At 49.9% G+C, this 70,629-nt stretch overlaps 2 protein-coding genes across 6 annotated transcripts; both read right to left on the reverse strand.

The window, feature by feature from the left end:
* Window positions 1–19,997: 19,997 nt before the first annotated feature.
* Window positions 19,998–39,554, reverse strand: SELL (selectin L). Its single transcript, XM_036344150.1, has 9 exons — window positions 39,403–39,554; window positions 38,593–38,662; window positions 36,455–36,841; window positions 34,987–35,094; window positions 31,504–31,689; window positions 30,042–30,227; window positions 28,395–28,523; window positions 23,983–24,001; window positions 19,998–20,276 (listed from the first exon to the last, which is right to left on the reverse strand). Exons 1-9 carry the CDS (start codon window positions 39,403–39,405, stop codon window positions 20,258–20,260), a joined length of 1,107 nt encoding a protein of 368 aa, XP_036200043.1. The 5' UTR covers window positions 39,406–39,554; the 3' UTR covers window positions 19,998–20,257.
* A 3,972-nt stretch (window positions 39,555–43,526) lies between these two features.
* On the reverse strand, window positions 43,527–55,518 carry SELE (selectin E). 5 transcript variants are annotated; one of them, XM_036343962.1, is made up of 14 exons: window positions 55,395–55,518; window positions 55,002–55,084; window positions 53,777–54,163; window positions 52,803–52,910; window positions 52,235–52,420; window positions 51,344–51,529; window positions 50,866–51,054; window positions 49,822–50,010; window positions 49,247–49,435; window positions 48,365–48,541; window positions 47,762–47,872; window positions 47,065–47,086; window positions 46,898–46,962; window positions 43,527–45,959 (listed from the first exon to the last, which is right to left on the reverse strand). In XM_036343962.1, exons 2-13 carry the CDS (start codon window positions 55,057–55,059, stop codon window positions 46,914–46,916), a joined length of 1,851 nt encoding a protein of 616 aa, XP_036199855.1. In that variant the 5' UTR covers window positions 55,060–55,084; window positions 55,395–55,518; the 3' UTR covers window positions 43,527–45,959; window positions 46,898–46,913. The 5 variants fall into 5 exon arrangements, with proteins under 5 accessions (XP_036199855.1, XP_036199856.1, XP_036199858.1 ...); XM_036343963.1 differs by lacking the exon at window positions 47,065–47,086 and having other exon boundaries at window positions 53,831–54,163; XM_036343965.1 differs by lacking the exon at window positions 49,247–49,435.
* Between the last annotated feature and the right edge of the window lie 15,111 nt (window positions 55,519–70,629).

Here is a 70,629-nt window from a genome sequence, read left to right on the forward strand (position 1 = left end):
AGGAAAGTCCAAGGGGAAGGTCTGAGAGTCAACACCCTGAGGCCACAGATAGTATCAGAGCCAAAAGGAAGGGGAGGGAGGGCTTTGTACCTGACCTGGACCCTTGCCCTGGCCTGGGCCCCCGAGTGAATCCTATAAGTCAGTGGACGGCAAACTCATTAGTCAACAGAGCCAAATATCAACAGTACGATTGAAATTTCTTTTGAGAGCCAAATGTTTTAAACTTAAACTATATAGGTAGGTACATTGTTATTAACTTAATTAGGGTACTCCTAAGGCTTAGGAGGAGCCACACTCAAGGGGCCAAAGAGCCGCATGTGGCTCGCGAGCCGCAGTTTGCTGACCACCGCTCTAAGTAGATAGGTCATTTCAAACTTTAAAGTTTAATAATGGACACATATACTTAAAAATTGCTTCCTTTTCTTGTAACTATTTTGGTTAGCAAATGGGTAATTTACTGAAATACATATGAACTCCAGCTGTGACATGAAACAATAGATTGTAATAAAATAAATAATAGGAAAAATAGCTGTGTATAAAATCACTAGGCTGGAAGTAATCAAGTTGAGTCCCATTTTTTAAACCCTTGAATAACTCTGCGCTCCTGGCTCTGGATAAAAGTGAAGTGTCTGACCAAGAGACACAATCGCCACCGGGAATCTGCTTTCCTTCCTGCAAAAAGAGACAGGAAAAAGCATTATTTGAGATTTTAATTTGGGTGACTTGTTTGTACTTAAACTGTGCTTAATAAGTGATCTTCTCTTTCTATAGCTGGAGTTATTGCAATAAAATGTAAATTTTGTAGCTCATCTGTCAATGTAATTAATAAAAATAAATTTCCATAGGCTGGCATGCTCAGTGGTAAATTTTCAACCTATGAACCAGGAGGTTGTGGTTTGTTGCCCAGTCAGGCCATAGACCTAGTTACAGATTCAATTCCTAGTGTGGGAGGCAGCTGATCAATGATTCTCTCATCACTGATGTTTCTCTCTCTCCATCTCCCTTCCTCTCTAAAATCAATAAAAATATATTTTTTAAAAAGAGCTTTTTGCTAAAATGAAAATATAAAAGTAATATGTTTCCTTATAAAAGATTCATGCCATACTAAAAGGCAAATAGAAGTAAAACTTATCCTATATAATAAAAAGCTAATATGCAAATTGACCAAACAGCAGAATGACCGGTCTCTATGACATGCACTGACCACCAAGGGGCAGATGCTCCACACAGAAAGCCCTGAGCCAGGCTCAAGACTGGCAAGTGCAGCGGTGGTGGCGGGAGCCTCTCCCACCTCCATGGCAGCGCTAAGAATGTCTGACTGCCAGCTTAGGTCGGCTTCCTGCAGGGAGCGGACCTAAGCCAGCAGTCAGACATCCCCCAAGGGTTCCCAGACTGTGAGAGGGTGCAGGCCAGGCTAAGGAACACTCCCCACTTCGCCCGAATTTTGTGCACCGGGCCTCTAGTTATAATGTACTGAAATATAACATCAACAAACCATTCATATGTATTCATTTATATTTCCAGATTTCTTGGAAACCTTGTACACATAGTACAGCTATCAACAGGAGAGGTTAGGGAGAGTATGTGAGAAGTAGAATAGGCCCTGATTGTCATCCACGGGTATTAACTAGGAATAAAACTTAGGTGTGAGGGTAGAGCTACAGGAAGGGGTTAAGAGTACCCGAGAGTTTCGGTGTTGTTCTGTGTGGGGAACCCAGTCCTCCTGGGTTTCTCCTGTCACACTGACACACAGCGCTCCTGACACCAGGCCATCCCATGACATCAGCTGGTGTTCCACCATTTAACTCAGTTCTGACACCATTCACCTGGAGAGAGCTCAGGCCCACAGGTTAAGGGCTCAGCCAATAAGTCTGCCCCCATTTCAGAGGTCATTCAAATCCAGGTTGTCCCCTGTGTTTCTGACCCATCCGCTGTACGTCAGAGGTTCTCATGACCCTGCTCAGGTCCAGCTCATTTGCTAGGGCAGCTCACAAGATTTAGGAAAACACTACTTACTGTTTACCAGTTCATTGTAAAAGGGTATGATAGCCCTACCAGGTTTGGCTCAGTGGATAGAGCATTGGCCTGTGGACTCACAGGTCCTGGGTTTGATTCTGGTCAGGGCACATGCCTGGATTGTGGGCTCGATCCCTAGTGTGGAGCATGCAGGAGGCAGCAAATCAATGATTCTCTCTCATCATTGATGTTTCTCCCTCTCCCTTCCTCTCTGAAATATGTATTTTTAAAAAACAATGTGATAGAGGATACAGGTGAGCATCCAGGTGGAAGGGGACTGAGGCAAGGGCTGTGGGAAGGGCTCGGGCTTCACTCTCCCCACACCTCCATGTGCTCACCCACCTGGAAGGTCTCTGGACTTTTATGGAGCCTAATGGACTATTAACTCCATTTCCAGCTTCCCCCCTCTCTGGAGGATTGTGTTGGGACTGAAAATTCCAAGCTTCTCATCATGGCCTCTCAGGTGACCAGTCCCATCCAGGAGCCACCAGAGTCACCTCATTAGAACAAAGACCCTTCTGCCCCTAGGAAATTAGAACAGTTTCAGGATCGGGAGTCAAACCAGTGACCTCCTGGGTCCTGGGCTACTGCTCAGCCACTGGAGCAGGGCTCATTTTCTTTAGCCCAAGTCTCCCCCATGGGAGAGCAGTTTCAGAACTAGCCCCCACACCCTGCACCACAAAGGAAGAAATCTTGCCCCTGTCTGCTTCGGCCGCACCCTTCAATTGCTCAGGTATTAGAGTCACGGGGTGTGGGGCAGATGATGGGCCACAGAATAGCAGAGAGTCAGCAGCAGTCAAGTTTTAGAGGAAGTAGGGGAAGAGGCGTGAGAGGCTCTAAGAGCCAAGATTTGCGTTTTTCACCTGAGAATCAGGAAGAAACTTCAGCTTCTTGGTGGAGGATTGCCATGACCTCTGGCCAGAAAGAGGTCATACACAGCCATGTCTCTGTACCCAGGGAAATGCCCCACAAGGTGTTGCCTGGGAGAAACCCTGGTGAGAAATAGTGCTGGGTAGTGATGCAGAGTGAGTCTCCTGAGCCAGGCCAGGCTGATGGGGCAGGGGGGGGGGGGGGGGGGGCAGGCATGTCCCCTGCCCACAGGACTCCCCGGTCTCACTGACCACTGATGTCAGGTGGCATGGGGGAGGGGGAGCTGGCACACCCTCTTCAGTTCTTGGAAGAGACTACCCACCCTGAACGTGGCCTCCACTCTACATCTCATCTGGCCTCAGCAGTGAACTCCCCAGGGAGGTTGGGGGAGGGGGATGGGAGCTTAGTGCTGAACCTCCCCTGAAAGTATGGACCATTCTGTCACACTGTGGTCTCACCTTCCATAGAGAATGTTTGAGGACTGCCACCACCGCATGCATCGCTAATCTCCTTTACAGTTTTCAATAACACAAAAAGTAATGAACACTAAAAAGTCTAGGTTCCTAAGTTCATTTTCTGGTCCTATAAAATTTCCTTTTACAGTGAGATCATATGGTATTTGTCTTCCTCTGACTTTTTTTCACTAAGCATAATGCCTTCAAGGTCCATCCATGCTGTCACAATGGCAAGATTTTATTCTTTATGATGACTGTGAATGGTATTCCATTGTGTGTGTATGTGTGTGTGTGTGTGTGTGTGCTCATGTGCACATTTTTGTTACCCATTCATCCATCAGTGGACTCTTGGGTTGTCTGGCTGCCTGCCCTGTGCAATGAGTCAGTCTGTTCGTTGTTAGAAAAGTGCTTTGCTTGTTTTGTCACTCTATGTGCTGGAGGCCACATTGCTAGGAACCTGTTAAATTCGAAGAGGGGAATGCTAGTGGAACATAGAAGCTGGAATAATAGAAATTCCGTGGGTACTTTGGAACATCTGACATCCAAATATTTTGGTTATCAAAATGGGTCATTAACTAAAATACATTTATGCTCCCACTGTGATATCAAACAACAGATTATAACAGCAAAGCATGGAAAAACAGCAGCTGCATAAAGTCACTTAGCTGGAAAAAATGAAATCAAGTCTCATTTTTAAAAAAATATATTTTATTGATTTTTTACAGAGAGGAGGGGAGAGCAATAGAGAGTTAGAAACATCGATGAGCGAAAAACATCGATCAGCCGCCTCCTGCACACCCCCCACTGGGGATGTGCCCACAGGCAAGGTACATGCCCTTGACCAGAATCGAACCTGGGACCCTTTAGTCCACAGGCTGACACTCTATCCACTGAGCCAAACCAGTTAGGGCATCAAGTCTCATTTTTTAACCCTCAGATAATTCTGTGGATCTGGCTCCTGATAAGAGGGAGCTGTCTTGCCGAGTGTCCTCCCTGAGGATTTACTGAAGAGGCGATGGGGACCTGCATGGCCCTGAATGGAGCCTTGAGTCCCAGACAGCAGGGCTGCCAGGCAAGATGCATTCCAGCTGCCATCACCCAAGGGGCAGCGTGCTTCTCTCTGAATGCAGAGGTCGCTGGTAACATCTAAGCACCTTCTAGGCCAGTGATGGCGAACCTATGACACGCGTGTCAGAGGTGACATGCGAACTCATTTTTTTTGGGTTGATTTTTCTTTGTTAAATGGCATTTAAATATATAAAATAAATATCAAAAATATAATTCTTTGTTTTACTATGGTTGCAAATATCAAAAAATTTCTATATGTGACACAGCACCAGAGTTAAGTTAGGGTTTTTCAACATGCTGACACGCCGAGCTCAAAAGGCTTGCCATCACTGTTCTAGGCTGAATCCACTTCTAGTCTACATCTCTCAGAACTACAAGGTTTCAATAATCACTTTTTACAAATGCTCGGGCTGTGTGGCCTTGGGCAAATGACTCAACTTCCCTGAGTTTACTTTTCCCTCTGTGGCCTATGTAAACAATGAGGAGGTTGCATGGTGCACCCTGACCCACCTATCCCAGGAATGCAAAATAAGGTTAACATCAGAAAATCGGTTATATAATTGTCCCTGTTAACAGATTAAAGAAGGGAAAATGTAATCTTCTCAATGCACAAAGTATGTTCAATGAAATTCAACCTCCATTAAAAAAAAGACTAGGAGGATAGGGAACTTCCATAATGTGAAGGATGGTATCTACAAAGAAAACCTATATGTTTATAATAATAAACTTCATAGTGAAACATCAGAAACATCCCTTTAAGATCAGGAACAAAACAGAATCCTACTATTTCTACTTCTTGTGTACTAGTTGTCCTAGACAATGTGGTAAGGGATAATAGAGGGAAAAAAGGCATAAGGATTAGAAAGTAAGAAATATAATAGTTTTAATTTGCAAATGATATGATTGAGTAGAAACCTCAATCTACAGATAAATTAAATAGAACTAGTTAAAAATTTTAAATGTGACTCAATAAATAATATACAAAATTAAGTTACAATTCTAAGTGTCAACACAAAGAATTAGAAAATGTGATGTTTTTATATAAAAAAACACACAACTCAGATACCTAGAGATAAATCTAACAAAAAATGTGCAGTGCCTTTATAGCAAAAAAAAGTATAAAATTTTATTGAAAACATTACAGGAAACATAAATATAAAGATATATTATGTTTATGAGTCATTAAACATACAAATACTCCTAGGATGAGTGGATAGATTTAATGCAATTTTAACCAAAACCTCAGTAGGTTCCTTTTTCAATTAAAGTGCTTCTTACCAACTTGGTAAATGTTTACTGAGCACATGCCAGGCACTGCTGAGCATGGCGGGATGTAGCAACAAGCCAGACACAAGGTCCCGACCCTTACGGTCCTGATGTGGGGGAGAAGCTCCCTTAAGATCGCTAATTACCAGTATGACATATTGATTTCAGGCTGTGTGAGTGACACTTGGCAAATCAATGCTTAAACAAGGTGAGCTGCCCTGTGCAGGACTGCAGAGCGAGGACGTGCTGAGCCACTTCTTAAACCCAAGGCTGCAGAGTCTGACTTCGAAGCCCACCTGCTTTCCATGTCACCATGACCCCATTTGGCCGGAAACAAAAGCTCAGCCTCTGTCCGTTCCTCTGTGGGCCTCTGGGGAGCCACAGATGCTTCTGAAACACGCACAGAGAACATGTGATCCGGGCACCAGGCTGTGTGAAGCGGTGCTCTTGTTGCCGGCCCCTCTGGGCTCTGTGTTGGGCACAGTCTGCAGCAGTGTGACGAGCTTCTCCTCGAAAGCTCTCCTCCCTGGGTTGGCTCGGTTTCCAAAAACTCCCAGAGTTGGAGAGCCAGGCTGTGGGATTTCTAGAAAGACTGTCGGGTAAGGGAAAATGTCAGCCAACTACCTCATCCCCAAAGCCGTCACTTAATTCGTTTTCTTTTCCGTAACCACAGTAACAATGACACAGAGCTCTACCCGGCCCTACAACTGAGTAGGACTTGGCCATAGTCTGGCTTTCTCCTCTAAGTTGCCTCACTTCGGTGCCAGAGCCACAGCCATTCTTCGGAAATGGGATCGGACCGATGTTTTGAAGGAGAAAAGCTGAGTTTCCCAATGCGACCGTGAAACTCCTGCCAAGGGAGACACAGAGTTTGGGCTCCTTCCAGCCCATGCACAGGACCAACCTCACCGTTGCAGCCACGTGATCCCGCCCAAGAATGCTGATGGTGCCGGCAGCCCTCCGCGAGTATGGACCTGCACATTGCCTCCCACTGCCTGCAGGAAATTCATACTCGCCCAGGGGTTCCCTGGGTCTCCCTAGGTCAGTGGTTCTCAACCTTCTGGCCCTTTAAATACAGCTCCTCATGTTGTGACCCAACCATAAAATTATTTTCGTTGCTACTTCATAACTGTCATGTTGCTACTGTTATGAATCGTTATGTAAATGTCTGATATGCAGGATGGTCTCAGGCGACCCCTGTGAAAGGGTCGTTCCACCGCCAAAGGGGTCGCGACCCACAGGTTGAGAACCGCTGCCCTAGGTCATTCAACTTAGGTTCCTCTCCTTAGGAGATAGGCATCTCCCAGCATCTCTGATCTAAAGACAGAAGCACGCACAAGGGGTCATGTCAGAGTCTGGGAAATGGCCTTATCGTGCTGTCTCGAAGATCCCAGCTGTGTGGATAAGCGATGGAGAAACCATTGCAACCCACTGAGCTAAATCACTGCTGGGTGGTGTGGGCCTACTGATGGAGAAGAGGGCCACGACCACACACTCCTTCGTGAGCCCTCGGAGAGGCAGACGGTGGTCAGGAGAAGGGGGCAGCCCCAGAGGCCAGGGAAAACGAGGTCATGATCGGGGCTGGCCCCAGCTTTGGTTTGGGCACCAGGACAGGAGCGCCGAGACAGCAGCGTCTCTTGTCTCTTCCTGTCTTCAAGCACCAAGGGGATTGCACAGGAAGTTGGTCACACCAACTGGCAAACTGGGAGATAAGCGGTGGATGCCTTTCCCGGGCAGCATTCCGCCTCCCATTGTGGAAAAATCTAAACAAACCAGACCTAACGGGAATCCAACATCTTTTTTTCTAAGATGTTTCCCTGAAAAACTCTTGGGAAAATCCACTCAAGGGAGTTAGGAAATTGGAAAAAGAAAAATTGACATCAGTACCTGAGTATTTTTAGCTTCTTGTGTTGAGAATGAATAAAAACTGATAAAAATGAATAAAAACTGATAAAAACTTCGCACACACAGTAGGTTGCTATGGAGCAGTGATGGAGAACCACCTCTGTACAGCAGCATGGACGAGTCTCAGAGACACCACGCTGGAAGAAACCAGCCCCGAAGGAGGACACACTGAAAGGTTCTGTAGCTAAAGTTCAAACACAGGGCAGCAGCCTCTGCTGTTAGAGAGCGGGAGGGGGCTGCCCTTGAGCGGAGGGTCGGGCCATGGCCGGAGAGGTGCCGAGGGAAGCGTCGGGGTGGCTGGCCGGGTGCTCCTCTGGCTGCTGGCCACATGGACGTGTCTAGTTGGTGAAAACGCACCAAGCGTACATTCTGGGCATGGGCCCTTTTTGTGTGTGTTTCAGGTTTCAGAAAAGCTCAGACAGTGAGTAGCATTCTGGCTTGATCATGGTTTTGCCTTTCCAGAAAAGAAGTGATCAGTCGTTTTTAAGAACGGGCAAATTGGGGGTGGGGGGTGGGGATGGGGAATTGGAGTAAAAGGTTCAGAATTGAGGTTCACTGGGTCACTGTGTTTATTAATGTGATCAGTGTATTCTTCACAGATGATGACAACATGGGCTGATTCCTTGATTCCAGCCCATGAAACCAGGGCATTCAGTATTTTTCTTCTAAGAAGACAATCTCTGCCTCCAACACCTGATACATGCATGTAACTGCCCCTGGTAAACGGGGAAAGAGGGCCGGCAGGGGAAATGCGCCTCTATTTCCTATCAGACACAGTAGAAAGTGTTCAACACTTGCCAGGGGAAAATAGTCTGACAATAAATACATTTGTGCTCTAGGATGGAAGTTCTCAACTTCTCTTTTTTTTTGTTCTTAAGACTTGTTCCCTCAGTCCCTGGGCTGTCCCATCTGCCCCTGCTTCCTCTCGCCCACACCCAGAGCAGACGAGGGCCAGGAGGGCTCCCCAAAAAGAGCACACATGAAGGTCATCTTAATACGTACAAGTCAAGTGCAAATGCAAATCACCTTAATACGAATGCACTTTTAAACATCACTTGAAATGCTACTACTCAGAGATGATAGTGGTTAAGAATTTTATTTTTTTTAAAAAAGTACATACATGCAAACACACATACAAACTATGCCTAGACTTCTTTCTCTGCATAAGGGCATACGTAGATCTGAATAAGAGATGAGATATGAGTGCCCTTTGAGTATAAATAAGTAAGTGCAATCTGATATGCTTTACCACAATGCCTTTATTTTGTGGCGATGGTCACAGCAGGCGCGAAATAACGGTTGGCGTGGTCAATGTTGGCGTTGCTAGCGGGTGAGCGCTTGCCCGCTGCAGCTAGACTCCCTGGACTGTCACCCGGCTCCGTCACTGACCAGCTGTGCAGTCCTGAGCCAGGTACTGTTGTTCCTCAGCTTCTGTAAAATAGACACAGGTCGAATCTCCTTCAGCAGGTCGGTGTGAGGATTAAGTGATATAAAACATAGAACAGTGTCTATCGCATAGTAAGCCCAAACGTATTAGCTATTGTCTTATTTGCCACTAACCCTCATCTATTCAGGGACAATGCTGATCTTCTTTGTATCCTCAGCCTGGCTCAGAGTTGTTGACTATTATTATTACTGGCATTTAAAAAGTATTTGTTGAATGGGTGAAAAAATACCCATTTACTACAAAGGTATTTGATACTGACAAAATAGTGGGGAAACCCCAAGTTTTAAAATCATGCAGATTTCAACCCTTCTTCCCTTATCCTCAGTTATTAACTGTTATTTGGAGTGCTGTGGGGTACTGAATTTTTCTGAGCCTCTGATTTTTCATCTCTAAAATGGAGATAATTCCTTCTTGCAATGTTGTTATATGGATTTGCGACAATTGTGTTAGTTTATCAATAAATAGTATGTATGCCTAGCTGGCATGGCTTGGTGTTGAGTGTCAATCTATGAACCAGGAGGTCACGGTTCGATTCCAGGTCAGGGCGCATGCCTGGGTTGAGGGTTCAACCCCCAGTGTGGGCCTTGCTGGAGGCAGCCGATCAATGACTCTCTCTCATCATTGATGTTTCTCTCTCCCTCTCCCTTGCCCTTTAAATCAATAAAAATATATTTTAAAAATAAGTAGGAGGTATTTTTGTATAAATACCATTTAATGGTATCCAGAGCCACTGCTGTGCAGAATTCATGTGGACACGGCGTATGTGGTGTCCCTGAAACAGCGCAGTGTGGGACCCTGCGGTCCCCACAGTATCCTTCGAAGTTCATAAAAATTACAAAGGAACCTTTTATCAGAGCCTCTCAGGGTTGGAGTGTTTGGGGTCCATAAGAGCAATTTAAGGTTACTGTTAGCTGAGAGGCCTTCTGCCAGTGATATTCTCATTTCAGAGCCATGGAAAATGAGATGGAGCTGCAAACTCCGGACCTGGATTTAAGCTCAAGCCTTTAAAATTCCAAGTTCGTTATTCTCTAAAACCCAGAAAACACAGGGACTAAGGGCTAAGGGGTAGGGCCAGCTCCCTGAATACACGAGGCATGTCAGTGTGTGTGCTGTCTGCTTATTTTTCATTCATTCAGCGTCAGAGACTCAGAGCTAAGGACCCTCAAGTCCACCCTGCCCCCATCAACCCCCCGAGTCCCGGGATGGCTCCATTCACCGGTATCCACGGTAACGCAGTGTGTGGCAGAACACAAACCTTGTCTCCACTCTTATCAGATGAACAGGACGCTTGGCAATAACAAGCCATTTCTGAGGAAAATTAAGTTTGTTGGCATGCTCCTTGTCAGCATTACAAAGCTGAGAGCTAAATTTATCGCCACTTATGCCAGCACGCCCTGGTGCCCACGTCTTGTTTGTTTGCATTTGCTGTGGCTATTGGTGGTGCACGAATCAGGGCCCCGGCCCACAGGTTTCTCCAGAATTTTCTCAGGAGGCGACCTCTGAAAGGGCTTGGGGGTATTCCCAGGCTGGCGCACCACAGGGCCGACCTGCGGGCTGGAGAGGTCGTGGCCGAGGGGCATTGGCAAAGCCCGGGCCTGCACTTCAATAGCAGGAAGGGGAAGTGCTGACCTCTAACCTTGGGAATTTTTCCAAATGCCCATCCCCGATCCCTTCCCTCTCCTGCGCCAAGGAAGTGGCCCAGCCTACAGCAGCATGACACGCGGGAGAAGTGCAAACCCACCAGCAGCCGCGGGCCTTCCCCGGGGACAGCTCAGGACGGCCACCCGGTGCTGTTCAGGTTTAAAAGCGCTCGTGTTGGCCAACCTCGAGGATCTTGGATTAAGCATAACGGGAATGTTGGCTTTCCTTCTGTGAGAGGGCCTGCCGGCCACATCTGTCTGCCCCAGTTCCCCCCAAAAGAGACACTATGCTGATGTTGCAGCAAGAGGGAGTCGGACAGATGTGAAGAAGAGTCCTGAGTGCAGCCTAGTCCATGTGGAACCATCTTTTTAAAAAAATACTTTTTATTGATTTCAGAGAGGAAGGGAGAGGGAGAGAGAGAAACATTAATGATGAGAGAGAATCATGGATCGGCTGCCTCCTGCACGCCCCACACTGGGGATCGAGCCTGCAACCCAAGCATGTGCCCTGGCTGGGAATCGAACCTCCTGGTTCATAGGCCGATGCTCCACCACTGAGCCGTGCCAGCCGGGCCAGGTTTCAGTCTTGCTTCCATTCTAAGATTTACTGCCAGGAGCAGTTTTCAGGAGTTATCTGGCCAAGGCCACTGTTTCAAGAATGAATCATCTGGTAGAAAATCATGCACACAAATAAGCTATGAGTGACACATGGTGACCAGTGCTGTAGCCCCACGGAGTGCCGCTGACTGTAGTAGAGGGAGAGGTTATTCCGATTTGGGGGTTAGGAGGAGTCAGTCCCCTGGTATGAGCTGGATCTCCTAGGATGGACTAGACTTATGTAAGTGGAGGCTGGGGAAAGTGGAAGCAGTAGCTCAAGTACAGACGTGGGAGCAGAAACGCACAGAGAGCCAAGGAAAGTCAGTTACCCTCGTGTACCTAAAACCCACGTCAGGCCTTGCAGACCGAACTGGCCAGGCCTCCAGACACAGCACCGCGTGCGTGGGAGCAGCAATAGTGTCAGCTGAGAGTCTCCAAGAAACAAGTGCTTAGATGGGGAGACATCCAAGAGTTGTGTGGGGAGACACGCTGCAAAGGATAAAGGGAACAAAACAGGTAGCTAAGGAGAGCCTTCCGAATGGGGTGCCAGCATGACCCCTATAAAAGGAAAAGGGGGAAGGAAGGATGAAAAGAGAGAAGGGAGGGAGGCAAGGAGGGAGGGAGGGAGGGTTTCAGACTGAGTGCAGCCAGGAGAGTTTTCATTAGGCCAGGGGGGAATCCTTGAGGCCAAGCTGTCCATTAGACCAGTCCCACCTGCAAGATGGGCTCGCACTGTCACCACCGCTGTCAGTCATTGGCTGGGAGCAGCCTGAGGGATGTGCAGCCTCAGGGGAGAGTGGTGGTGGGTCCGGAGGTGGCAGGTGAGGTTGTCGGTCAGTGCTGCTCCCCGAACAGGAGAAGGGAGGGGTGGGTTCATGGCGACCAGGCCCCCGCATCACAGTGACCTCTGATCGAAGAGGACAGAGCACAGCAAGGAGCTCCTTTGCCAGTGCTCACTAGGCTCCTCTGCAGCCAAGGAGAGTCCCCTGCCGGCTGCTCAACGCTTTCTCTTCCTTTTTAAAACGCCCGTCGCCGCCGCTCTTTTGCAACATTGAGATGACTAGATGGTTTTCTCCTCCAATCTATTCTATGGTGATTTATAGTTAGAGATTTTCTAATGTGAATTCTACCCTTATATTCCAGAAACAAACCTGAACTGAGCAGGAGTTCATATGTTTTACTTTCTGCTATATTTGGCTTGCTATGTTTAAGATTTTTTTTTCTTCATATTATTCATAAGTGAGATTGCAGTATAATTTTTCTTTTGTGCAAAGTCTTTCTCTGGTTTTGGATCAAGGATATTTTGGCCTTGAAGAACAATTGGGGAATAGGGATTCATTTTATAGCTCTATAAAATGTTGAATATATTCAGAAAAAATCTGGGCTTATTTTTTTTTTTAATTGGTAGAATTTAACTCCAGATTGAAATTCTTTAATGACTAGGAGACCATTCAGACTTTCTCTTTCTTTAGGGGTAAATTGGGCAAGTAAATTTTTTTCAGCAAATTTGTTTGTTTTTATTATTAGCAAGTATATTTTTTATTAAATTGTTCTTAATGTGTTCTTAATTTTTAAAAATCATCTGTGATATTTTTAGATATAGCTTTTTGTGCTCCTAATTTTGTATTTTTAACCATGTTCCTTTTTCCTTAATCAGTTTGTCTATTCTCGATCCTTTATTATTCTGTGTTTATACATATTATTTTCCCCTTTTTATTCTGCTTGATTTCTTCTATTGTTCCTTTCTCTAACTTCTGAAGTTGGTTGTTTAATTTTTTAGCCTTCTTTGCTTTCCTATTATGAGCATTAAAATGATGTCTTCCTTGACATTTCCTTTTACTGTGCTCCGCAATTGCTGATACATAGTATTTTAAATATCACTTGGTTATAATAATTCAAATTTTGTGTTTATTTGAATTATGAGTTATTTAAATGTTTAAAAAAATATTAAGCATACGGAGAGTTTTAAAGTTAATTTTTTATCATTAACTTATATAGGAGTGAATTTGATCTGTGTCATTCTAGTTCTTTGAAATTTATTGCTTTGCTTTATAGCTTATTCCAGGGGTCCTCAAACTTTTTAAACAGGGGGCCAGTTCACTGTCCCTCAGACCATTGGAGGGCCAGACTACAGTTTAAAAAAAAACTATGAACAAATTCCTATGCACACTGCACATATCTTATTTTGAAGTAAAAAAACAAAACTGGAACAAATACAATATTTGTATTTGCATGTGGCCCGCGGGCCGTAGTTTGAGAACCCCTGTTTTCTATGATCTTTTTTGTACATGTCCCACATGTAGTATAATTGTTTGTTGTTGAGTGAAGTGCTATATGTACGTATGTCCATGACATCAGGCACAGGTGTTTTTGGCTGGAATTACTGGTGAATGTCAATCTGATTAAGATGAAAATCATCTGTAAAGCTGGGCTCCTTAGAGATATTGCAGTGTTAGAGAAGCAGTGATTTCCAACCTCTGAGTCTTAACTTCCATCCAGGCAAGGAGTGTTTTGTTTTTTTTTAATTAACCATATATATACACATCTGTGTTTTCTCAATCAGTGGGTAGCAAAAGTAACTACTATCCTACAATTTTTTAACTTTAATGAGTGTTCCTCATTATAGAAAGGTTTGGAAACGGCTCCTGTGGGTATATGCTTCCTAAAGAGGCACAGATTTACCCAGAACATTCATACGATGCTCAAGAAGTTACTAGCACAATTGTGCAAGTCATGTGCACCATCAGATGCGCCTTCTGCGTGTTAATTCTAAATCCACGGGAAACTGTCAGCGGTGCCCACTGGACAGGCATTCTCAGAGGCTCCCCAGCACATGGAGACGGGCCGGCCCGTCTGCAGCTAAACTAAACTCAGATTGCTTCAGGGAAGGGTCTGAGCTGATTTAACCGATATCTCTAGGAGCCCTTAGTTTGGGGACTTTTCCCATCACAGTCTCCGCCACTTGCCTTGGAGAATCCAAAGCCATTTTGACCATATCCTTGTCTCAATCCTATATATTAAGAATAAAAGGATAGGTTCATGCAGAGGAAATGTAACAAAGGAGGGACTTTCCTACAAGATCTTTTTTAAAAAGAGCATTTGCATAAACCATATTTAACCAGAGTCTTTGTTTTGTGTTTTTCCTTTCTGAGTGCTTTGTTACACTCCCTTGCAGTCCCCTCCCTGACCCCTGACCCCAGCTAGTCCAGACCGAAGTGCGAACAGTATTTCCCAGTGGAATCTTCCCGGCCCCACCCTCCTCATCAGGCCTGACTAATTACATTTGCTGACTAGTCCCACTTCCAGTTCCCTCTGCTCCTGACCCCTCAGCCCAGCTAACCTTCCCAGAACATCACTGTCATCTTGCCCCTCTGGCTCAGGTCTTCCCAGAAACTACGGAACAAACTTCGCGAGCTTGGGGCTGGGGTGTGAAGCGATTGTATTGCCCTTTTTTGCTGCTGGTGCTCTGCCAGGCCAATCTGTCTGCCATCTCTGATTTCAATACCTTTGTCTCAGACACTCAGTTCACCGTCTGGTTGCTAATTAGACCTCGCTCTATTTTATCTCTAATCCCCCCTTCGCCAAGGGGCCCTCCCTCCCCCGAGCCGGCTCCCTGGGCTCACACACCTAGCAGGCCATGGTGCACAGTCCCCTCCTCCCTTCATTGCTGGGTCCTTCAGGGCAGGACTCTGCCCCATGTGTCCGCAGCCTCTGGTCGCATTTCCTGCATTAGCAGATTTGTGTAGACGTTTAATTGGCTCATTGAAAACTACCACCCCACGCCTTGCGCCTGTCTTCACATCAGACACTACCACGCGATGACCCCCGCGAGCATCTGTTATCCCAGATACAAGGGTGAGTTCTAAGGACGCTGAGGGCAGAGACGGTCTGTTCTCTCAGGGTCCTTTCCAAGGGCGGTTGTCAGGTGACTTGGGGAGTGGCCACGGCCCTTTGGCCAACAGTAGTTTCAGAAATCAAATCTATTTTAATAAATTTGTATTCCCTGAATGCAAACTGGTGGAGCCACTGTGGGAAACAGTATGGCATTTCCTCAAAAAATTAAAAATGGAACTTCATTTGACCCCGTGATCCCACTCCTAGGAATATATCCCAAGAACACAGAAACAGGAATCAGAAAGGACATATGCACCCCTCTGTTCATAGCAGCGCAATTCACCATAGCTAAGATCTGGAAACAGCCCAAGTGCCCATCAGTACAAGAGTGGACTAGAAAACTGTGGTACATCTACACGATGGAATACTACGCTGCTGTAAAAAAGAAGGAACTCTTACCATTTGCAACAGCATGGATGGACCTGGAGAGCATTATGCTAAGCAAAATAAGCCAGTTAGAGAAAGATAAATATCACATGATCTCACTCATTTGTGGAATATAATGATCAAAATAAACTGATGAACAAAAATAGAATCAGAGTCTTAGAAGCTCCAACCGCAGAGGGAAGGCGGGGAGTGGGGGGGTAAGAGATCAACCACAGGACTTGTATGCATGCATATGAGCATAACCAATGGACACAGATGGGTGGATACAAGGGCATGTGCTGGGGGGGGTGGGGGAAGCCGGGGAGAGGTCAATGGGGGGAAAAGGACACATATGTAATACTTTCCACAATAAAGGATTTAAATTAACACAAATTATATTCCCTGTTCTCTTTAGCATGCGACACACAGCTCTTTTTTATTTACTTACTAGAGGCCCAGGGTGGGGTCTGGCTGGCCCACCCCGATTGAGGCTGATCCTGCCAGGGCTGGCTGGGGGGAGGGGGAGGGGGCGGACGCAGGAGGTTGGCTGGTCGAACTCCCTGTGGAACTCCCAGTCAAGGGGACGATTTGCATATTAGCCTTTTTATTATATAGGATTATTTTTTAATCCTCACCCAAGGATATTTTTCCATTGATTTTTAGAGAGAGTGGAAGAGAGAGGGAAAGACAGAGAGAAACATCAATGTGAAAGAAAAACATCCATGGGTTGCCTCCTGCAGGAGCCCTGACCAGGGCCTGGGCCTGGAGGAGCCTATAACCAAGGTACGTGCCCTTGACCGGAATTGAACCCGGGATCCTTTGGTCCTCAGGCCGATGCTCTCTCCACTGAGCCAAACCGGCTAGGGCCACACAGCTCTTTTTAAATATCACTTTCCTTAGCTATGAAACAGACTCCTGCTGGCGATGTAGATTTAAACAAGGCATTTAATATCTCTGAGCCTCAGTTTCCCAAAATTTGACATGGGGATAATAAGGTCTGTGGCCAAGAACAGAACGCTATAAGGAATGTGAGCCAGATTCCGCTGGGGCCTCTGCCCCTTAAAATCAGATACAGTGGATTGGAAATGCTGATAATAGTGGAGGCCCAAACCCTCTCTGATTGTTCCCAAAATTCCCCGGGAGCTTAAAGTTCATGCTTACCTTGGTACTGAGCTCTTTCCAAATCTTTTGTTCTAACTTTGCTTCTTGTGGCTAACCCTTCATATCTGTTATTTTTCCCAAACTAAGAAAGCAGCCCTTCCCACTCTCAACTTCTCCTTCAAAGTTCAAAGCCACCTGAACACAGAGCAGTGTCTGTGGCAGAGCTTCCAGAGGTTGATGCAGTACCGAGGTGCTCACAGCATTGAATGTTCCTGTTTGTCCTCAGGGCCAGCTGCCCATGGAGCTCTTGCTCCCACACGTTTCCAGCTCTTCTCTGTCTCTAGTTCCTTCCCTCGCTTTTTTCCTCATGTCCTCACAGGAGCAAAGCAAATGAAGTTTGCTGCATGTTCGTCCACAGAGCACCCCACTGACGTGCTACTGCAGCCTAAGATTTGGCGACACTGGTCCGTAGGGTCTCACCTTCTGCCTTAGAGGCTGATCAAGAAAAGACAGTGTCCTCCCAGCGTCCGATTTGGATGTGGATGTCAAATGAGATCATTGGATGTCAACAAAAAATCAGTTTAAGATAATCAACTTAAAAAAACCTGTCACCCTGTACTGTCATCATGATGGCTGCCTTGGCGGTTAGAACTTGGAGAGTTGGAAAGACTGACACCAGATCTGTGCCCTGGACCGAGCCTCTTGCCAAGGTGCCAGGGAAAAGCTGAGTTCCCATGGGACCGTCCAGCCACGCAGGGAGGAAGGCTTTCGCTCCTGCAACGCCGGAGGCCACCTAATGCGACCAGACTGCCAAGGCTGACGGGAAGCACGCTCTCATTATTCTCCTGATGATTTCCTTGTCCTTTGTCACGGCTGTGTGCTGTTGGGTGGTGGCAGCTTTCCTTTTCTGAGCGGGACACGTGGACAGAAGGAAGAACCACATCAGGCAGTCGAGAAAGGGACATTTTAGGGAAAGGGGGAAATGAAGAGGCGGCTCAGTGGGCAGAGCATAGGGGTTGTGAGGGGGAACATCGCTGTCTAAGGGTAAGTGTATTCATTGCCCACACTAGGATGTGGATAGGAAGCCACTTTCTTGCCTCATCTGTTTCTCGTTAAGTCACTGTGGAGCTGGGCCTGTCTCAGGCACGTGTCAAAGAACAGCACAGTCTCAGGAGGCCGAGGGGTGAACGTGGGGTCACGAGTGGAAAGTGTGGCACTCACATGACAGATTTTCGTGATCAGAGCCAAGGTCATACAATCAAATCCTCATTTAATAAGGTCGTATTCAGAAAACAAAAACACTGCAGCCAGACCCAGCAAGCAAGTTCAGTGAACAAATCCAGGGAAACTGACGCTTCTGTGTCCCTTAGACCTTCCGTTTCACCAAGGCGGCGTTCCGGCTTATTCCGTGTAATCTGGAGCACACCCATGTGGGGAGATGCTGGCATCTCATTTCCTAAACAAACCTGAGACTCAGGGTAATCCCACAGAAGCAGAGGCCGGGTCCTAGCGGAGTAGGGGGCTCCACAACTCACGCCTCTCCACCTCCCCCAGCTGGTGTGTGGGAGCAGGGCTGCCTCTGGTGAAGGACCCTCTGGCCTCTGACCTCAGAGAAGGCCCCAGACCTGCGTCTGCTTGAGCCCTGGCTGAGATCCAGGTCCTACGGAAAGCAGGAAGGGTCAGGCAGGGAGGGCAAAAGGAGGGCTCTACAGTCAAGGTCAGTTCATAAGGCAGTTTCATCCCGGACTCAATGGTCGCAGTCACCCTGTGAAGTAAACAAACAGGGCGTGTTTCACTCTATGTTATGGGCAAGGAAACAGCCTTGGGGAGGCTCACCCCAAGGTCTTAGGAGACATGGATCCTTTGAATCTTCATTTCTTTGTGAAGCTTATGAATCTTTATGTGAAAGACGGAGCGGCACATAAGTCCTAAGATCACAGTCCCTTGGGCCTCGGACGCGAGGCTGTGCTGTAAGTCTGCACACCTCTTACTCCCAGGAAGCAGCCTCCGCGGCTTCCCTGGTCCTGATGTGTCAGTCGCACGAGGCCTTGCCAGCAGGGCTGCCCGGGAGGCTGAGCAGGTGGCACTGCCTGGCTCCGAGGGGCGTGTCCCAAGCCTCACTCACGTGAGTGGCACACCCTGGGTTTACAGTGCACAAACCAGGCTCCTTACAGCGCCGCGTTGTAAGGCAGAATCTGAGGCGGCTGGAGAAAGGAAGATGTAATCACCACAAAAACCATCCTCATGGCCCTGCAGGTGTGTGTGAGAGCTGTGCTGGCCGTGGACAAGGCATGTTTGCAGCTGGTCCTTACCAGCGCCCTGCTCTCTTCTACCAGCTCCGCCCTGGATGTGGGTGGTACCTGCTCAGGCCATCACACGCCGCAGAGAGAGGGTTTGCTGCCCACGCCAGCAGCACTGCGAACTCCCCTTGGCTTATTTGAACATTTACTGAGTGTCAAGGAATGAACTGGACCCTCCAAGGATGTGGCACAGACTCTGCCTTCAAGGGGGGCGGGGAGGGGCTGTATTTTATTGGGGAGAAAACATATGGATGACAATTTTTAAAATAACAAACTAGGTAACACTGGGGGGAAAGAGCTGTGTTTAAGTACAAAATGGCATGTTACAGACTAACCTTGCGGTTGGAGGCCAAGGGGAGATTGCCGTGGGCGGGACTGGTAAGGACCAGGTGTGAAAGAAGTGGTGAGGGTGAAGGGGGAGGCGGGACCTGAGGTGAACCGTGAGGAATGGGTGGAATAGGGAGATGGGTAGGAGAACTGGGGGCAGGGGAGGGGGAGCATTTCGGCAGGAGGCCCGGAATCTCTTTCTCCCGGTTTCAACTCTTCTGCGGAACCACAGGGGTAGAGGCTGCGTGCCGCTGGTGCCCCGGTAATGTTGTTTCTTTATCAACTATGCAGTGGTTCTAAAAAACACGGAATTCAAGAAACCTGGGTGGGTGTGACAAAAAGAGACAGCGAAACCCGAATCTGAGAAAAGCTTGGGTCTGGCGCCTTCCTCCTCTCCGAGGTGTGGTGCTTATGAGATGCTGTGTGTGGAGACAGCCACCGGCCAGGGAGCAGGGGGAGGCAGGCAGTGTGGCCTGCGGGGGTGCAAGGTGGGATCCAGTCCTGTTCAGCGGCAGAACCCCACAGTTTCGTTGGAGTTGGAAGCAAGGATGACATCAGCTGAATGGCCTCTCAGTGAGAATGTACGCCCCCCCCTCTCTGACCCCTCCCCCTGCCCCCCGCCTTGTAAAGTGTGGCTTGCAGCACCACGGGCCTGTGGCTGACGTGTACCCACACCCCACGGTGTTTGGAGGTGTGTGTCATCAGGTACAGCTCTGAGTAGAAACTGGAAACAAGAGTCAAGAAAGAGGGCGACACCAGGGTGTTTATGTTCCACAGCAATCCTTTCCCTGTGGTCTTGTTCCTCCACAGGGAAGAGAGGCACACTGAGCTACACAAACCACAGCGCAGGCGGGTGGGGGGAGGGGACGGGGGCAGAAGAAGCTGCTGGCCCTGCAGAACCTTTCCAGATGTACTGAGCGAGACACGCGTCATCTCAACGGCAGAAGCTTGGAAGGATCCAGGGATGGGCCAGGGTCTTGAGAGCTTTCGGTCCCAGAGTGTCATTTAGTACGGATCATCCATGCTGAATGGAAAACAAGAGGACGGAAGTTAAAGGAAGGGGCTCAAAACTGCGAAAGTTCAAGTGTTATTAGGAACAGTAAACCTAGAGGTGAGAAGAAGAATAAAGAAAATATGATGAATGGGTTGGACAAAATGCCAGACAGGTCCCGAGGCAGAGAAATGAGGCCAGAGCAGCCTACAGCAGCGCTGCTCACACCTTCTGCTGCTTCCCACCCAGATGCAGCCGGTGTGGGTGAGGCCAGAGATTCTGCACCTCTAACCAGCTCCCAGGTGATGCTGCTGGTCCCCAGCCCACACCGAGAGAAGCGTCCGGGACCGGGCTCTGTCTTCAGACCCAGTGAGCATGTGGGGGCTGGAGACAGACCCTGAACAGTGGGAGGTCAGGAAAGCAGAAGCAGACATGCTCAAAAGGAAAGAGAACTCAGAGAACATCACAGCCCATGAAAGCCATGGCGGTGGGTCTACAAGGCCTGATTCTGGTGGGCTATGATGGGAGGAGGTGGTGACACGTCTAGCTTCATGAACTAAAAGACACTCGTGTGTGGGAAACAGCTGTCTCATTCTTGGAAAGGACGGGGAGAACCAAATGCGATCGGTCTTCATAGCACCTCTCGCAGCGAGGACCAGCCTGACGCTGTTCTCACGATGAACTGCCCTGGGAAACCACAATTCAGCAGCTGCCAACATGCTGCCAACACAGACACAAAACCGTTTCTGAAAACAGAATCTCACGTCGGCCCTCCTCTGAGGTTGGCATCGTATCTTCCTGTGTATCTTGGGTGTAGCTCTTACCCAGGCAGAATTTAGACACTAGAAACCAAATGAAGTGATAAACAGAACCGATTTGCAGAAGAATCAAAATAACCCAGCAAGAATCGAAACCGCAAATGCCCTAGGAGCCCGTCATTCACCAGCCAAAGGCTGGTAGGATTGAGCACAGAGGGCTCAAGGGCTTTTAAAAAACTGATACAGGTGTTTGCTGTGATCGTGTTCATGTCACCTTTGGCTTGTTTTAGAAATATGCCCTATTCCTTCCACCCCACCCTCCCTCGGTGCCAGCACACCAAGGGCTCCGTGTCGGGGGGAACCACACCACCGGGACTTGCCACTCTAACCTGGGGCCAAGAGCCCTGAGTTCCAACAGCATGAGCATTAAAAGCATCATCTTTGACCTACAGGGGTACAGATCTCATGGGACTTTCTGTGATCACCAAACTTCTGAAGGGAAGGCGGTCTTTTACCAACGCAGAATTCACTGACCACTGCCATGTCTGTCTTGTATTTTCCTTTTTCCCTAAAATACTTCTGTCTTAGCTCCCCAACCAGGCAATCTCCCTGAGGTCAGAGGTAAGGATCGATTCCTCTTTTCCCATCCAGTTTAGCATTGTTCCTGCACAAAGGTGTGCAGTAAAACAACTGTTGATTGACTCATGTGAAAATTAGCAAACCATTCAACTTGATGTGGCAGTTAGATTAGAATGGTAATGAACTTAACGCTGACATTCCTCCTGCCCTAGGACATCTCAGAAGTTGAATTGATCCATCAAGCGGTGATGAAAACACAGATGATTCCTGCGGCCAGAAACCGGCTCTGGGTGGATTGTGCCAGAAAGACTTTTACTCGGTGGGTGTGAGGATCTTGTGGGTTTCCTACCCACAGAGCAGGGGAGGTGCCCTGGGAAGGGTCTAGGACCCATCCACACTGTCCACTGGAAGGAGAGGCAATGAAATAGAACAAAAGGACCTCCACTGACCCTCTGTCCCGACCCAGTTACCTCCAACTCTCTCATCTCCTTCTAGCCAAGCTTTTCAAGAGAGATGGCTGACATGTTCTGCCTGTTTTCTCATCCCCACTGATGGATCACGCTGAGCCCTGGCCACCGGACTTCTGTCCTGACCTCCACACTGAAAATGGGCTCCCACCAGCACCCTGGTCACATCCAGGGGAAATGTACTGGTTCTCTTGGCAGCATGTGAAACAGTTTCATTTCTTTGTTTCCTAAGCATTCCCAAGCCCCCCCCCCCGACCCCCCATTTCCTTCTCACTCCCTGGCGACCTCTTCCCACTCTCCTTTTCCTCAGCTGCCTTGCTCCCTGCTGCTGTTCCCCTGGCTGCCCCTCCCTCCCACGTGCTCCTTGCCCACCCTGCAGCCTGGGTGATCTCCCCGGTCCTCCGGTCCTCCGATGGCAGTTACCTCCTGAAATGTGAGAACCCCTGAATCCACGTCCACCCCATGGTGGCCTCTGGGCTACAGACAGAGCCAATGGACCACGCATGAGCCACAAGCACCAAAAGCTCAACGTGTATAAAACAACCCGGAGCACCACCTCCAAAACGTCTCTCTTTTCGTTTTATTTGTTGTTGCTGTTTTCCCTTCCCAGTGAATAGCATTGTGCCACCTGCCAGCTCCCCAATCAGAACCACAGCAACTTCTCTGATTCTTCTCTGTGATTAGCCAACTAAGGACCACACTCAACTGATTCTACCTCCTCTTACCTCATGAGTGCATCCTCGCTGCTATGATTCTAGACAGTTTTAACCTCATAATTTCAAATTCCTTCAAAATAGTTCTTTGCCTCCAGGTGCACCGATTCCCATGTTTGCTTATGTTTGTGTGGGGTGATCCTCACAGATCGGGTGCAAAGATCCCCGAGATACACATTTCAGCATGTGGGAGGATGTTGGGGGGGAGGGACAGCCACCTGCTCAGCCCTTTAGGGATGCCCCAGAGGCCTCAGGATAAAGTCCACACTTAATCTGGCGTGTGAATCACGCTGTGATCTGGCCTCCCTCACCTCCTGGCTCCTCACTTTCTCTTTCGCACCCTGCGCACAGCCCGCTGAACTTCTCGGTAACAATCTGTGGTTTGCAGGATGGCACTCTGAACAAGCACCCCCCCTGGGAGACCATCTTGTTTCATTTCCTGCATAAAAGGAGTCGGGTGTCTAGCTGGGTGCTTCGAATGGCACCAGAATCTCGCTTTCACAGTTCTTTTTACTGACACTCTCCTTCCTAACATTTCAGAGCAAGTCCCTAAGGCTCCCAAACTGACAAAATGTTTTGCCATCTTCATTTCTGCCACGCAGGCCATGCACTGTCACATGCTTGCATCTCTCCTAAGTATGTGTTTCTCCAATTAAAGAAATCTGAGGTTCAGGCCCAAGCTAAAAAGTTACCTCTTTAAGGAAGCTGCAGATAGAATCTGTGCTTCCAACTTTTTCCAGATTTCTGAAGGCAGGGCTTAATAGAGCAATAGTCACCTACCCCCTTGTGCTAGGCATTGAGGGACTGGGGTCTGGGGTTATACCTGCTTCTTAAAGCCTGGGATTCAACAGTTTCTCAATACATATTTGTTGCATAAGATGTTTCCTGCCCTCGTGTTAAGCCAGGACAAGAAAAAATAGATCACAGTGCTTCCAATCCTCACAAAATATTCAGAACAATCAGAAAGCACTCCCTTTACATAACTGCCTTTTCCTAATAGGGCATTACTTGTCCATTCATTCATTCAGCTCCACTCACACTAAAAAGACCACTACTTTTCAGAGAGGCTGATAGATGGATTGATTTATCTGGACAGGTCATTTGAATGAGGCCCCATGTAAATGACTACAGGAGCCAGTGTGTTTAACTATAGCAGGAGGGATCTTAGGAAGGTAGAGAATAGATTGAATAGATGTAGAAACTGCTCAGTGATAAAACTTACCTCTTCTGAGACTTTTTGCCTAAAAATAGAAGAAATAGAAAAATGGCATCAGCAAAAGTAGACAATTTCAATTTTTTTAAAATAAGAGTAAACAGAAATTCCCACCCTCGGAACCATCTTTTGAAGCATATTGTGCATTTGCTGAGTGGGGCCCCATCAGCATCTGAGGTTGGAGGTACTGGGCTACTGCTTTCATTCAAACAGCGGTCAGTACTGGGACGGGCCGAGTTCCACTCCGCGGTCTGCACGGACCATAAAGACAAGTCCAGCCTGACCTGCCTGGTAACCAGGCCCAATATACCCGTTCACAGGCTCCCCGTTCCCCACCTGCCCTCCCACCCCCTTCAGGTCCTTCCCTAGGAGACCTGACTGCTGATACTCTGAGGACACGTGTCTCACGCCATGTTCCCTAGGAGAATCCACAGGAGGAATCGCACTCAGGCCAGTGGTAGGAGTGACACCCCCTATCTGATGACAGCCCGGTGGGTGGTCATCTTACACAGTGACGCTCAAAGGCCGGGTTTCCTCCTCTGACGGCTGCAAGGAAACTCGGAGCCCGACCTGAGACCCTCGCTGAGCAAGCGTGTAGGACTTTGTGACACACACATTTCTGTATTCTACCTTCACCGGTGGCTCCAACCTATTTTTGTACAGTACATTTTGGCCTCCTTTTTCTTACTTTTTAACTAATTTTAACTTGCTCTGTTGAACACATTTTGTAAATGATCTGACATTCTCTTGAAAAAGCAGAGAATAAATAAGTAGATAAATGAATGAACTGTAGAGTTGAGCTGCAGAGGAAATAAAAGCAAATAAAAGCTTTCTGAGTAGCCCTAGCTGGTTTGGCTCAGTGGATAGAGCGTCAGCCTGCGGACTGAAGGGTCCCAGGTTCGATTCCAGTCAAGGGCACACACCCGGTTGTGGGCTCAATCCCCAGTGGGGGGTGTGCAGGAGGTAGGCAATCGCTGATCCTCTCTCATCATTGATGTTTCTATATCTTTCTCCCTCTCCCTTCCTCTCTGAAATCAATAAAAATACCTCTTTTTTTAAAAAAAGCTTTCCGAGTAGAAAATCCTCTCTGGAAAGCAGTGTATTTCAGGGGCAACCCCTTGGAGCTCTAGAATCATTCAGTCGCCGAGCAAGCCCTGATTGCCAGTAGCATGTCCCTGAACAGTCACTTATCTTCTCTAAGCCTCCACTTCTTCAGTGAACGGGGCCTGAAATTATATCTTCCTCACGGAGTTATTTTTAAAAATGTACTCAAAGTACTTAGTGCAGAGACTAAAGCTTAGATAGTAGTCATTTACTATTTTAAACCTTTAAAATATCAGAAATTAATATTTTCACATTTCTCCCACCAGTAATGAACCAAATATGCCTGTGCAGAGGGAATTAAGTCTGAAGTCATTTCAGGTTTCTGTTTGTTCTTCTCCGTATATTTGTCTTTTAGGAGCAATGAGACGTACAGCAACACACGAGCAAGAATCGGTTCCTACTGAGAGTTTCCTTTTTGAAGAAAAGGGAACTAGGGCCTGTGCTCACCCCGTGCCCTGGTGCCCTGGTGCCCTGGTACCCGGGTGCCCTGTTCCAGTCCTGTGGTCCCAGTGGAAGGGTCTTCCATCCCCGGGGAAAACAGAGCCTCCTTAACCCAGGGACCAGCGGCCTCAGGGGCACGTCCAGATGGGAGTCCGGCTCCGGCCCTGCTGACATTCAGGGACTTTAGAGATTTTGCCTAAAACATGATTGTCTCTGCCCGGCCGGTGTGGCTCCGTGGTTGAGCTTTGACCCATGAACCAGGAGGTCACAGTTCGATTCCTGGCCAGGGCACATGCCCAGGTTTCGGGCTCGATCCCCAGTGGGATTGCGTGCAGGAGGCAACTGATCATTGATTCTCTCTCATCATTGATGTTTCACTCTCTCTCTCTCCCACTCTCTCTTCCTCTCTGAAATCAATATAAATACATTTCAAATTTTGAAAAACCACATTATTGCCTCATTTCCCCATTTACCGAGCAGGGCCAAGGATAATGGCCAGTCGGCTGGGGGGAAAGTTTCTAGACAAACCCATGCACAGGGGCATGTTTCTGGAGCCCCCAATTCCTCTCTCAGAAGAAAGGGACTGAGGTCTGGAGGTCAACACAGCCAGGGCGAGGGTCAAAGTGCGGGTTCCAAAGAGTCATCTGAGGACAGAGGTCTGGATTCTGGACGTTTCATTGACTACTATTCTGTAAAGCAGTGGTTCTCAACCTTCTGGCCCTTTAAATACAGTTCCTCATGTTGTGACCCAACCATAAAATTATTTTCATTGCTACTTCATAACTGTAATGTTGCTACTGTTATGAATCGTAATGTAAGTATCTGATATGCAGGATGATCTTAGGCGACCCCTGTGAAAGGGTCGTTCGACCACCAAAGGGGCCGCGACCCACAGGTGTAGTAAAGATTCACTTGTCCCTTTTCCAGCTTCCTAAACCCCAAAAGCATATAAAGTTCACAATGTTGATGAGTTCTGCATAGATCCAGATGTATTGTTTTTCCCTTTTATTCTTGTAAATGCATCAGCTACCTTGTGTTAGAAAATTTCTAGGGGTTTAGCCCATCATTTCTAACACTGTCTCTACAGGGGAAAAAATATTCTTCATGTTTCAATTAACCTACAACTAAAATTTTTGGAAGCAAAGGTGACTTGAGGTTGGGGCTACCAGAAGAGGTTTCAGAAAGGAAGGCTGTTTGGATGTTTTGTGAGAGAAGCATGACCTTCCTACAGCCAGTGATCTCCGGGCTGTGCTCTCTGCTGGCATAACTGTAACAGGCGAACTGCCCGTTATCTGTTTCCTGTTTGCCCCACACTCATTCCCACAGCGGGGCACGCAGTTTTCAGGTTATCAGTTTAAGATCTTGTACAGAAATGACTCCAAGGTAAAGAATGTAAAAACAGCCCCACTGCCTTTTCTCACCCCTGCTTATAGATCAGCCTCAGCCAGCCCCTCCCCGCCCCACACTGAACAACTGTAACTTCAATTCTGTTCTTTTGATTCTACTAGCATTTATGAAAAGGTTTTAGAACTTGTGAATAAATATCCTCCTTATGCTGGTGACTCGCAGCCCCAAAGTCTTCAACAGTTACAGAGCCACCCCTTACCCACGATGCTCTACCCCCTCTGTCCAGCCACCCCCACCCAACGTCGGAGGAAAGAGAGGACACTGGGCCAGGCTTTGAAGTCTCCATGGAAACGACCATCAGTAGTGGGAGGGAAATCTCACTCCTGTTCTGCCTTTTACTTACATACTTAGTACGGTCCTATAAGTTGATGGGACCCGATGTCAGCAAATGTCTAAGAGCAGGAGCAGAGGCACTAACTCCTCATGCTCTCAGGTGACAGCTACTGAGGTCCTCGCACATCCTCACCCTCCCCCCACCCCACTCCGTCTTGCTGGTTGGTTAGAACACAAATCAGGTTCCCTTGTTCTTAAATTTAGGATGAAAGATCCGATCACAGTGAAGACTATTGAGAAATGGTAGCTACTATTCCTGCCCTTGCCAGTGAGGATAGGTGGGTGAGGGGTGCAGCCCCTACATACCACATTCACCGAACAGAATACATGCTAATTAATATGATGGAAGTGGGGTTAAAATGGCAACACCGCACAGCAGCTTAGCAGTTGTTTTGAGGTCACTGATGGCCCCTGACCTTGAAGCAGGGATGTATCAAAAGCTGCCTACTGTGACCTTGAAGCAGGGGTGTATTAAAAGCTGCCTACTATGCATGAGTTTCAGAGTCTTGGACATTTCTGTTGGCTGAGTCCGGCCAATGGGGCAGCACACACCAGGTCTGCCTCGTGCTGTGGGCCTGTAACCGTCAGGCTGGTCCATGTTAGGGTCTGGATACTCAGGGACAGGTGGGTGAGTGATGCCGTTCCTCCCTAATGGGCTCATCTGCCATTTAGGGCAGACACTGGCTTCTCGGGGCAGCCCTCCTTGCTTCCTTCTCCTCAAGTCCAGAGTGGAGGGGAAGTCGGAGAGCGAGGTGCCTTGCTGGGGCTGAGTCGCTAGTGAGTAGGCATGGGGGAGAAATGTGGAGGTGTATCCCGGGGACCTGCGACTCCACATGTCAGAAGCCATGCGGTGTGTGGCTCCCGGTGAGGTTATCACCCAGCGAGGTGCCTTGAAGATAACAGGACTTTGTGTGTTTCTTTTAAAGTTTGTTGGATGAAAAATAAAACAAAACAAAAATCAGCCCACGTGTCTTAATGCAAGTGTGTGCGAGGCTGCCTCCCACGTGTCCAGGGCCCGAGGTGTGCAGCCTCGCCCGCTATCCAGCTTCAGGAGCTCTCGTACTTAATTTCCTGTGGGTTTCTATTTTCTTCTCTTTACAGTTCTGTTCTTTTCATAGGAAGGTAAACGCACATACCTTTTTTTAATCGCCTCGCCAGCCAGATGATAAAGGCCAGCCCCAGGAATGCGGTAACCATGACTGCCACTGGGATGAAGAGGGGGTTGTAGTCGCCTTCCTTGATCATGGAGAAGCTCCTGTCCAATTCTGGAAGAGAACCGGGAGGCACATCGCATGAGGCCGCAGCACGATCTCTCTAGTGCCATTTCATGAGGTTAGACTTTCCCCCTCCTTCCATCTCCCAGCAATTGCCCATTTGGTGCCACCTGACATGAGGAAACTGGCATGGGAAGGCCCACAATGAGTCCATGGCAGAGCTAAAAGGCCCAACATGATTGTAGGAAAAATAAAAGCCAGTGATCTTAACAGGTAACTTGTCATTCATGCTTTTACTTTGAAGCAGCTGTGCATGTGTCTGCACTTGGGGTTTACCTGCCGGGGACCTGCACGGGCCTGTGAATGACTCACTCCTTCCACTTCCATCACAAATACACAAAGGGACACACCTCCATGTCCTCTTGTAAGTGTGAACCAAGTTCACTGGGGAACCTTTGTTGAAAAAATGCCACGTGGAAACATCTGTAATCGGAAGCACCAGTGAAGGGCACTCCCTTCTGCTTGTTGGCACAGGGTCTGACGGCATCCCCGTTCTCCACATGACCTTGAGGAACCCTTTCAAGGGGCTTCCATCCCCTCACCAACTATATAGTGCCATGGTCAGCAAACCACGGCTCTCGAGCCACATGCGGCTCTTTGGCCCCTTGAGTGTGGCTCCTCCACAAAATACCACGTGAGGGCACGCACGTACAGTGCGATTGAAACTTCGTGGCCCATGCGCAGAAGTCAGTATTTTGTAGAAGAGCTGGTATTTTGTGGAAGAGCCACACTCAAGGGGTCAAAGAGCCGCATGTGGCTCGAGAGCCGCGGTTTGCCGACCACTGATATAGTGGAAACAGGGCTCATAGTCCCAGAGGATCCAAACAGAAGGCACCTATTGGCTGTTTTGACAGGAAAGTATCCCTACCCTGATACAGTCTTTCCCTGAATACCCTGATTCCCTACCCACTCCCTGGCCCACAGAGATCAGCTTCCCAGACAGCTTCCATGGGTCACACCATTTAAAGACTCACTCAGTCATTGGTGCCAATGGCTCTAGGGGCAGACATGGGTAGCTTGTCTCTCACAAGCTAATTTAATATGCATTTAGTGAGCACCTACTGTCAAGGGAAGGGTATTGAGAGATGAGGGAGACATAGTCCTTGTGCACAGACAGATTTGGATGCTTCAGCTTAATGATCATAGAAATGCATCCACTGCTTTTGGAATTGTGTGGTTATTGGTGATCGTGGCAGTGGCATTTTAATGGACTAACAGAAGTGAGCTTGCACGGGAATAGAAGAATGGCTAGGAAATAATTCAGTAGAGACAGTGAGTTTAGATGTTAAGGACTGAGATAGGAGGAATTGAGAATTAGCCGGAAAAAAGAAATGACTGTCATTGAAGGAAGAGGCAAGAATAGTCGAGGGTTATGTAGTAAGTTAATATGTACAAATTTATTTTTAAAGCACATCCATTAAGCAAAATGAAATATAAAAATTTACTATGTCTTTCCCACCATCTGCTCCATCTTTAAGGTGTTCAGGAGATTGGGACAAATTGACTCACCCTGACATATTGGAGGAGGGCTGGACCAGATTCCAGAAGATTCACAGACAGTTCTCGTCTTTCCGATGAGCTCAGTTCCTTCTGAGCAGTTGAAGGTGCACGTGGAGTTAAAGCTGAAGTTGTCCAGGGGATGATGACAGTCCATGGTCCCCAAATCAGGTGCTGTTAGAGCATCACACTGAATCACTTCAAAGAAAAATAAAAAACGTTCTGAGTAGAGGCCTTCTCTTGACCAAAGGATTTAGCCAAAGCTGCCTGACTCAACTGTGGAACCACCCACAGGACCCCAGCCATTCCTAACCTAGAAATTGCTTCTGATCATGCTTCCAGAATTTATTTTCTTGGGAATGATGGAGAGTGGAGAGGCAGGGGTGAAGCCAGGAGACGGGTGGGAGGTGAGAGAGGAGGGAGGGTGGCCCCTCCGGGAGTCACTCCATCTCCGCTGGAAGTGCCTGGACCGGGCCTTGCCCTGTGGAACCTTCCCAGTGAGTGTAGAGAATGCCCACCCTTCTCCGGTCCCAAAGTCTCTCTGAGCAATTGTGAGAAACATCCCAATTCTCTGAAGCAAGTCCCTCAACTTCTATAAAATTCAATGGGTTGGTCAATTTAGTTCTTTCTCTCTCTCTCTCTCTCTCTCTCTCTCTCTCTCTCTCTCTCTCTCTCTTCCTTTCTTTCAAATCTTTATTGTTGAGAGTATTACATGTGTTCCCTTTTTTCCTCCTTTGAACCCTTCTAGTTCGCCCGCCCCACCCCCGCCCCTGCCCTAAGCCTTCACCAAGTGCTATGATTTCAATAAATGATTCTGACAGTTCTTTTGAGAACTAAACCACTTAAACTAAAAGTGAGTCAGAAGCATCGATGTAGAAAATGTAACCAAAACTGGCCCCCCGAGTCTCCTCCTGCAAGGGGATCGTCTCTCCAGCTAAAAAGAAACATCCACCCTATTTCAGATGGAGAAAGACCAGGACACTGTGCTTTTGTTTTTACAGCAGTTGTTACTCTCCTGAGGGTTCCTGAAGGAGAAAAGCTAAAAAATGATTTTGAGAATAAACAAATAAGACAATTTTTTTTAAAAAGAGCTCTGCCCTCGGAGAAGGAAATCGGTTGGTGTTAAGAAGGACACCACATAAAACAGGCGTTTTGGAGAGGAGAGAACAACCCAGATTTCAGCAAGATGGATGGTGTACGCCCTGACAACGAGGAGGGAAAGACGGTGTCACCACGGTGACTGCTGAAAAGCGCTCGCGGACTGCGGGAGGGCTCCGGAGGTATCGGGCTGGTATTTTTGTTCGGAATTTTTCTCCTTAGTTTGAGTAACAATTACCCCTCTGAGCAGCATCACAGTGTAGACTAAGCTTAAGTCATGCTCCAACAGAGGGTCCAGGCCTCTTAGCAAGACCCGGTGCGTGTCCTCTCGGTGGGAACCCAGGGCTGCGTGACAGAGCCCGGGGACAGCGCTCACCTTGGCAGGTGGGCACCGGCGATGACCAGTTCCCGAAGGGCCCGCAGGTGGTCTCCTCCGCCCCGGCGAGCTCTGTTCCCTCGGAGCAGTTGAAGGCGCACCGCGAGCTGAAGCTGAAGTCCCCCAGCCGGTGGCTGCAGGCCATGGCGCCCAGCTCTGGGCCCTCCAGGGGCGCACACTTCATCACTTGAATAAGAAGAGAGACAGCATTGGGAGGTGAGAGGGCCTGGTGGCTCCTGAACCCAGGCGCGGCCACCTGAGCACCAGGGCCGTGACAGGGCCATGGACCCTGTCAGCTCGGCTGACTGTACACACTTCCTGGAGTTGGTGTGGGAATTAAATGATCGAATGCAGGGCAAGGACTTAAGATAAAGCCTGGCTCACGGGAAGTTTAAATAAGCATGAACTCATCTCCTTGTTATCTGTGGCATTATCTGGGGAGAGAATTTTTACACCTACACGGGTTTAAGTGGGAATGACTGGCTCAGTCTGGAGATTACTGAAAATATTAGGGCGTTGAGATGGGAGGTTTAGAAGAAGAGGGGGTGTCTGTAATTAGTCTTTAAGCAGCGTCTCCGCCTGGACTCTGCCTCACCCTCCCTAGCCGGTGCCAGGCCTCAGCTCCTCTGGTAGGACAGCCCTCTGCAGAAGCCGCGTCCATTTCCCTGCTCTGGTCGGTGGTGCAGTGGATCACATTCAGGCTGAAAGTCAGTCTCCAATTTTAGGCTCTGCCATGTTATTTGGGCCAATATTGCAACTCTCGTGCCTTGTATTTTACTAATTTTGAGCCATTGTTGTGATCCTGCTCTTGATATTTCAATAAAGAATGGATCCAAGGAATTGGAAGACTTTTTATATTTTTCATATCCAGTCCAAGTCCAAATTAAAGTGAATTACATTGTCCAGTTCAATCCCTGCCCACAAGCAAGTACCCGATACACTCCAGGCACAGTCTCCATCCTACAGATGCAATGACAGGTAAGATGTGCACCAGCTTCCTGTGCGGTCGGTCTGCCAGGGGATACAGACACGTGATAGATGGCCTCAGCAATGCGGGTACGTAAGGAAGATATACATGGAGGTATTAGAACAAAAATAGGGACACTTCGCCTAATGGGGGTCCTCAGAAAGCTTCCTGAAAGAAATGGTCCCTGAACTATGCCTTCAATGTTTGCACATGGTGGATTAGCCATGTGCAAACTGAGAGAGAAATCCATGAGCAATTAACGAGATACAGAGCTCTCAAGGTCAGTGTGGAGAACTGCAAGTATTCTGATGTCACCAGAAGGAAAGAGGAGATGGGGGGGGGGGGCAGGGGGAGTGAAATGAGATTAGGGAGAAAGATAGGAGCTAAGACAAAATGCCGTTGCCTTTTTTCATTGATTTCATGAGCACCCACTGTACAGCAGCATCACTCTAGGCCTCGAGGAGTTTAGAATTTTATCCCGTAGGACAAGTGACAGGTGGACATGAAAGGGTAGGTGGCCACAGACAGGTGATGTTTGTTTGATTGTTTTCAATTGATCAGCCTGCCGTAGTGTGCATATTTGAAGGGCACTCATCGAAAGTCGTGGATCGCAGCTCAGAAACTAGGCAATCATCTAGGAAGAGGTTGATGAGGGCAGTGGCAGTAGAATTGACAAGCAGGAGACAAATTGGAGAAATAATAATACTGTATTAAAATGAGTAGTGTGTTACTGTGTGTACATGTAGGGCTGGTGAGAGAGCCACATACCAGAGCACTCGTATGACTGGTGGTACCACACACAAAGATGAGGAATACAATGGAAAGCTGCTGGGACAGTGGCTTTGCACTCTGTAGGCATCCCAAGGATGTGCTTGTATATTTGGAGTTTAGGGCTGGAAACAGGTCATCAGTCCAAGCTCACATAGATTCGTGAATTCACAAAAGTTGGTACGTTTGACCAAAGGGAGTGTAGAGAGTCAAAAAAAACAATGGACAAGAGATAGAAATGAGAAATAACAATAGTGTGGGCTTGGGTTCGTGCCTGTGAAGAAAACCAAAGAGACATGATCACAGGTAGAAAGAAAACCAGACAAGAGTGATATGATGGAAGTCAAGACAAAAAAGATTAAATGTTCAACCAGGGAATGGACATGCCGGTGATGTAAGAATTAGAAAACAAAGCTTTGGAATGGAGTGAGGGTGTAGAGTTGGGTAGGAGTCATGGCTCTGCAATCGAGTGAAATGAGGTAGATCCGTTCCAGTTGGTTGACATTTAAATTTACTTCAGCCTCAATTCTTTATTCTTTACAAACACTGCTTTTCCCCTGTTTATAATCTTATATTTTATGCACAGATACTTCAAACATAGTTTTGAAACTCAACCGATTCTGTCAAAGGATTTGATGTGTCTTTCGGTAGTGAGTTGACTGGGTCAAAGGCTCCTTCCTTTGAATCTGTATCTTCTTCCCTTTCTGTTTCTACCACCACGACTCTGCGCGATTTCAAGAGGATCCTAATGATCCTCTCATTGTCTCCCCTTCTGCTACCCACTCCATCTCCTGCACTGCGTCTAGGATAACTGCCCTAAATGCAGGTGTTACGATACTAAGCGGCAGGAGAAAAAACCCTCACAGACACAAACAACAGTGCTATGATTACCAGAGGAAAAGGGAGGTGGGGAAGGTTGAACAGGGCAAGAGCAGGGATAAATAGTGATGGAAGGAGACTAAACCTGGGGTGGTGAACACACAATACAATACTCAGATGATGTATTATAGGATTGTACACCTGAAACCTATAACAGGTATGAACCATTGTCACCCCAATAAAGTCAATAAAAAACGATACCAGTAGCCTCCCATTGTTAAATAAAGGCCAGATTGCTTCATTAGGCTGATTCCAGTCCCTGCAAACTTACCCTGGCTTACCTTGCTTTCAAGAAAACCAAATTATGAGCATATATAATTTCCACCAGTTAACTGTAAATCCTCTAAGGGCAGAATCTATAATAGATTTGCCTTTGTATCTTCTGAAATACCCAGCCCAAATGAATGTGTTGTATGTATTATTATATATCTCCGACCTATATGTACTGTATGTCACTATGTGAATGAACTCTTCTTTTTGGTCTTGCCTTGGTATGACTCTGAGGATTAACATAAACAAGCAAGGTTACCTTCTGGGTAACTTGCCCTTCTAACAACAAATGTTTCCGTGTCTTTCAGACTTTAGATATGAGTTTCTAAAAGCAGGAATCTGCCACACCTGATGTGTCACTGTCCTCCTGACCCCGTGCTCTCTGTGGCTCGGGGAAAGACTTGTTGAGAAGAGAATTGAAACTTCATCCTGACTTATGAAATCTTTACGGAAAGGTGCCCACATTTCGCAAGCCCAACCTTCTGATCAGAACTTCTCATTTCTCAGAATGGCTGGTATCTTGCTGTCCCAACCCACTTCCACAGCGGCAGGAACCCCGCGGCTCACACAGGAAGAAGCCGCTGGGGGAAAGGGCTTACCGAACTGGCACTGGGGCCCATAATAGCCCACATCACAGCTGCACGTGTTGTTGTTGATGGTTTCCACGCATTCGCCGTGGCCGCTGCATGACCAGGGCTGGCACGAAGCTTTAAGGGGATCAGGAAGAAAATATTTTAATGTGATTACTTTGTAGTACGCATAGTCCTTTTCTTAGACTTTTAGATGAGTTTCTGGCTGAGACTAATTTGCCACACAGGAAACCTTCACTGTATATTCCCAGTACCTTTGCATAAAAACCAACTGCTAACATTTTTATTTATGTCATATGCTGGCCCTATAGCCATACACGTTTATTTTGCAAATGAATTCGCCAATGCTAATACTCCGTAGCGTTTTTGGGAAATCTTACGGATATATGTTGAAACTCTTGAAATTACTTTGTTTTTAATGTAATGAGCAGACTATGTGATGCCCAATCATTTCTGCAGTCAGATTGCTTGGCAATCCCTTTCTTCACAGAAAGAACTATAGAAAGATGAAAAGGTCCAAATCTGCTGAAGTATCAGGGAGTCCCATTTGCCAGGGACCCAATGAACGGTGTTTCACTGTTAAAATAAGACTTGGAAAAGAATCTGGGCTGTTTGGGGCGGTGGCCATGGCCCTTGTGGAGCTTTCATAACCAGCGACAATGAAGCACGTGCTTCATTGCGCAGAACTACAGGCTCAGCCACAGGCAGCGCCACACCAGGCCCTGCTTTGCAGTGAGGACGCTGAGGTGATGTGAGGCTCAGTTCCCCGCCCTTCCCCGCCTTCTTCTCAGGGACCCTGATGATCTAGCAGTGGTTCTCAACCTTGGCTGCACATTAGAATCACCTGGGAATCTTTTGAAAATCCTGATTTCTGGGCCTCATCTTCCGGAAATTCTGTTTCTTTGTTATGGGGTGGAGCCACAACATTAGTAACAAAGAAACAGAATTTCCAGAGGATAAGGCCCAGAAATCAGGATTTTAAAAAGATTCCCAGGTGATTCTAATGTGCAGCCAAGGTTGAGAACCACTGGCTAGTCCTTACTCCTTACACACGGCTTATCTTTTTTTTTTTTTAATATATTTTTATTGATTTCAGAGAGGAAGGGAGAGGGAGAGAGAGAAACATCAATGATGAGAGAGAATCATTGATTGGCTGCCTCCTGCTTGCCCTCTACTGGGGATCAAGCCTACAACCTGAGCAGGTGCCTTGACCTAGAATCGAACCTGGGAGGGACCTTTCAGTCCGCAGGCCGATGCTCTAGCCATTGAGCAAAACCAGCTGGGGCTGTACACGTTTCATCCGGATGTAAACGGATTTAGGGGCACAGCTTTGGGGCGTTGGGACCAGCCCCGCACTCCAGGAAGGCTCCGAAGTGACTGGTCGAGCTGCCTGGAGGCCTGGGCTGACGTCAGAAAGCACCAGGCGCTCTGCCCAGCATCCCTGGCGAGCCCTGGCTCTCTCCGCGGGCCTCCCTACCTGTGTAGCACAGGGCGACCTTGGGCTTGTGGCAGGCGTCATCGTTCCACTTGCCCGCGTCCTTGCTCCTCTTGATGTACATCTCCACGCAGTCCTCTTTCGACTTCTTGTTGTTGGGCTCCCCGATGCCCCAGTTCTCGGCTTCGGCCGTGAGGGACTTGTTGGTCCCCACCCAGGTCCACACGCCTGCCACCTTCCGGATCCCGATCCAGTAGTAGGTGGCTCTGAAGGGCAGCGTCCTGTTCAGGTACTCAATCTCCCCCTTGTTCTGTATGGCAACCAGATCGGTGTAGGTTTGTTGGCAGTACCTTCTAGCTCTTGGCCAGTTCATGGGTTCTTCGGAATGATGGTAAGTCCAGCCGTCGGTCCCATGGTAGGCAGAGAAATCTGAAAGACATCGGCGAGAGTGTACACCTCAGTCCCAGCTGACACCCCCCAGAGGACTAACCCAGGCTGAGTCCGCTCCTGGGACATGAGGAAACCGACTCAGCAAAGGTGTAAGTTACCGCCTTGGTGCAAAATGAGTCATTTGCAGGTTTGAAGTAGAAAATACCCCTGCTAGTCCCAATCACTTTTCACCACAATACAGACTACTTTTGCACATAGCTCTATTTCAGACAAATTTGGTGGCTTTCTAGATTTATTTACATGAAATAATTTTTTCTCCAAATTCTTTCAAGTGAAATGTAACCAACATAATTCAGAAATTGGTGTTTACCTTAATAGCTGTCCATCGTTTAAAAGTAATTTAAGTATAACCTATATCTCTAAGATTTACTGCCTTTTGTTTTTAATCCTGGGATACTTTCCTAAAGGCCAGCACTTACACTTCTCGGAGAGAAGTAAAATGAAGACAGGAATAATGATATATTTCTAAGTGATGTCTTTTGTATCAGAAAGATAACATTTAGTGCAGGAAGAACTGCTTCTGGGAAAACTTCCGTCCACAGCCCAAGCCTTAGACATCTAACTACATAACAACAACAAATGTGTACAAAACCAAACGGTGCAGGATTGTGAAATGTATTTAGATCGTGTCCTGGACACAGAGATGTCAGCTGATGGTGTGTAATCATCATGGGTGCTTCAACTATGAGCAGTTTGAAGAAACCAAGACAAACACGTAGCCACACAATGGCCTCGTGATAACATGGACCGTTCTAAGCATGTATGATCTGTGAAGCACTGCCTTCCCGTGAAGTAAACATTTTCACAGCCATCAACATTGATTGAGTTTTCACCCTTGTAGGGCCAATGCCATGGGGAAATATCACAGAAAACAGGTCCAATTTTACAGTCTCCTACAGATTCTAAACGAGGCATAACAGATGCACAGAAAACATAATTAACCTGGAGCAAGTCAAACATATCGGAAATGAAACATAGGGTTCATGAGTAAGGAATGTCCTAGCATGGACATGTGGACCAAGCTGTGACGGGGCATTCCACCAGAAGGCCAGTTCTGGAGGGAGGAAACCGTTCGGCTCACTGCTCTCTGGACCTTCAGTGCTAAGACCAGTGCCTGGCACACAGCAGGGACTCACCAGGGCCCCAGGGGCCATGGGCAGACATGGTACAAGGAACGTGTGAGGGGCCGAGGGAAGCGCGTTTGCTTGGCCAGAGCTGAAATTTCAAGCCAGGGAGTCAGAAGACATTAGCTTACTGCGGCAATGGGAATGCTCCAAACAACTGCCAACACTCTAGAAGAATCAGACATAGCATTTGTCACATCGCTGGGAGAAGGATCAAAAGATATGTAAAGGGCTGGCCCTTTAAAAGCTCACACTTTAACTGTAGAACTGATGTCCACTGAACTGTCGGTGAATCATAGAAGGCGCAGGGCTAACTATCTGGTATAGATTATAAGTTCCCTGTTAGATATTTCCTAATTGGCCTTCTTCCTTCCTAACTCAGATCTTGGTGGGTTCGTCAGGATTTGGGCCTGCAGCCAGGGGTGTGGCAGGGGCAAGGGACTTCTGGGAAAGGACCGAAGATGAGAGGAAGAAAGAGCTTCACCGGAGGGTGGAATGAACAGTGTCTGCCTGATCATTTCCCCGTGACTCTGCACACCCAGTGGACACTTAAGAAAAGCAAACACGTGAACGAAGGCTCGGCAATACACAAATCGCAGAACGTACCCCAGCAGAGCGCTGTCCACACCCACAGCTCCAAGGCCCTCTGAGAGCTCCAATGCTTCTGTGGCGATGGCTGCAGATAAAACACAAGACGTACCCTCTTAAATCCCACGGGCACAGCCCCTTGAGGAGGCTCCAACCCCTTCTCCAGAGTTCAAATCGAAACACATGGGCTTACGCAACCCGGCCGAAGGCACTGATTCCTCAGACTCGGATGAAAGAGAAGCATTAAATTTGCCTCAAAACCGATACGTGGCTCCTTTATTTTCATGCCTTAGCCTCAAGGTGCTGCTCGTTAATCTTCTGACTTTTTCTATATTTCAGGAATGTTTTGTACCCTCTTCTCTGCTCAGCTGCTACATGGAACCACTTGACCCTTAGTATGGATTGTTTTAAAGTGTCCCTTGGTGTCTAATGGGCTGTTGACATTGAGGTTGAATGTTAAAATCTCCCACTTGATTATGATGCTTCCAATTCCGAAAAGAATTGGACAGCCAGGCAGACACCAGAAAGAAAAGCAGTTCCATTTCTTTCAAGTAAAAAGAGATGCCTTTTGAGCAACTCGGGGTGCGAGACCACACATTGTCTGCCCACAAGGCTGCTCCTTGCAACCAAGGAGCCCCGAGTCTCAGCCGAGACAGCGAGGGGGAGTCAGCACCGTGAGAGGGGGATGCTAGGGGCCCCGGCAGGTTTAGCTCCTGGCTTTTCAACCCCAAAAGGAAATGCTTTGCCTCCTGTCCTTTGCCACCCGCCTCTGCAACCCCGAGGAGAGGCTCTGCAGAGCACCCGAGGCCTCCCAGGCTGAGAGCTCACCATGTCTGCACCGTTCCGGTCCGGTCCCTCTGCGGCCCCACGTCCCGGCTCTGCTCCGGGGGCTCCTGTCCTGGCCCCGGCGAGGCTGCGCTGCTCACTGTGCCAGTGTCCCAGAAGGGCTGCTTTCTCTCATTTCTCTAACGCAGTCTCACATCCTCCTCCTCCCCACCCCCCGCCCCCCCTTCTAGCTCCTGTTTCCCCACCTCTTTCCTGACCTCTGTCACCTCCCCTAGAAAAACAGAGGTCTGACCAAGGTGCTGTGGTTAGATCCTCCCTGTCCTCCTTTCTTCTCTCCTCCCAGCCTCCCTCCTCCTCCCTTCCTTCCTCCCTTCTCTCCTTCCTCCCTTTCCTCCCCCTCCTCCCTCCCTCTTCCCCTCTTTCCCAGTCTCCCTCTCTCTATCTCTCTGTCTCTCTTCTTTCTTTTTCTATCAACACTGGGCCAACTCTTTGCTATCCATGGTAGAGGCGCCTGATAACTGCAAACACCACACAATCAAAAAGTACTTCAGACATTATGATGTCCCTTAGACTGCCTAGGGCTCACCTGTAACTGCTTGAAGGTGCCTTCCAACCCCTTGCTCGCCCCCTAGTGAACGTCCTTGTCCATGGCACCCCTAAAGTTAAGCCCTGACCTGCAGAGCAGCTCTGGCTTTCTGCCTTCGGGGTTTGGGTGCCTACAAATGCCCTTATCTGTACCCCCACGTGTGTCATGTGAAGGAGATACACTGCATATGAAATCAGGACAGGAAATAGGGGGGGCAGTGGAAGGGGGAGTCACTGACAATCGGATTTGCATTTTTGAAAAGACAATAATAACAATAGCTGTAGATCTCAACACTCCATGTTCATTGCCTTATTAATCTTTATAGAGATTAACTACAAAACCCCGCAGTAAGTACTATAACTACCCCTGGTTTTAAAGTCCCGGGAAGGTAAGAAAGGAAGAGACCTGGGGTTTGGGACCAGCCCCACTCGAGCCTGTGCGCGTGGTTACTGAGCGGCTCTCCTCCAGGCAGGAGCTCGGAAAGCGTGTTACATGGGCACAAGCCGGGGCCGAGGGGACCCACGAGGTGCCCATCTCCACCTGCAGCCCAAAGCAGTGTCTAGGCTGCATTTCTAAGTGCTCCCCTCCCGTTCTCTCCTGACCTTGTCAGCCAGGCTTTCAGGGCCCTGGATCCTCGCTTTACTAAGCCCACAGCCAGGTCTCCGTCCTCACCTCTCTCGGCCAGCCGGCTTCTGGTTCCCCCCTCACCCACTGTTCTTCCATTTCATTGGTCGATGCTCCCTCAGCTCCCTGACCCCCAAGCCTGTGGGTGCCCCAGCGCTCGCTGCTCTTCTCTCGTTTACCCCGTGGACTCGATGGCCCGACCCGGTCTCTGAACCTGAATGCTGTCTAAATGCCACTCACTTCCGATGTGTGTTTCCACCCGGGACACTCCTCTGCCCCGGGAACGACCCCCGTGCCCATCAGACACCTTCCCGATATCTCCATTAGTGGTTTACTCCACCTCCCAATTTTACATGCACCAAACTGACCTTCAGACTTCCCCTCGGACCCGAGAGCGCCTGTGATTCTAGAGTGCATGCAGCTCGGTGACGGCATGGGTGAGGCCGTGTCCGGGAGAGGCAGCCAAGCGGAGGGAGAAGAATGATGGAGAACGGAGAACACGGACAGTGGACTGCGGTGCACCTGGGTGAGGTCACACAGGATGCAAGAGTGCTTGAGGGTGAGGAGGACCAGGGGCTGGGGCTGGGAGTCCTTGCAATGCGGTGGTGAGCTCGGTGTCGCGTGCTCCAAGGAAACAGGGTTATTTTACTTCTTCTTTTCATTTTTAGAAGCCGGGCCAGCATGGCTCAGTGGTTGAGCATCAACCTATGAACCAGGAGGTCACAGTTTGATTCCTGTCTGGGCACATGCCCAGGTTGCAGCCTTCATCCCCCTGCCCCCCAGTAGGGGGCATGCAGGAGGCAGCCGATCAATGATTCTCTCTCATCATTGATGTTTCTCTCTCTCTCCCGCTCCCTTCCTCTCTGAAATCAATAAACATATATTTTTTAAAATGGGTTAGAAGAACAAAGATCAGTAAGAGACTCTCACCATAAAGGAGGCCACCCCTGCCTCCCACCACTGAGGTGTGGGCGTGGGAGAGCAGACGTCCCCTGGAGAGATCTGTGGGGCCTGTCCCAGGCCCGGCTGTGGGGACAGCAGGGTGAGAGGGGTTTGGAGAGGAACTGGAGGGTGGGGGCTGGCCGATTGGTGGGAGCAGTGCAGAGGGTGAAGGCGGTGCTTGGGAAGGAGAGCAGGTGGGTCAGGAGGCGTCGCCTGGTGAGCTGTTTAGAAGATGACAGGCCAGCGGAGGGGCTTCCACTCTGGCTGAGGAAGGAGGTGGCAGGGAGGGGTGGTCCTGCTGGGTCTGGGGGGCAGGTGGACACTTAGTCTAACTCTGGAGCTCATAGGTGTGTGTTGTCTTCCATGGAAGCTACCTGCCAACCCAGAGCTGCTCCCCTCCTCACTCTGTGCTCTCACTGGCCCATGTCCATGTCCTCGGGCCCCTGCATTCCTTCTGCACACATTTAATTTGTTGTTGCCTTTTGTTTTTCTTTTTTTATATGTGTTTTTTGATTTCAGAGAAGAAGGGAGAGGGAGAAAGAGAGAGAACCATTGATCAGCTGCCTCCTGCACACCCCACACTGGGGATGGAGCCCAAAACCCGGGCATGTGCCCCGACCGGGAATTGAACTGTGACCTCCTGGTTCATAGGTCCATGTTCAACCACAGGGCCACGCCGGCCGGGCTGCACACATCACGTTTTTGCAGTTTGCTGCGTCACCCTGTGCCGGGAAAGCCAACAGTCACAGGCTGCCTTCTGGGCTGCTATCTTGGTCTCCAGGGAAACAGCCTCACCAGCAGGATCTAGCCTGGTTTTCATTTTTTCTTTACTTTTTCTCTTAAGTAGAACTTCTGAGCTAAGATAAAGTATAAAACCAAAGTGAAACCCACTGTAGCCAATGACAGTGCCATAACCACAATTGTTTTCCGCCTGGACAACCAAGTCAACAATCAAACCACGTTTTCTTAGAAATGTCAGATGTTTTGAGTCTTTGATAACAAGGAGGTGTTCCGCTTGGCACACACCAGGCCTCGTGGGGTGACACCTTTCAGAAGACAGGAGACACCTTTTGGGGGAGAAGGGGGAACAGAGAAACTAGGCTGGGCCTGGGCCTGGAGGAAAACAGGTCTGCAGAGTAAATGAAGGTGAATTGTTTAACTTGAGCAACTTGAGATCAGAGGTGGGCAAGAGGCAAAGCCTCCAGGATAAGGACTTTGTTCCATTGACCTTCCTTACCTTTTCTAGAGCATTCATATTTTTCAGACAACTGTGCAGTATGGGTGCAGGGACCCATGAGTGTGGTGATAGCCAAGAAGACAGACAATAGTAGCCAGTATTGGATGGGTGTGGAGAAACTGGAGACCTCGTGCACTGCGGGAGGCAGGTAAAAGGGTGCGGCCCTCTTATAAAACAGTTTGGCTGCTCCTCAAAAAATGAAACATGGAGTTACCATATGGCCCGGCAATTGCACGCCCGAGAGAACTGAAAACATAAGTCTACTCAAAAACATGTACCAGACGTTCATAACAGCATCGTTCACAGCAGCCAAAGTGCAGCAGCAACCCAGATGCTCACCAGCTGGCGGATGGGGAGAGAAAGCGTGGCATGGCCATACAATAGGGGATTCCTCAGCCATAAAAAAGGAATGAAGTCCCACACATGCTACGAAGTGGATCAGCCTTGAATGCGTTATCCTGAGTGAAAGACGCCAGACACAAGGCCACACGATTCCACTTAGGTGAAATGCCCAGACCAGGCAAGTCCATGGAAGCAAAACTGGTCCTGTTCACAGGGACTGGGGTGCGGGGAGTGGGGAGGGAGGGTGACTACTGGTGGGTACTGGGTTTCTTTTGGGGGAGGTAGGTGTGCTCTGGAGTTACATGTGGGGATGGCTGCAGGATCTTGTGAATATACAAAAACTATTGGATTGTACACTTAAAAGGGTGCATTTTATGGTGTGTGAGTTTTACCCAAATAGCACAGAATTGTTAAGAAAGAGGCCGGGCACAGAGATACATATAAACATGTTTATTACCAAACTTTATAGTGCCACGTCAACTACAACAAGTATGACATAAGTTTAAATAAATACATACTTTAAAAATTACAAAATATTTTAAATCATAATTTAAAATACTTTATAAAACACAGACACACTTACATCTCACACAGCTATTTCCAACTTAATAACATACACATCTACATTGGAACAGTTTCAGACACAATGGTCCTTCATTTCCTATGTAGTCTGATCGCACATTTCACATGCATCCTCTTTCTCTTATTTCCCAGAGTCCTTGGCCCTCAAAACCCCTGCCGTCCTGACTCCTGTCGCCTCTCCTCTTACTTCTGGCTTTGCCTGGGCCAAAGCGCCAAAGCGCCTCTGAGCGTGGCTTCCTCGGCACATGCAGAGGCGACGGGGGTGTGAGGGAGCTTTGACCCTCACACCTGTGAGGCTGAGGCAGCCTTGCAGTCACTGACAGCACTTCTTAGGGCCAGCGATCAATAACTGGACTCCTTAGGAGTTTTAAGCTGCTGTCTACACGAATATAAATACTTGCTCATCCAGGCTTCCCTCCCTTTAAGAACAGCCTAACACACAAGAAAACAACTGGGAAATAATTACTCGGCATCTTCACTTTGTGAAAACCCGCTGGGTGAACCCAGGACACGGGCGGGGTCCTATCGTGGACTTAGGGCCTTGCACTCGTCAAGAACTGTATGCTGACACATCACATCCAACAAACATCTTTTGGGGGATACAAAGCACATCCTTATTCCTACAGGTGGGTGCTTTTTCAACAAAGACATTCACGAAAGTGTCCCTTCATTCATTTGCATGTATGCTTTTACCAAATCAGAACATGTGGTCTCCTGGAAGTTTTTCATCATGGAAACCACAAGTTTCTGAAAAATTAACTGACCGTGCACAGCGTCTGCCACTTAGCTTTTACTCACCCGGTACTACTCCATTTTTTAAAGGCAACTGTAGGAAAAAACTTAACAATGTACACTGGTTACCATTGTACATTGTCAGGGGATAGGATTTGCCCTTTATTGAAATATAGCCACTGCAGATGCAACATTAGAATTTGTTAATAAATAAAGAGGTGGTGATCTAGGAAAGTCCTAACACTTACATATGTTAAAGTGCCTACAACACTTGTAGTGCTGGATTAAGAATCATGGAATGCATGCTCCATGCAAGTCAGAAGAATACTACCTCTAAGAATACTTTAAGGAGCACTGATCCCACAGGGAACAAAGTGGTCCAGGATTAGTTTAGTAATCTCCACGCAGGTGTGGGTTATTGTCTTTTTTCATGTCAGTAACAGACTATCTTTGTACAATTTGTTTCCTCTAAACTTTTGACAATTTTCATTCAGCCCATGACAGCAACTTTGTAACCAGTAGTTATAACACTACTAGAGTCCCGGTGCACCAATTCATGCATGGCTGGGGTCCCTCAGGGTGGCCTGCAGGGATTGGGCTGAAACCGGCAGTCCAACGCTGCCTGCTGCTCCTGCCTGCCGCTGCTGCTCCCGCTCATCCTGGCCCCCTGCACCTGCTGCAGGCTCACACCCAGTCAGTCCTGATCGGGCGCCCTCCCCAAGGTGGGTGGCCGGGATGTGATCAGCCCTCCAGGCGGGCCATGGGACGGGATGCTCTTGCTGGTCCAGCATCTGGATCCATTCTGCTGATGTTCCCACTGGTTGTCAGGAGCCACCCGGTGGCCACTTTTATATAATTTCTTCCTTGTGAAGCAAATAGGGAGGGGAAGAGGCCACGGTGCCCAAAGCTGACTTCCAGGAGGCCAGGGGCGCTATCGGGATCGTGCTGGAGGCACCAGTCCATCAGTGCCTGGTCCATTCTCTGGAGATTGGACCTGCAGGACTACTGAGGGGGTAAGTGGCTGCCACTGGGATGGTGGGCCACTGGTTTGGGTCAGTCAGCTGATGATGCTCCCGCTGTGGGAGCCAACTGACCACCAGGGGGCAGCTCCTGTGTTGAATGTCTTCCCCCTGGAGGTCAGTGTGCGTGATAGCAACTGGTCAACTGATCATTTAGTCACTTAGGCTTTTATATAGAGAGATGAAGGACAAAAGAAATAATGTCACAAAATACTGGGTTTCTCCACCCAGATTTCATCAGGAGTGAGGGAGAGCTAGAAAAGGAGTTCTGAGACTCCAGAGCCTTGGGCTCTTTGCTTTTGTCTGGAAGAGAATATCCTTCCCCCTGTATCCAGCACTTTCCAGATCCTTAGAACAGGACAAAGGAAATTGAGTCATTTTGCTGGCAGGCTGTCCTTGCCCACGGGACTTTGGTCCTTTGAAGTTCTTGGGGGCACTGCAGTCCAGCTGCAGTAGGTGACAAAGGTCTGATATCCAAGGAGAACTCTCTGCCGTCCTCAGGGCATCGCTCGCATTCCTTCCTTTACCTGTGTTCCTGCAGGTACAAGAGTGCAGATCATCAGGACACTTAATATTCTGCATAAGAAGAGTGACAACAGAATTCATCTTCTGTTCACTGTATGCACTCTCACTGGGGTAGTGCAAACATGAACAGCGAATCCTACTCCGTTAGCTTAGTGCAACCATTCTGTATGAGACTGTAAGGGTGGATTTGTGTCATATATTTGTCAAAACCCCTAGAATATACAACACCAAGACTGAACCCTAATGAAGACTGTGGACTTTAGTTAATAATGTGACAATGTCAGCCCACAAATGATAACAAAATATCATACTAACACAAGATGTTAATAATAGAGGAAATGGGGGGTGGGAGTCAGGGTATGTTGGAAGTATGTGCTTTCTGCTCACTTTTCCTAAGAACCTAAAACTGCACACAAAAGGCACTAATTTTTTAAAAAGCATGTGGAGGAGACTTGACCCTTTCAAATTCTCAGAAAACAGAGCAGAGTGGTTAAGGCCACCAATTCTATAACCAAACTGCCCGGGTATGAATCCTGGCCACACCACTTACTAGCCTTGAGATTTTATGCAAGTTACTTACCTTCTCTGTGCCTCATTTTCTCCATCAATATAATAATAAATATAGGAATAGCCCCATCGCATAGAATTCCTAGCTCAGAACAGTTCCTAGCATATAGTAAGTGCCATATAAAGGTTAGCTATTATCATCATTATTAGCTATTATCATCATTATTATTAACTTCCATAAATGAACTGACTCAATGTGGCCAGAGCCTGGTTCCTTTCCTCTCCTTCTACAAACACATGAGACCACAGTCCATAAAATCCCCTGAAGGGGTGACCCTTCGCCCCCACTCTAGAAACTGGCAGATTTGGGGGGCTCAAGGAACAACAGAACATGTAAAGAGGGTGTCTCCTCTCAAAACCGCATGTGATTTCAATGCCTACCTGGCTGCTTTTGGACTTAAATGAACGTCTGATAGGATCCATCTGATGGAGGGCTGTGGCAGCTGCTGCAGAACACACAAGAACACTGGGTGAGGCACCGCTCTCGACGGGAAGAGAGAAAGACGTGCAGGTGCTCCGTGGCACGCGGGGTGCAGAGCGCAACTTACCTGGCGGGAACAAACTTCTTTGCTGCAAGAAAAAGACAACCGTAATTTGGACTCAGTGACTTCGAAGGACATATCGAGTCCAGAAACAGTCTGATTCACCCTCAGAGTGGCACACGCAACACCTTTGGGGGCCCCATGTCATCAGAGCGCAAGCACAGCCTGGCGGCAAGTAGGGCTGCGTGCAAGTGGACCTCACGGAGGGGCCTAGCTTCCCACACAAGCCGCAGCCACAAGCTCGGCTTGCCAGAGGTAGGGTCCACTTTTTCATGACCAGTCCCGAATCCGGGTCTTATGGGAAATTTCCTTTTTTGTAATCAGAACTTAATTCAAAAAAGTTTTCAGTACTCCATAGGCCAAACAAACCACAAGTGTGGCTAGATGCTTCATGCATCCCTCCGATTTATTCCACCATGGAAGCCTGTTCCCCAAACACATTTTCAGAGACATTTTGCCCATTTTCCTGGGAGCACGGGCCCTGGCGGCCTCTGCACGGCCTCAGAGGCCACAGAACCCAGCACGTGTGGTGCTGCCCATGGTCGTGCAATGTGAGTGCAACTGACACACATTTCCTAAAACTTCCCACTTGGGTGCTATGAACTCTTCCCCTAAGACTGCTGCTCCACATGACTGCCGCTGACTATTGATGTCGCGCGTGGAGAGCGTGGTGCAGGGTTGGGGTGCGTGCACAGGCCCTCACCTTTCTTCCGAAGGCGCTTCAGGAGCCAGAGGAGGAACGACGCCGACGTCAGGAGGGAGGTCCCGGCAGCGGAGAGCCCGATGGCCAGGGGCAGGCTGGATGGGGCGGGGGCTGCGGAGACAGGGAAGAGCCGTCACGAGAGGAATTGACTTGAAAGTCCTACTGCTTGTGGATCTGCCCTTTGCTTTGTACACACATTACAGGACACAGAGCAGAGGAGCCGTGTGGTTCGTATGTGGGAGGAGGCGTTGCATTAAAGGCCTGGGAGGTCTGCCCAGCCTGGCACAACTCATTGCCACGGTCTTTCCCGGCACACAATGCACCCCGGGCTCGCTCTCTCTCTCTCTCTCTCTCTCTCTCTCTCTCTCTCTCTCGTCCCCCCCCCCAGCTCTCCCTTTATGATGGTCAATATTCCACCCATTCTATCAGCATGTCACCTCTTCTGTTTTCTCTATATTCCCATTAAATTGCATGTTCACAGCTCAGTAACCTGGCCAACCCTTCGGCCTTTCCGGTTTGGATGTAATGGATCGTCATTATTTTAGCCAGATAACCCCCATCTTCACTCTCGCCTCCCGTCAACCCCGTCAACAAGTGCCTCACCTTCGCAGGTGGGCAGCATCCCGGACCAGTGTCCTGCAGCACCGCACATCAGAGCCGCCGAGCCATTGAGCGTCCATCCCTCGGGGCACGTGAAGGTGCACTCAGCGCCGAACACGAGCTCCCCATCGCAGCTCACAGCCACCTTGCCGGGCACTTCCGGGTGTGAGCATCGCACCACTGCAGGAGAAGGACCGGGCAGAGGTTAAGGAAAATCCCCTGGAAGCTCCTAACCCTGGCTGGACAGGCAGTGCACAAGCACGACTTATGGACATGGCGTCATTTTTTTTAATTTATATTTTACTAGAGGCCCGAAATTCGTGCAGGGGGCATGGGGTGTCCCTCAGCCCAGCCTGCACCCTCTCCAATCTGGGACCCCTCAGGGGATGTCCAACTGTGGGCCTAAACCAGCAGTCGGACATCCCTCTCACAATCCGGGACTGCTGGCTCCTAACCACTCTGCCTGCCTGCCTGATCACCCCCTAACTGCTCCCCTGCTGGCATGATCTTCCCCAACTGCCTTCCCCTGCGGGGCTGAAGGGGCTGAGGGACTGAGGCTGGATGAGGCAGGGCTGAGGGGACTGGGCACTGCCATCTTGTGAGGGCATGATGGTCAATTAGCATATCACCTCTTTCTTAGATAGGATTGATTTTGGAGAGGGAGGGAGAGAGAAAGAGAGATAGAAACATCAATGATGAGAGTGAATCATTAATCGGCTGCCTCCTGCACGCCCCCTACTGGGGATCGAGCTTGCAACCCGATGCTCTATCCACTGAGCCAAATTGGCTAGAGCAAGGCACCACTTTAAATGAGGCTCAAGTCCCTGGGGGCAACGTGTGAGGACTGACCCATATCTACTCCTTCGAGTCTGACTTCAGTCTGACCTTGGCAGGAGGGGGCCTCCTGTGTCCACTGTCCCCGAGCCGTGCACTCCAGGCGAGCTGCCCCGTGCAGTTGGAAGCCGTCCTCGCAGCCGAAGGTGCAGGAGGAGCTGGGGGTGAGCTCCCCGGCAGGGCCGTGGCGGCACCGCACCCAGCCGCTCTGGGGCCGGGGCACAGGGCCACATCTCACAGCTGGAAGGGGAGCAAGCACATGAGAGGCTCGCTTGTCTCAGGCAGCCACGGATGTCTCCAAGTCCCCGACTCCCTGGCTCTTCTATATATAAATACATCGTTTAAATTTTCCTTTGGTTAATCCTCACCCGAGGATATTTTCCCATTGACTTTTAGGGAGAGTGGGAGAGAGGGAAAGGCAGAGAGAAACATCGATGGGAGGGAGACACATCGCTTGGTTGCCTCCTGCACGAGCCCTGACCAGGGCCCGGGCCGGGGAGGAGCCTACATCCCAAGTGCATGCCCTTGATCGGAATCGAACCCGGGACCCTTTGGTCTGCAGGCCAAACCGATTAGGGTTTCAATATTTTTTTCAATCTTGAAAGAAAACAAAAACAAAACCGTACCTTCACAAGTGGGCTCCCCGCTGTCCCACTGTCCTGTGGGGCCGCACTGGAGCCTCTCGGGTCCTGCCAGCTCGAAGCCTGGCTCGCAGGAGAACGCACAGCTGTCGCCGGGCTGGAAGCTCCCGGAAGCGCTGGGGGCACAGCTCACGTGGCCCCTCTCGGGCCTGGTTGGGGCTTTGCACTGGGAAGCTGAAACACCAACGCGGTGGTCAGCAGACGCTGGCGGGACAGGAGGGGCCCGCATGGCTGAGTGGACCCAGTGCACCTCGGACAAGGACGCGCTCAGGGGGGCTCAAACTCTTGGTTACCCCGGGAAAGCCGGCCATGGCGCTAACCAAGGACGGGCGGCCCCTAACAGGACGGGCCCTCGGTGCTCCTCTGACATGAGAAAGAGGGGGCCAGGGCCAGGAGAGGTTTGCATGGTCAGAGTGCAGCTGGGGGTCTGGAGCCTATAGAGGGTGCCCAGGGAAGGGAAGTCGGAGGCAGCCACTCAGTTGGTCTGCTGTGCAGTTGGGTGCGGCTCATGGCTGTTTGTCCCTGGACAGGGCTCGGTGCCGTGTGTGGCTAGGAGGACAGCAGCACCTGGGAGTGGAACCTGCCTGTTTTCAACGTCCTCCTCTCGCCTTGTGGACTAAATGCTGCTGCTGAGGCCTGTGACAGCGGGCGCCCCTCCCCCTGCTGGCCCTGACACTTCCAGGAGGAAGGGAAGACGGGTTCTAGCATCGGGGAGCTCTCGTGGTCCCCCGTGTTAAATGTGAAACCTCAGAGTGAGACCCTGCTTCTCCCACCCCGGCGGCCCAGGGTCCCTCAGCAGCACATTGGGGAGCCGGCCCAGCGCCCGCTCTCGCTGGCTGCGCTGGTTCTGCCAGGCGCATCTCCAGGAGCTGAGCCTGCTGCCCCGAGCCTGAGCCTGACTTCCAGTCTCCTTCCGACCCGCCCCCCCCCCCCCCCGCAACACACACACACACACACACACACACACACACACACACACACACACTCCCCACCTCCCAGGCTGCGGCTGCCCGAGGAGGCCGGGCTCACCTTCACAGAGCGGGGCGGGCTGCGCCCAGTGCCCCTGCGCCGTGCACTCCACGCGGGCGGGGCCCCGCAGCAGGAAGCCCGCCTCGCAGGCGAAGCTGCAGGAGGACCCGAAGGCGAGCTCCCCGGCCGGGGAGAGGCTGCAGTTCACGGAGCCGTGCGCAGGGGGGTCCGGGGCGCCGCAGGTCACGGCTGTAACACGGGGAGTGGGCAGTGAGCAGGGCTGGCGGGGCCGTACCGGCACGGGTGCGGGAAACGCGTCTGAGCCGCGAATCCCGACCGACCGACTGACCCACCGACCCACCGACCCACCGACCCACCGACCCGCGGACCCGCCGACCCGCCGACCCGCCGACCCACCGACCCGCGGACCCACCGACCCACCGACCCGCCGACCCGCCGACCCGCCGACCCACCGACCCACCGACCCGCCGACCCGCCGACCCGCCGACCCGCCGACCCGCGGACCGGGGCTGCCTACCTGTGCACGTGGGCTCCTCGTGGTCCCAGCGCCCGGACGCGGTGCACCGGAGGCGCGGGGCCCCCACGAGCGCGAAGCCTTCCTCGCAGCGGAAAGCGCAGCTCGTGTTCCACGGGAAGGCGCCGGGGCCCCGCGAACAGTCCACGGACCCGTGGGCCGGACGCGCCACCTCAGGGCACTCGACCACTGCGGGTTGGAAGGAAGGCACATGAGCGTTAGAGGAGAAGCCGGCTTCCTGCTCAGTTTGCGTCTAGGACGGAGCAAGGGGCTGCCTTCAAGGGCGTCCAAGGCCCCGGAACTCCTGGGGGCGGCACCCCCACGGGCTTTCCTTCTCTGGGGGCGATTTCCCTCTTTTCTGAGTGTTACTCTGGGCCCAGTGTCTCTGATCTACAGTCCGATCTCTCCGCGGGCCCCTGAGCGCGTTTTCAGGGGCCTCAGTGCCGGGAAGGAGACCCTCGGTCGGGAGCCGGCTGGTGGTGGTGGAAACAGGAGTGACAGACAAGACACGCGTTCACTTTAACCCCACGGTCCCCGAGGAAGGGGTCGTGGTCTCTGGCCGAGAAGATAAGACCAAGCGAGAAGGAGACGCTGAGGCTGGCTGACTGCACAGCCCTGCGCGGGTCTGTTGTTGACGTCCAACAGGGAGAGAAGGCGAGAGCCCCTGCGGCCTGGAGCGTGTGCCCTGGCTTGCAAGTTACCAGGGCCGCAGGGACACCCCTTTCACACTAGAAAAAGCCTCTCTCCCCCCAGCGGGCGCCACCCCGGCCATAGACACGGGCTGAGAAACAAGCTTTCTTAAAAGACAGCGACAAAAAGAACTTTCCCGAGAGCTTGAAAACGTTCCAAGTTGGATAAAAAGCTGAGGCAGGCAGGGGTGCTTCGGAGACTCACCCTCGCAGCCTGGCAGGGGCGCGCTCCACTCCCCGGAGGCGGTGCAGCGGGCGGCCCGGGGGCTGCTGGGCCGGTAGCCCTCCTCGCAGCTCACGGTGCAGGAGGCGTTGTAGCTGAAGCTCCCCCAGGGCTGGGTGCAGTCCAGGCGTCCGTGCTCAGGGGCGTGCTGGGCCGGGCAGGTCACCACTGGAAAGGGAAACCGAGTCAGTGCTGCCCTCTCTCAGCTCCTGTGGGAGGAGGGACCCCGGGAACTGCCGCTCCTGTGGGTTACAGGTTTCCTGAAAACGGCCCATCTGCCTCGGGTCACAGAATCCCAGCCACAAGCCCCAAGGAGGTCTATTCTCACACTCATCTTGCAGCGAGGCAGCTGGGCCTCGGAGCGCAAGTCCCGGCCATGGGGAATCTGGGGTTTGAACCTGGAGGGTCCGGCTTCACAGGCTCAGCCCTTGCCCACCTACCCTGGGCACCACATGCCCCCCGGGAAGCGGAGGCCTGCAGACCCGGCTCCAAGCCAGCGAGCTCGGCTGGCACTGCCGTCTCAGGGAGGGACAGGTGGCATCCTACTCACCCTGCTCGCACTGGAGGCCACGGAAGCCGGGGTGGCACTGGCAAGTGTAGTTGTTGATGGTCTCCACGCAGTCGCCATGGCCGCTGCAGGACGTCGGGGTGCAGGCAGCTGCGGGCACACAGGCATGGCAAGGAGGGTCAACAGTGAGCACCACAGACGTCACCAATGACACGAGTGCCCGACGTTCTGACTGAGGCGCCTTCCCAGAGCGCCAGAGCTGAGCTCCAGGCTTGCGGCTGAACCCTTGGTGCCAGCACACGGGAGTCAGGGGGACGGCCGTCCCTGGCACCAAGGCTAGGAAACTCACTGAATCACAAATTCGAAAGATGGCTCCCCTGCCACCGGTAAACAAGGAGCCAAAACACGCCTCGTGCGTGTGCATACACACCCTACACACGTACAGACCTAGGCACGCAGCTATGGACACATGCACACATGGGTTCTTGCCTACATTCACCCAAAGAAGCAAAGAGATACTTTCTCAAGCAGCACACGTTAACACCAGATCTTTTAGAACATAAAATCATCACCCTAGCCGGTTTGGCTCAGTGGATAGAGCGGGCTCAGTCCCCAGGAGGAGGCAGCCGATCGATGATTCTCTCTCATCATTGATGTTTCTAGCTCTCTCTCCCTCTCTCTTCCTCTCTGAAATCAATAAAAATATATGTTTTTAAATCACATAGAGATCAGTGTTTGCCTAGTGCCAGCAGTTTGTGGTGAGGCCTCCCCCACCGCCATGCCGTGCCCACCTGTGTAGCACAGGGCGCCTCCCCCCCGCTGTGCCCACCTGTGTAGCACAGGGCGCCTCCCCCCGCTGTGCCCACCTGTGTAGCACAGGGCGCCTCCCCCCGCTGTGCCCACCTGTGTAGCACAGGGTGCCTCCCCCCAGCCGTGCCCACCTGTGTAGCACAGGGTGCCTCCCCCCGCTGTGCCCACCTGTGTAGCACAGGGCACCTCCCCCCAGCCGTGCCCACCTGTGTAGCACAGGGCGAGCTTTTCCTTGCTGCACAGCTCGTCGTTCCACTTGCCCCGGTCCTGGTCCCGCTTGATGTAGATCTCCACGCAGTCCTCGTTGGCCCGCTTGTTGTTCGGCTCCCCGGGGGCCCAGTTCGCGGCCTCCTCCGTCAGAGGCTTCCCGGTGCCGATCCAGACCCACTGGCCTTTGACCTTGCGGATCCCGATCCAGTAGTAAGAGCGTGAGTGGCTGAGTATGGAGTCCAGGTACTGAATCTCCTCCTGGTTCTGAATCGCCACCAGGTGGGTGTAGTGCTGCTGACAGTAGGCGCTGGCCTCGTCAAAGGTCATGTTGTAACTGGAGACATTGTAGGACCAGGCTCCGCCCTGTCTGACCAGGAGGAGCGCTGAGCGGAACGTGAAAGGAAGGAGAGCGGTTAGTCCTGCCCTGGTCTGGCTCTGAGCTGCCTTCCTCCCCTCCCCGCTGTTCTTCTTCCCCCTTCCACTGAGGGGAAGTGCAGTTTGCCACCCTCACATGGTAAGTGCACCGTTCAGGGGCATTAAATAGCGTCATATGGGCAGGCCTCACCACCACTCATCTCCACACTCTTCCATCCTGAACACTGAAACTTTAAATCTATTGACCTATGACCCCCACCCCCTGCCCCAGCCTGGCGACCAGCATTCCGCTTTCCGTCCCTAAGGCTTGCTCTGCCCTGTCTCCTGCCAGCGGAGCTCTACGGCTGTGACTGGGCCTTTTACCCTCTTAGGGAGGCCGACAGTGGGCTTCTGGGTGACTCGAACCTCGCTCGCCTTTTCCAAAGTAAGAAGGGGTTTGGACGGAGAAACTTCCGTTTCCTGCGCTTTTCTTCTGTGACTGACTCTGCACTTGCTTTGCCTGCTCCCACCACAGCCCATAGGACCCCTCTGCAGGGGACAGTGGTCAGAGTGAGCAGGCGCTGCCGGGCGCCACCAGCCTGCCGGGGAGCTGTGCCTGCCGTGACCCTGACCCTCACGTGCCTCTGGGACTTAGCTGTGCATGGTCAACACCTCGCACTTACGGAAACCGAGGCACAAAGAGGTAAGCTGCCCTGGTCCAGGGCAAGCCGCATGGTGTGGGAGGCCGGGACGCTGCTCGGCCCTGCGGTGCACAGGGTGCCCACCCACCAGGAAGCATCATCGGTCCGAAAGGGCCCCGGTGCCCCGATGGAGGATGGGAGAGCTGCTTGGATGACATCGGCTTACCAAAGGCCAGAGCAGAGAGCAGCCGCGGGGCAGTCATGGCTTCAAGAGTTCTTCCCATCGAAGGTCAGACTTGAGGTGTTTTTCTGGGGAGAAAAGGCACAAAACGAATTACAGAATGAAACCCAGGCGGCCGGTTCCTCGGCTCATTCTCCAGGGATGTTTGCGGCAGCCTCCCGGGACCTTAGGTAAAGGGCTCCAGGGCCACAGTCTCTGTGAAAAAGAGGTTTGCCTGAATGAGTAAATGGGGATTGTAAATGTGCACCCTTGCGGTCCCAGGGAAAAAACAGCCTTTGCCTGTCTGGACGTAGAAAGATCCCATCGGGAGGCCGTTGCATATCTGTTCATAGCGGTCATCTCAGTTGCATGGCCCAGGGCTGCTCGTTAGAGACTTACGGAGAGGTTGTTTCCCTGTCCGATTCTGATTCCCGGTGCGTCCCCTCTGTGTCCCGTCCCCTCTGAGTCCCCGTGCCACTGCGTCTGCTGCTCCTGCAGTGCTGGTGCCAAGTCAGCCGACAATAGCAGAGCCTGCTCTGCCCGAGCCTTTATAGGCCACTGGCTTCCTGTGAGTCACAGGAGAACACTCCAGACCCGCGGGCAGGAATTCCCAGCAGCATCCCAGAAGTTTCCTGGGAATATCCATGATGCTAAAGATTATAATGATACCAGGAACCCTGCCCCTCACAACCAAGTCTCCTTTGTTACGCACCTTTCCATTTTACATGAATTCTATTAATATGACACAAATGCATGGTCTTTCATTTTAATCATGTAAAATCCCCATCTTTAAAAGGTTTTAAAACTTTGCTAATCAGCCCTGGCTGGTGTGCTCAGTGGTTAGAACGTCGGCCCATGCACCGAGGGTTGAGGGTTTGATTCCCAGTCAAGGGCACGCACCTGGGTTGCAGGTTCGATCACTGGCCCCAGAGCTCATTGGAGAGACAACCAACCGATGTGACTCATATCAGTGTCTCTCTCTCTCTCTCTCTCTCTCTCTCTCTCTCTCTCTCTCCTCCTCCTCCTCTTTTTCTCCCTCCCTCCCTTCCCCTCGCTCTAAAAAGCAGTGGAAAAATATTCTCAGGTGAGGATTAAAAAAAAAACAAACAACTTTGCTGATGAGCAGCAGCTCCTCTGTAATTGTGGTAGTAGTGACAGTAATGGGTTACCAACCATGTGTTCCCTCTTTCTCACCTTTCAAGTCAACCCATTTTAAGGCACACTGTCTTGCAGAGGAATGAGTCATAAGCTGCACAATAATCCTCAGATTCTGTGCATAGTTACAGCCAAATTACTAGAAATAATATTTCCAAAATGTATTGAGTACTTACTATGTGCCAGCCCCCATTCTGAGTATTTTGCACATTCATCTATCTATTTAGTCTTCACAGCAGTCTATGAAATAGGTACTCTTACTGTCCCCATTTTAAAGGTGAGGACATTGAGACACCGCAGGTTTTACCTTCTCAGCCAAAAGCACAGAGCTGCGGGGGAGACCCAGACAGCCACGCTCAGGACCCAATCCCGTAACTGCTGCCTCGAGTCCTGGTTCCTCTTATTGTCAGGCCCCCGATGGGCCTCCCTGTCCTGCCCGAGTCTTCAGTCTTCCTTCTTCTTCCCCGAGCAACAGGATCACCCCAGCTTTCAGCTGGGAGAGCTGATATTCATGGATCCTGAGACACGGAGGCAGGAAGGAAACCCAGAACAGAGGACAGAGGCTGCAGTGAGAATGGATCCCAGCACCCCGCACACGGGGAGAACGAGGACAAAGAAGTGAGCGTGCAGGCCGAGCATCCCTGGGAACCACTGTGGACCCCTTTGCCACACTTCCTAGGAGACCTGACTCCAGAGCAAATTCTCTCTGGAGCTAAAGGACAAGATGATTGTTTAAATGTAAATTGAGATAACTCGAGGAGAGAACCCAATACCACAAGGAGGGATAAAAGAAATGAGTGGATGCCCTGACTGGTTTGGCTCAGTGGATAGAGCCATCGGCCTGCGGACCAAGGGGTCCCGGGTTCGATTCCAGTCAAGGGCATGTGCCTTGGTTGCGGGCACATCCCCAGTAGAGGGTGTGCAGGAGGCAGCTGATTGATGTTTCTCGCTCATCGATGTTTCTAACTCTCTATCCCTCTCCCTTCCTCTCTGTAAAAAATCAATAAAATATATTTAAAAAAAAGAAATGAGTGGATGAGACTTGTGAGTAAAGGTAACCTATTATTATTATCACTAGAGGCCCAGTGCACAAAATTAAGTATGGTAGCCCACCGCTGCTGACCATGCTCGTCGCCCCACCCGCCCACCTGCCACTGATTGAGACGCTTGCCCGCCAAGCGCCTTGCTGCGATCGGAGCCTGTGGGCCGCAGCGGAGGGACCAAGAGGTGGTCAATGCACCTCATGGCGACTGGTCGAGCGGTCGTTCCAGTTGTGATGCTTATGGCCTCTGGCCTTTTATCACATGGGATTGTAACAGTGGGAATTGTAACCCACCCCACCATTCTCTTGACATTGTTTCTTTAAATGCTGACACGAACTAGTATGCAGCTTGAAGATAAACAGCATGTTTGTCTAAGAATCCTAGGAATTAACTTCAGAAGATACAGGCCCTGAACTTCAGTCATCCCTGTTCCGGGAGTTTTGCTGACCTTCAAATGTAGAATCAGGATGACAGAGACCAGGATGATGCATATCAGACCATCACGTGACCAGTTTTGAGATCCTTATCGGAATGGACTGTGCTGGACTGAATGTAGAGAACCTTTCAACCCCCCTCCTTGATTTCTTTGTTCAGCTTTCCCTCTCCCTCCTTATGAAAACCACTGAGGTGGGGAGATGGGCTTGGACAAGAGTCCTCCATCTCCTTGAGATGCCGGCACTTGAATGAACCGCTTTCCTTTTTCACCAGCACCTGTGTCGTGAGTTTGTTTGTTTTTTGTGGCAGCGGGCAATCGAACTTGGGTTCTGGTTACATTATTATTGTCACCAGGGTATGAAGTTCCAAACCTAACACAGTCATCCTGCATTCTCCCAGAGGGAGTCCTTGAGGGGGGTCTGAGAATAGGTGCCTGGGTGTAGGGGTCTCTCTTCAAGCTCTAGGGCTGCTGAAGGGTCACAGACAGACATGGAGGCCTGTCATAGAGAGACCTCAGCACAGGGAGGGGCAGGATCCGGCGACAGATGGACTGCACCTCTTCACCTGCACTTTCCTGTCAGGTGAAGGGCACCCCCCTTGGGAGCACCCCCTTGTTGGAGATCAGCAATGAGTGTCAGAGGAAATTGGGTGAGAGTTGAATAGTTGGGGATGTTGAATCTTATCTCTCACTCCCCAATAAACCTAATTTCCCCCAAGTAACATGCCGATTAGAGGTGTCCCTGCTGGGTTACACCTCTGCTTCATGTGGGCCCCTTTACAATCTCCATCGTGGGGGAGACAAGAGAAAAATCAGGAGGTGGGGCACACGTGGGCACAGCCCAGCCCCACCACCGGGCTGCTTGGTCTCGGAGGCGCCACACTTCCCGGCTGAGCATCCCTTTCCTGGAAGCTCCTGCCCGCTCCTCCTTTAATGGGGCCCCGAGGACTCGAACCGCTTTCGCTTCTGTGCCCAGGTCAATTCATGCTCACCTTTATGACGAAGGGACAGCCCTGAGGGAGCGAGAGCCAGAGCAAGGATGTCGGGGTTTCCAAGACGAACGTTGCCGTTTTCTCCAAGGTGCCCTGTGCACCGTCGATGGCTGGGGACAAAGAAAAGCCACAGGCGGGAAAAGGCAGCACCGGCCATGACACAGGCAGAAAGGCAGCCTGGGAAAGGCGTGGATTTAGCGCTGGCTCCTCGCTGCTGATGGGAACGGCAAAGCTGGCAGGGGCCGCCTCTGGCCTTCTTGAGGCCCTCAGTCCCCTCACCTCTGGGTAGGGTTGCTAGGCGCTCATTTTTTAAAAACTTGGCACCTTCCCCACAAATTCTACTCTGCTGGCATCTAAAGCACTTCTGTAGAGTCTAAGGCGGGGGTGGGCAAACTTTTTGACTCGAGGGCCACAATGGGTTCTTAAACTGGACCGGAGGGCCGGAACAAAAGCATGGATGGAGTGTTTGTGTGAACTAATATAAATTCAAAGTAAACATCATTACATAAAAGGGTACGGTCTTTTTTTTTTAGTTTTATTCATTTCAAACGGGCCGGATCTGGCCCACGGGCCGTAGTTTGCCCATGGCTGGTCTAAGGTAAGGGAGGAAATCCCAATAAAGGTTCAGTCCTACGTGCAGAACACAGCTGTATTTCTTGCACACCCCAAATCCTGAAATACACTTCATACCAGTGTACCATCACAGTGTCCAATGGCGTGCCTTGTTTGATCAACCCACGGGCATATTTGATGGGAAACTGATCTGGCTCCTGCTAAGTTCATTCCCCAGGAAGGCTTGGTCATTCATTTGGGATTTGGAGATACCTTGGGTCATCGGAGTCAGGTAGGAGCCCTGGGCACTCTTGATCTGCACTCCCACACCCGGGGGGACGGGGGGTCTCAAATTCTCCTCTTGAAGAAGACTAACTGGGCAGCTCAGTTATTTACTTATTTGTTTGTTTAGAAAATATTTTACTTATTGATTTTAGAGAGAGGGAGAGAGAGAGAGAGAAACGTGGATGTGTTGTTGCACTTGTTTATGCATTCGTTGATTAACTCTTGTCTGTGCCCTGACCGGGGATGGAAGCCACAGCCTTGGCGTATCAGAATGACACTCCAACCAACTGAGCAGCGTGGCCAGGGCCACGGGCAGCTCGTTTAAAATGCACATCTTCAGGCCCAACATCCAGAGCGTCTGACTCCATAGGCCTGGGTGGGGCCCAGGAAGCTGCTCTTTAAGCGGATATCTCAGGTGATTCTGACACGATGGCCAGGTCCTACCACTGAGAGGCTCTGCCCCCAGGCCACCTAATGTGGGAGGGAGCATGGAGAAGGCCTGCAGCGGGTGCTCAGTTACAGGCGCCGGATTAGCTGCAGTCAATCCTGACACCCTCTCTCCTGGACGGCCGGACGCCCGTCGGTGGCAGCACTGGGCAGACGCAGGGACGATGAAGGGTGAGTGGGGGCTTCAAATTCCTGGACATGGAAGGTGAGTGGTTTGCAGCCAAGGACAGGGAATTGCGGCTCGTGGGGACACATGTATGCACCTAGGAGCTTATTCTCTGTTCTCCGCTTGACTTGGAGGAGAAACGGAATTCCACTCCCCTTTCTAAATTCTCTAGATAACGCTGAGACACTTAACATTTCCTTGCTTCCTGCGTGGCAGAACCTTATCTCGAGGCTTCCTTCTTCTGTTTGGGGATGTAAGAAGGAACGAATGGGAATATCTCCAAAATGAGCCGGTCCTGGTGAATTCCCAAGGCGGAAGAAACCGGCGCGCGGGCTGGAACTGGCAGCTCTTCCTGGTCGCAGCCACCCGTTTGGCAGCAGGGGAAATGCCCAGGTTTGAGAAAAGCCCCGCGCTTGTTTTCCTTGGCCGCTGAGCCCCTTGTTTTGTCAGTCCGAAGTTCCTTGAGGGTTATTCTTAGCTCTGTGGCGCCTCACATCAGAAAAATCCTGGCCTGGTCACTTTTCAAATAAGAAGAGATTGCTGTTTTATACGACTTAGCTCTGCGACCGGAGCAAAGCTTCTTTGCCTCTTTATTTTGTTGTTGTTAATCCTCACCTGAGGGTGTTTTTTCCGTTGCTTTTCAGAGAGAGTGGAGGAGAAGGAGGGAGGGAGGGAGAGAGGGAGGGAGGGAGGGAGAAACATTAATGTGAGAGAAACACATGAACTGGTTGCCTCCTGCACGTGCCCCAACTTGGGACGGGGAGCAAACCCACAACACAGCAACCCAGGTACATGCCCGTGACCAGGAATCAAACCCACAACCCTTCCGTCCATGGGCTGACGCTCTAACCACTGAGCTACGGGTCAGGACGCTTCTTCGTCTCTTTCAGTCTCAGATTTCCCATCTGGAAACCAAAGGCACTGGACCCCGGTCCCTGCCGGCTGTAATGTATAAACACCAGAAAAGACATGAATTTAAGTCCAAGTGTTCACTCCTTTTCCTTGCTGTGCAGTTTTTAGCTAACCCTTCACTGTGATACCATCCACAGAGGGCCTACTGTGCGCCACGAGGCTTGGGTACAGGACTGCATAAAAGTCTCACCCAGTGAGGTGGACAGTGTTCATTCTGTTTACAGAAGACGGTGCGCAGACCTGGAGAGGTTACGTGACTTGTCAGTGTTTCTTTCCGTTAATGAATGGCCGAGCAGGGATTCGAGTCCGTGTCTGTGTTATTCTAAAGCACATGCCCTTCAGGATGACTCCATGCCTGCCCAGTTTGAAACCTCACAGGAACGTGTACCTGAGCTTTTGCATAAAAAATAAAATAAAATGCCCTAACCGGTTTGGCTCAGTGGATAGAGCATCGGCCTGCGGACTGAAAGGTCCCAGGTTCGATTCCGGTCAAGGGCATGTACCTGGGTTGCGGCCACATCCCCAGGGGGGAGTGTGCAGGAGGCAGCTGATCGATGTTTCTCTCTCATCGATGTTTCTAACTCTCTATCTCTCTCCCTTCCTCTCTGTAAAAAATCAATAAAAATATATTTAAAAAAATAAAATAAAATAAAATAAAATAAAATAAAATAAAATGTTATAGTTACGGCCACCTCCTTGGCTCCCCTGGCCACCGCCCTGTGAGCTCGGTTGTAGGCCGGTGCCCTTCCGAAGCAGAGCCTGAGGCAGCGTGCAGTGCAGTCTTTTATTTGGGACGTGACCCCAGGAGCCACCGTGGGGCAGTGAGGAGGCGAGAGGGAAAGGGAGGGAGGAAGGAAGGTGTGCTAGTAAGCAGGTGGCTGAGGGGGCCAGTTAGACAGGCATGCGCAGAGCAAGGGCGATGGGCCGGGTGCAGGGCACCAGGGTAGAAGGTCCCACACTCCTGGCGACGGAAAAGCTGGTGGAGCAAGTACTGGAGAGAAGTATCGTTAGCCAGGACCTCGCCCCCCGGCCCCTGTCCACCTAGAATGCTGCCCCTGCAGGGGGATTCTCCTGACCATTCCTCCCCTGGCACCTGGTGAAGCCATGTGGGACGCCCCAGCCTTAGAGAAGAGCCAGCCCCATCGAACTTCCATCCAAGGACCCGAGGCGGCTGGACAGACCCTGATAGGTCAGCTGGAAGGAGAAAGCTGTTACCCCCTCTGAGGGGCTAAAGGAGCCCGAGCCCTCTCCTGGGCAGCTCTCTGAGCCGCCCGCTGGAAATCCCTCGTCCAGTTACCCTCTCTTTGCTTGCCCAATAGATCTTCTCCAGCGCGTCTGAGTCCTGGCTCTGAATTCTTTCCCAGCCAGAACTCAAGTACTGAGGTTGCTGAACCCAGGTCCGGTCTGACCCCAGCGGTCAGACACCTGGTACGGTTCCCACCGCCCCCTGGAGAACTCTGGGAGACACTGCAGCGTGTCCCCAAGGAGGCGCAAGGGAACTGGGGGGAAGGGGTATATGTATCCATCACTGAGGGCAATGGGCCGAGGGCGTGGTTAATTCCCGTGGGTTCCTGGGATGGAGAAGGCCTCCTGGGTGGAGTTGCAAGTGTTTGCAGTTGGAAATGGCATCATCTGACTTAGGTTTTAAAAGGATGATCTGTATGCTCTGTTGGGACAAGGTAAGTCTTAGTTTTCTATTGCTGCCTTAACAAATTACTACAAATGTAATGGCTGAAAACAGCCCAAGGTTATTTCGTAGTTTCTGTGGGTCAGAAGTGCAGGGCGCTCAGCTGGTTTCTCTGCCCTGGGTTTTGTGTTGCCAAATTCAAGGGGTCAGCCCGTTGGGCTCTTCTTGGGGCTGCGAGGACGATTCCACTTCCAAGGCCATCCACGTTGTTGGCAGGATCCACCTCCCTGTGGTTGCAGGCCTGAGGTCTCTGTTTCCTTACCGGCTGCTATCCACCTGAATGTCCCGGCTCATTCTCTCCTTCACCTTCCAAACCAGCAATGGCAGGTGGAGTCACCCTCTTCAGATCTCTCCAGCTTCCCCTCTGCCTCCTCAGTGTCCTGCCTAACGCTTCCCCTGCATCTCCGCCCCTACTCTGCTGCCTCCACTTCTGCGATTAAGGGCTCATGGGATTGCATTGCTCACCCAGATAACCCAGGGTAAGTTCCCTCTTTTAGGGTCAGTTTGTTAGTAACCTTAATTCCATCTGCAGAATCCCTTCTCACAGTACCTAGACTAGTGTTTGATGGGATAACCAACACACAGGAATCTCAGGGGGTGGTTAGGAGGGGAAAACATATTCAGCATTCTGCCTCCATGGTCGGGACGTAGGCACAGCTATGCCTCCAGGGGCCACGCACCGGTGTGCCAAGGCCAATTCCAAGGCGATGTGTCTCCTGACCTGGTGCTTGTATGTCACCTCTGCTTGGAAGGGGGACGAACGCCCTGAACGAGGGTGGTCCAGGCCTTTAAGAGGGGATTAAATGTACACAGCAGAGGACCCACCGTGGTGTCCCACCCATACCCCCTTGGCACTCCTTTTTCCTGAATAACCCAACTCCATTCATTTTTATGTCACATTCATTCATTCACGCTGTGAGCTGAGGTCACCCACATGGACGCTTCACTTTGTCAGTCCCAACGCTTGAGTGATAATTACCACCATTAACCTAGCAGCTACCGTTAATGGGTCACTCCACACTGGAGGCAAAATTAAGCACTTTACCAAGTCAACAGGCCTGAGCTACTACTGTCCCCATTTTACAGATGAGGACGCTGAGGCTGAGAGAGTGTAAATAACTTGCTTGGTTGTAACCATCAGTAGGGTCAGAGTAGAACATAGAACAGTCTGAAGCCTAGTTGCTCATCTGGGATCCTTAAAAATGGCTGACCCCTAGCAATATGTACCCAAAACAATGAAATGTATATAAAAATTACAAACAAATTTTCCCTTTTAAAGAACTTTTAAGAAAAAACACCAGGGCCTTGACAATGTTGGTTCTTTTTGTCCTCCCCTGTTTCAAATTCTCCTTGTGGTTTTGGTTAGGCGGCAAAGACCACAGGTCACCTACAGTAGGTGCTACACAGGTGGGCTGGCCAGCTGGTCTGGCCTCTACTCAAAGGCGACCGCATTCACATTCTGGGACAGGTCACTGCAGCCTTTATTTAATTTATTTTTTTATATTTATTATTTTACTTCTGTGTGATCTAGTGTATTGCTGTTTATTTTTTGGCCCATGTGATATCTGTGTGAAACAATGTTGTCCAACGATAAGTTGGAATTTTATTTTGCTGGGAGGTTCTAACATGGCATAGGGAAGGGCCAATCCCACGCTACAGAGCCGTTTTCTAATCCGTGGTCCTTGCTCTAATCCAGTTTTACTTCCTGCCTGTGAGTTGCTGGTGTCCACATTTTTGCTGAACAATGGGGGTACTTTAGGGTCTACTATGAGGCTTGTCATCGAGGATATTACTTGTGGTTACTCCCTGCCCCTGACTCAGCCTGGCTCCCAGTAAATGACCACTGATAATTGCTGTAGCTTAGAGGGACGCAGTCACTTGAAGCATGTAAACGTGTGTTCATGTGTCCCAATCATGGATGACAGGGCCTGGCATCCTGGAGAGAAAGTGTGCATGCTCTCTGTTCTTTATACTTTAATGTTTCACAACATGAAGACAGGAAAGCCTCAGGGCAGGCTGCCGCCTCAGTGTCTCTAATGCCAAACCCAGCGCCGGCTTCGTGGAGCTGAGCGAGGGTGGGCGAGCTAGGCCCGCAGCTCCAGCCGCGCCCAGAGCTGTGGACAGTCAGTCCCCAGAGAGCAGGGGGCAGCCCTCAGGGTCGCATTTCCACTCGGCAAACAATGAGGCTCCCATTATATAGGTAGCTAGGATGTGTTTATGTTGAAAGGCAGTGGAAGATTTTTCTCAATAAGGAATCACTCCAACTTACAGCATTTGCAAACCCTCCTTAACATAACCTTAACGTTCTATTAGATAGAATATGTGGAGCCTCCCCAGCTAATTCTGGGAAGTTGTAACCTTCACATCAAAACTGGGCAACGTCTGCACAAGGTAAGAAAGCACTCTCCTTTCTTTTATATTTCAGAGAGGAAGGGATGGGGGGGAGAGAGAGAGAAACATCAATGATGAGAGAAAAATCATTGACCGGCTGCTGCTGCCTCCCTGCACACCACTACTGGGGATCGAGCCCACAACCTGGGAATGTGCCTTGACCAGAATTGAACCTGGGACTCTTTAGCCCACAGGCCAATGTTCTATCCACTGAGCCAAACCGGCCAGGGCAGCACTCTCGATTCTGATGAGGAATCTAGAGCAGAGAGTCCCGCAGAGCCCGGACCTGCGCCGGCCACCCTGGCGCTGCCTCTGTGTGTGTCCCTGTGTCTGCTCACGGACACGACCATGTGTCTGTGACATGGAGTCACGGTGGGCAGCCACCTCCCCTTCGCCCTGCTTGCCGGAGTCCCTGTGTGATGGAGCACCCAGATGATGAAACCAAAAATCCAGGGGTGGAGGGGGGGTGAGGAGCCACCCTCATTGTCGGGAAGGGGCCTGAGGAAGAAGCCTGGGGTGACTTTCAAAACGGAATCTCTGCTTTCTGGATGGTGGCTTCCTTGGCCTTTGATTGTGAGAGGTTCCTTTTGTTGTCTAACAATGTTGACTTTGGAGAGAAAACAGAGTTCAGAATTGAGCAGATCCTCCTCTGGGGAGAGTTACAGGAATGCAGCAGGCAGGGCCGCTGCTTCTAGGAGATACAGGGAGGAAGAGATGAACAATAGCTTTTGAAGAAGCTCAGCCCTATCGCTTCATCTCATAGAAAGATGCCTCCAGTCAGTCTGGCTGAAGGCAGTGCGCATGGGAGTGTCTTTATCTGTGATTTCAGCAAGTGGAGTGTTTCCCTTCATTAAGAGCAGAGTGTCTGACTCAGGAAAATGAAACACTTTCCCCGGCCTGCGCGGGCCAGAACCCTCACTAATAAAACCCTCGGGGAGAGTAAGGCCGCTATCTGAGTGGCCAGAAATGAGTCACTTTCCTCCTTGAAATACTCAGACAACTGAAGCAAAAGGACATCTTTTGGGTTTTCTTTGTCTAATAGATCACTGATAAGGCCTTCGGGTTGCTAAATTACTGGGAAGCAGCGTGGAACAGAAGAAAACCCTCGTCATTGTCGTTATGCAAACCAGCCAGAGTAAAACTTCTGGGTGTTGTCACACACTGTTGTCACCTGAGCAAGGCATTGCCTCTCTGTGAGCTCAAGGTTTGGCATCTATTAAACAGCATGTGTCTATAAAATGGGAATTCTTTCTACATCATAGTTGTGGTTTTCTAAAAAAGTAAAAATAGATGAGATACTATGAATAAAGCACTTGGCGTATGTAGACACTGAGGAAGCAGTACCACAGCTGATACTACCTGAAGTGTGGTTTTAGATGTGGCTATTCTGAGATCACCCGCCAAAGCTGGCTATGCCAGGTGGGGCCTGAGAACCCGCCTGGCCTTCAGGCATGAGTGATTGTCAGCAAAGCCTCTTGCCTGGGCCAGCCTGGCCAGGTGGGAGATGTCCAGGCTGGTGCGAAGCCTGTGGCTTGAGAAACATCTGGATGGAGTGAAGAGAAAGAAGGGGGAAACGTAGGAAGGGCCTCGGGAGGCCCTGGAGCGGGCGGGTTGGACTCTGGAAGGGGACGGAGAGGACAGGTGGCCTTCCTGTGAAATGGGAACCAGCACCTCCAGGGTCCCCCGTTGTGTGAATACAAGGGCAGCACCTCAGCGGCTTACAGAAGACGCTCCACGGAATGCCATTTTCCGGAGGGGCGAAAAGCATATCACAGTCAAATCACTTTGGAAAATGGCTGAGACTCTTCCTGGGAGTCTTCATACTCGTTAGCAGGGAGAGGCCGAGAAGTCCTTCAGAGCAGAAGGGCTCCATGGCTGCCTACCTCCATATCTCCCCATTCTACTTCCTCACGGATACTTCTCCCTACTACACCATTCTCTGACTTGCCTCTAACATATATAAACATATATGCACAAGATTATTCATTGTAGCATCATTTTTAATAGCAAAACATTGGAAACTATCTAAATTTAAATGCACAGCATTTACCTTTTCTTCAAAAACTCTGTATATCATTAAGACTTACAGGACCCTAGAGAAAATGACTCTAGCTCGAGGGCATTCTAACCAATCTACTGTATACTTGCCTTTCTGTGGGTCAAGCATACGATTCAAATTCCAGTCTCAGAAAAACTACAAGTTACCTAATGTCATGTCCATTCAATATTCAAAGCTGCAAATACGGTCTTTGTAACCAAAGGCCCACTCTATAGACAAGTTTCTGTAAACATTGGTCCTCCTCTAACAAAAGTAGTCTTGTTGATAAAAACAAGGAAAACATTTTGTTCAAGAATAAGATTGTCTTAGCTTCCCACCTACATAAGCAGAAATGTAAGCTGTTTTCTATCATTTTTTTCCATTTTTCTGCAACCTTGCGTGCTGGCATGGACACTCATTTTCCCTTTTGCACATGGTCATGTGAAAGTTCAAGGGCGGAAAGATATGTTTTGAGATTTGTTCTGCTGTGTGATTGGTCCCAAAAGAAATTTGGCTTTGCTTTTGCAGAGTTCAGCATGGCCGTGGGGGGGGGGGGGGGGGGGTTCATAGCTCATCATTTTTCGAAGCTGTTTTTGTTTGTTTAGGTGTTCAAGGAACACGCAGCACAACTTCTTGTCTTAGAACAGCTGCTTACAAATAAGCAGCTCTCTCACAATGTTGGGCATGTAAAAATCCCAAGGCAAACACGCTATTTTTGGAGACTTAACAGAACCAAAGAAAGTCCAAGACAAAAAATTTTTTTATAAAATTGATGGACCCCAGCTGGTTTGGCTCAATGAATAGAGGGTCTAGCCTGTGGACCGAAGGGTCCCTGGGTTCAATTCCAGTCAAGGGCATGTACCTTGGTTACAGGCTCTTCCCCGGCCCGGGCCCTGGTCAGGGCTCATACAGGAGGCAACCAATCGATGTGTTCCTCTCACATCGATGTTTCTCTCTGTCTTTCCCTCTGTCTTCCACTCTCCCTAAAAATCAATGGAAAAATATCCTCAGGTGAGGATTAACAAAACAAAACTAAACAAAAGAATGATGAGAGGTCAGAGGAAGAAAGAATAAAGACCCCATGAGGACAAACTATTTAGAAGTCGGGGGCTGTCTCAGAAGCTTGGCAGCACACTGTTTTGGAGCAGCTGAGGGGAAACTTTCAGTCCCATACATGCTGTGATGGGAAACAGTCCCATCCTTCCCGAGAGGGGTTCGGCCATATCCAGCAAAATGACGCGGGCCCTTATGCTTTGACCAAGCACTCCCACTTCTAGGAATTTGAGGTGAAGATAAACTTCAACAATATTAAAATATATGTGCACAAGGTTACTCATTATGGTGTGGTTTTAATAGCAAAATATTGTGAAGGACCCAAACGCACAAAATAGGGGACTTATTGAGTAAACTGCGGCACATCCGTACAATGAAGTCCTGTTCAATTATGTTGTCAACCAAGGTGCCCAGGAATATAATATGTTACCTTTCGTGTAAGAAGAGGGAAATAAGATAAATAAGTATGCATCTGCTGCTAATTTTGCAGTAATAAACACAAGAACTATAAGTCAGAAACTAATGAAATTGATTATCTCCTGGAGTTAGTGGGAATAGGGTGGAAAAGAAGGAAGCTTCTTTTGGTATGTATCTATACATGGTTTTGACTTTTGAGCCATATTCATGTTTATATATTCAAAAATAAAAATATCCCTAGCCAGTTTGGCTCAGTGGATAGAGCGTCAGCCTGCGGAATGAAGGATCCCAGGTTCGATTCCGGTCAAGGGCACGTGCCCAAGTTGCAGGCTCAATCCGTGGTGGAGGGCATGCAGGAGGCAGCCAATCAATGATTCTCTCTCATCATTGATTTTCTATCTCTGTCTTCATCTTCTTTCCTCTCTGAAAGCAATAAAAATATATTTAAAAAATGAAAATAAACCAATATGAGTAGCAAAACAAACACCTAAAATTGACTGCAAACAGAAAACGATGGAACCTAACAGCAGTGATAACATAAACTCGGAGAAGAAATGAAAAACCCAATTCAAATACCAGTGGAACATAATACTCTAACTGTACATGCTCAGGGGGATGTCCTAAAGACAAACAGAACTGCACAAATACCTTCAACGTTAGCTTGTGGGATTTTATTGGCGCTTGCCGTGATGTACTAATCCTGGAGCTGTTTTTTGTATATCATAGGATTGAGTAAATGGTGCAGTTGGGGACTAAGATATCGCTGTGGGAGAAGAGAACTATGAGTAGGATTTGACAAATGAAAGAAGGACCCTGTGTGAGGCTGTTCGTATAAACTTATTATTTTAAAAATATACCCCCTGCCTCCGCCCACCAACTGGGCCTCTATTCAGTGGTGTCCGAGTGGGAATGGGCACACCTATTGCCCAGAGCCTGATTTCTCATTATCGTTCTTCACTACAGAAATAGGTCTCCTTGAGGAAGTGACCTCTAGCTCTAGGGCAGGTGAAGCACAAGGTGAACCGGGAATTTCTTGCTGTCTCAGAAATTGGCAAACTGCTCAAAACCATATGGGAACCCATCAAAGGACACACAGGATGCTGGATGTAGGCCTCACTGGCCAAAGTTGGGACCATTTGAGCATCAGAAAGAACATCAAGAATAATCCTATATAATAAAGAGGTAATATGCAAATCAAACCTCACGCCCTCACAAAGATGGCTGCCCACGACCAGGCCAGCAGGGGGGTTAGTGAGAGACAACTAAACGACTGAATAGAAGGCTGCATGGGGTGACCAGGCCAGCAGGGGGCCATGAAGGGCGACCAGGCCAGCAGGGGGGCAGTTGGGGGCGAGCAGGCTGGCAGGTGAGCGATTAGGAGCCAGCGATTGTGAGAAGGATGTCTGACTGCCAGTTTAGGCCCTATCCCCAGGACATCCCCTGGGCTGGGGGGACCTCTACCCCCATGCATGACTTTCATGCACCGGGCCTAAAAAGGAATCCATAAGCCCATGGAGAAGAGGGGGTGGGGGTGGGGGGGGAGCTCTTATTCACAGAAGAATATCAAATAACAAGTAAGAAATGACAGAACTGGAGAAAATTTGTTTTGCAAACAATGATTGTAATGATCATTTCAGGCAAGCATTATTGGTGGATGTACTGCCAGTGGGTAAAGGTGGATGGGAACAGGACATTCATGTAATCTCAGGGTACCAACCAGAAGATAACCTATGAATTACAAATGGGAAAGGTGCCTTTACCATGGGGGAATCTCACCCATGCCACCTTCATCTAGCACAGTGGTTCTCAGCCTTGGCTGCACATTAGAATCACCTGGGAATCTTTTGAAAATCCTGATTTCTGGGCCTCATCCTCCGGAAATTCTGTTTCTTTGTTACTAATGTTGTGGCCCCACCCCATAACAAAGAAACAGAATTTTTGGAGGATGAGGCCCAGAAATCAGGATTTTCAAAAGATTCCCAGGTGATTCTAATGTGCAGCCAAGGTTGAGAACCACTGATCTAGTATCAGACTTAACGTCACCAGCAACGGATCAAACGGAA

The sequence above is a fragment of the Myotis myotis genome, unplaced genomic scaffold (genome assembly GCF_014108235.1).
Source record: "Myotis myotis isolate mMyoMyo1 unplaced genomic scaffold, mMyoMyo1.p scaffold_m19_p_18, whole genome shotgun sequence".
NCBI classification, from domain to species: Eukaryota; Metazoa; Chordata; class Mammalia; order Chiroptera; family Vespertilionidae; genus Myotis; species Myotis myotis.

Bases quoted from the DNA above. Each gene is read 5' to 3' on its own strand.
- SELL (XM_036344150.1), bottom strand. The intron at 35,095-36,454 runs GTAGGGAGGCCC...ATCCCCTTAAAG, and splicing joins GGTCGCCCTGTGCTACACAG to CTTCGTGCCAGCCCTGGTCA. The intron at 28,524-30,041 runs GTGAGTCAATTT...GTTCTCTTCCAG, and splicing joins CCCTCCTCCAATATGTCAGG to AATTGGACAGGAGCTTCTCC.
- SELE (XM_036343961.1), bottom strand. From the start codon at position 55,059: ATGGGAAGAACTCTTGAAGCCATGACTGCCCCGCGGCTGCTCTCTGCT. The intron at 52,421-52,802 runs GTGAGTAGGATG...TTCCCTTTCCAG, and splicing joins TGGCCTCCAGTGCGAGCAGG to TGGTGACCTGCCCGGCCCAG. The intron at 47,873-48,364 runs GTGAGGCACTTG...CTGTCTCCGCAG, and splicing joins GATGCTGCCCACCTGCGAAG to CCCCCGCCCCATCCAGCCTG.